General features: G+C 39.7%; 1 protein-coding gene across 1 annotated transcript; it reads right to left on the reverse strand.

The window, feature by feature from the left end:
• Positions 1–518: 518 nt before the first annotated feature.
• Positions 519–53119, reverse strand: SAMD3 (sterile alpha motif domain containing 3). Its single transcript, XM_034990617.1, has 10 exons — positions 53025–53119; positions 52182–52371; positions 49150–49257; positions 31074–31259; positions 30732–30816; positions 24571–24738; positions 8872–9072; positions 1702–1873; positions 1114–1196; positions 519–876 (listed from the first exon to the last, which is right to left on the reverse strand). The coding sequence occupies exons 1-10, from the start codon at positions 53101–53103 to the stop codon at positions 592–594; spliced, it is 1557 nt and encodes a 518-aa protein (XP_034846508.1). The 5' UTR covers positions 53104–53119; the 3' UTR covers positions 519–591.
• Positions 53120–72089: the final 18970 nt, after the last annotated feature.

Below are 72089 nucleotides of genomic sequence, written 5' to 3' on the forward strand. Positions count from 1 at the left end.
CATTAAGTCTTACGAGGATGGGCATATTGGGCCAAGTGCAAGGTGTGTGATACCCTAATCAAAGGATTTGAGTGTATCTGAAGTGTAAGGTCTTTCAAAAACTAAAGCACCCTTGAAATTGAAGCTTGGGGGGCGCCTGGGTGACACAGTTAAGTGCCCAACTCAGTTTCAGCTCAATTCGGGATCTCAGGATGATGAGATCAAGTCCTGCACTGGGCTCCACGCTCAGCTCAGGTTCTGCTTGAGATTCTCTTTCCTTCTCCCTCTGCCCCTCCCGCTTGTGCACATGCTCTCTCTCTTCTCTCTCTCTCTCAAAATAAATAAATCTTTAAAAAAAAAAAGTGTAGCTTGGACCATTGAATTTCTTAGAACTCAAACAGCTCTTTAACATAGTATTTTATTACAGAATTTCACAAAGAATTTTCAGTATCTAAGCATAAAGATAGAAGATACTGAAATTCATTTGCATCTTTGAGACAAGATGATATTCTAATACCTACCTCTACTACAATGCTAAGTCAAAACAATTTTTTTGATAAAATTTTAGCTGTCCCAGAGATCATTAGTTCTGATGCAATATTTGGCATGCTACTATGTAACTGGGTGTTGAAATCCTACTTCCTTTAACTTTTCTTTCATAGAAGGAAAATAGGGACTGTGCATATCAAAAATCAGTGTCTCTAGGAAGTTGAGGGTTTGGGACAGTCTTCTTGGACACTCAACTCCAAATACGTGGAAGGCAGCTATGAGAGCAGCCAAGGCCGTAACACAGTCGTCTACCCTTGTGAGCTTCTCTTTTTCTAAATACAAAGAAAATTCGCAGACATCGACGTTGAAAGGATTCTTGACTTCTAATACGGGTGTGGAAACTTGCACCTGAAACAACAGATAATAGAGTCACCACTCTGTGATGTGGATAATAGCTAAATAATATAAGCTGCCTCAATTTAACCATGGTACTACAGTAAATGAGCTTGGTGTAGTGCAGCATATTTATAAATATGACAAAACCATTCTTGAAAAGAGACCACCGCCCTGTTTTCAAATAAATTCTATGAAGATGTGAATATCAAACTCAATGTCAAACCCAGTGGTCACTGACATACTGCATACCTTCTCATTCACAATGACAAAAAGGCTGGGATCATCCCCAAAAACATCTGGTAGGAGCAAACATGTGGCTGTCATCTTCATATCTGCCAAAACAACATGTTTAAGGTCCAAGGAAAAATAAGATTTTGCCAACTATTAGCAAAAGCCAGTCTTAAAATGTGGGTGTTTTTTTTTTTAAATCATTTGCATCTATAGAGAATAAACCAGTCTTCTTGCATCAGTGTTTCACAACCGTTTAACCAAACATTTGCCTTCTAATAAACATCCAGATCTCATGTTCTGCCCTCCAGGTCATGGCCAGGAGAAGGTAAGAGTCCTGTATTCTCTGTCCATCAGCCAGGAAGATTTTAGCATGCTTTACCTTGTGATTTGTATTATGACATTAATAGGTAACTAGTTCCCTAAATATAATTTTACAGTATCAAGTATACTTTTAATTCTATACCTCAGCTCGTCCTATTTGAGAACATTTTTTTCATCCTGCATGTTGTTTCACTGAATTACTTATTTCCAAAACAGAGCTTTTCTAATTATCCCGATTTATACAGATAACTAAGACCAGATTGCCCCACCCCCAGGTTTACTAACGTTTCAACATGTCCTCATCTGTGTGCTGTTTCATTTTTTCTTGCAATGCAATATTGATTGGATTGTCCACCACTGAAAAAGAAGTCAGTATATTTTCTGAATAGGATTCCAGAATGTGCTTTGTTTTCTTATAAATATCTGTTCTCGTAAGAAGTTGGAATTCTCTGAACATCTAGGAAAAAGAAGAAAAAGACCGCAAGAAAAGCTAATGTGTAAAATGTAAGGAAGTAAATAACTCTTTAGGATTCTATTAAGCTTTGAATGCTAGTTTGTTTGTTTGTTTATTTATTCTGGTTTTTTTTCCTATTTTTATCTATTTTTTTATTATATTAGTCACCATACAGTAGTCATTAGTTTTTGATGTAGTGTTCCATGATTCATTGTTTGTGTTTGTGTATAACACCCAGTGCTCCATGCAATACGTGCCCTCCTTAATACCGGGCTAACCCATCCTCCCACCCCCCTCTCCTCTGAAACCCTGTTTGTTTCCCATAGTCCATAGTCTCTCATGATTCATCTCCCCCTCTGATTTCCCCCCCTTCATTTTTCCCTTTCTTCTCCTAATGTCCTCCATGCTATTTCTTATGTTCCACATATAAGTGAAACCATATGATAACTGTCTTTCTCTGCTTGACTTATTTCACTTAGCATAATCTCCTCCAGTTCCATCCATGTCAATGCAAATTGTGGGTATTCATCCTTTCTGATGGCTAAGTAATATTCCTTTGTATATATGGACCACATCTTCTTTATCCATTCATCTGCCGAAGGGCATCTCGGCTCCTTCCACAGTTTGGCTATTGTGGGCATTGCTACTATGAACATTGGGGTGCATATGGCCCTTCTTTTCACTACATCTGTGTCTTTGGGGTAAATACCCAGGAGTGCAATTACTGGGTCATAGGGTAGCTCTATTTTTAACTTTTTGAGGAACCTCCACCCTTTTCCAAAGTGGCTGTACCAACTTGCATTCCCACCAACAGTGTAAGAGGGTTCCCCTTTCTCCACATCCTTTCCAACATTTGTTATTTCTTGCCTTGTCAATTTTTCCCATTCTAACTGGTGTAAGGTTGTATCTCAATGTGGTTTTGATTTGAATTTCTCTGATGGCTAATGATGTTGAACATTTTTTCATGTGTCTGTTAGCCATTCATAGATCTTCTTTGGAGAAGTGTCTGTTCATGTCTTCTGCCCATTTTTTGACTTGATTATATGTTTTTTGGGTGTTGAGTTTGAGAAGTTCTTTATAGATCTTGGATACCAGCCCTTTATCTGTAGTGTCATTTGCAAATATCTTCTCCCATTCTGTGGCTTGCCTCTTTGTTTTGTTGACTGTTTCCTTTGCTGTGCAAAAGCTTTTTATCTTGATGAAGTCCCAAAAGTTCATTTTCGCTTTTGTTTACCTTGCCTTTGGAGACATGTCTTGAAAGAAGTTGCTGTGGCCGATGTCAAAGAGGTTACTGCCTATGTTCTCCTCTAGGATTTTGATGGATTCCTGTCTCAACGTTGAGGTCTTTCATCCATTTAAGAGTTTATCTTTGTGTATGGTGTAAGAAAATGGTTGAGTTTCATTCTTCTGTATATAGCTGTCCAATTTTTCCAGCACCATTTATTGAAAAGACTGTCTTTTTTCCATTGCATATTTTTTCCTGCTTTGTTGAAGATTAGTTGACCATAGAGTTGAGGGTCCATATATGGGCTCTCTATTCTGTTCCATTGATCTGTCTGTTTTTGTGCCAGTACCATGCTGTCTTGATGATCACAGCTTTTAATATAGCTTGAAATCAAGCAACATGATGCCCCCAGCTTTGTTTTTCTTTTTCAACGTTTCCTTGGTGATTCGGGGTCTTTTCTGGTTCCATACAAATTTCAGGATTGTTTGTTCCAGCACTTTGAAAAATGCCATTGGTATTTTTGATCGAGATGGCGTTGAAAGTATAGATTGTTCTGGGCAGCATAGACATTTTAACAATGTTTATTCTTCTGATCCATGAGCATGGAATGTTTTTCCATCTTTTTGTGTCTTCTTCAATTTCTTTCATAAATGTTCTGTAGTTTCTAGAGTGTAGATCTGTTACCTCTTTGGTTAGGTTTATTCCAAGATATCTTAGATTTTTGGTGCAATTGTAAATGGAATCGATTCCTTAATTCCTCTTTCTACAGTTAACATTGTTCGTGTACAGGAAAGCAACTAATTTCTGTGCACTGATTTTGTATCCTGCCACATTACTGAATTGCTATATGAGTTCTAGTGATTTGGGGGTGGAGTCTTTTGGGTTTTCCACATAAAGTATCATGAATGCTAGTTTAAAATATATATGAGTAGCTTTAGTGGAGAAGTAAAGACTTAAAGACAGAGGAGGAAGAAAGGATGAAAGCCTGAAATGAATAGGATAAATAAGATAAATAATGGACATAGCAAACTTCTATACCCATAGAAATAAAACTTTGCATACAGACTCAACTAAACGAGGGTTCCAATATATATATATGTATATTTTGGCTATTTGGTTACCAGGTAAGATTCTAGGACCTTGTATTTCTTTCTTTTTTTTTTTTTTAAGATTTTTTTATTATTTTTTTTTTATTTATATGACAGAGAGAGACACAGCGAGAGAGGAAACACAAGCAGGGGGAGTGGAAGAGGGAGAAGCAGGCTTCCTGCGGAGCAGGGAGCCCGATGCAGGGCTTGATCCCAGGACCCTGGGATCATGACCTAAGCCGAAGGCAGACGCTTAACCATCTGAGCCACCCAGGCGCCCCTAGGACCTTGTATTTCTTTAGGCGGTGTGCAACAAGGAGCAAAATAAGAAAACAGATTTTAGGAGGCAAACCTTTAAAAATACCTAACCATAGCATTCTAAAGGGAAAGAGGAGAGCTTTAGAGACAAAACTAAGTTGTGAGAAACAAATGTAGGAGATCTGACTACAAAGTAAAAGCAAAACCAGTTTACGTGTATGGGAACCCCCTTTACTCAAAACCACCTTTTCCTGGCTCTGCCCAAGTTCTCCCCCTCTGTGAATTCCACCACCACTGCAGCCTCCCCACTTTTTTTTTAATTAAACATTTTTAAAATTTAAATTCAATTAATTAACACATAATGTATTACTGGTTTCAGCGGTACAGGTCTGTGATTCAGTCTTATACCCAGTGCTCATTACATCACATGCCCTCCTTAATGTCCATCACCCGGTTACCCCACCCCCCACCCTTCTCCCCTCCAGCAACCCTCAGTTTGTTTCCTGTAATTAAGAGTCTCTTATGGTTTGTCTCACTCTGTTTTCATCTTGTTTTATTTTTTCCTCTCTTCCCCAATGATCCTGTTTTGTTTCTTAAATTCCACATGTCAGTGAGATCATATAATTGTCTTTCACTGATTGACTTATTTTGCTTAGCATAATACCCTCTAGTTCCATCCATGTTGTTGCAAATGGCAAGATTTCATTTTTTTTTTAATGGCTGCATAATATTCCATTGTATGTATATACCACATCTTCTTTATCCATTCATCCATCGATGGACATCTAGGCTCTTTGCATAGTTTGGCTCTTGTGGACACTACTGCTATAAACATTAGGGTGCAGGTGCCCCTTTGGATCACTACATTTGTATCTTTGGGGTAAATACCCAGTAGTACAGTTGCTGGATCATAGGGTAACTCTATTTTTAACTTTTTGAGGAACCTCCATACTGTTTTCCAGAGTGGCTGCACCAGCTTGCATTCCCACCAACAGTGTAGGAGGGTTCCCCTTTCTCCACATCCTCGCCAACATCTGTCGTTTCCTGACTTCTTCATTTTAGCCATTCTGACTAGTGTGAGGTGGTATTTCATTGTGGTTTTGATTTGTATTTCCCTGATGTCGAGTGATGTTGAACATTATTTCATGTGTCTATTGGCCATTTGGATGTCTTATTTGGAGAAAGTTCTGTTCATGTCTTCTGCCCATTTCTTGATTGGATCATTTGTTCTTTGGGTGTTGAGTTTGATAAGCTCTTTATAGATTTTGGATATTAGCCCTTTATCTGATATGTCATTTGAAAGATCTTTTCCCATTCTGTCAGTTGTCTTTTGGTTTTGTTGACTGTTTCCTTTGCTGTGCAAAAGCTTCTTATCTTGATGAAGTCCAGTAGTTCATGGAAGCTCTCTTATTAGGCAACCTTCAGTGGACCACTAATCTAGGATGGTGGGGAACATGGTAAGTCCAGTGAATTCCATGTATCATCACTGTGGGGCATCTCAACAGAGAAATGGGATGGATATATATATGTATATATATACATATATATACACACACACCAAATTGAAATTCAATTTGAAAGTAACATTTACTGAAATGAAAACATCACTGAATAGGGAAATGCATATGGGAAATACAAAGAAAAATTTCATGAACTTGAAGATAGAGCAATAGAAATTAATCTGAATAACAAAAAAAAAGACGATTAAGATTAGTAACCTGTGGGACAAAACCTGGAGTGTGGAGAGAGGAGCTTTTCTGTGGCTGATCATTCATGGCTAGGAGTTTGGCTGTATGGGGTTTGGGGAAGGTGGCACAAATAAGTAAATACATTGAGGATAATGGGTGCCAGGTTTCTTGCTGTTAAGGAGAGTTGGAATGTATGTAAATGGGGTCAGTTAGAATAAGCCCTCTGGTTTGGGTTGGAATTGAAGGTATAAATGTGACCTCATGGTTTTTAATACTTATGCATGGATATATGAACAGATACAGATTGTGTGTGTGTGTGTGTGTGTGTGTACGTGCATGCACACCTATACAAAGGTATATATCCTGGCTTTATTCTGTGAGAAATTGTAGAGCAATAACACCTCTGTAGCAATGAGCATACCTAGGGCTGAAATCTTAGTCTCTAAATATCATTCTCATTTTCTGTTTAAAGAATGTGTTTTGAGGGGAGGAGGGTGATGAGTGCAGGTGGTGATGAAGGATCCATGTAAACTCTTTGGTACAGTCTCCCACACTGGCTGCTTCTCTTCTTCCACACCTGTGCCCACAAGCTCCCTAGGCTCATAGGGCTTCACAGTGGTAGTAGCAACAAGTGGTGGGAGTAGTTTCAAGCAGGGGCATCTGTCCTGCTATAGGGATTGGTTGTTAGCTGGGTATTTATAAGTAAGGTCGAGCTTGCTTTTATTTTGGGAAGCACAACAAGGGTTTTATAAATTATAAATCCCAGCTGGCTGTACCAGGCTTAGTTACAGAGGTACTTCCTGAAGAAAGCTAAAACATTCAATTCTTTTGTTTAAAACAATAGGTAGACTACTTTATTCAGTAAGTAGCACAGTCATTACAAAAACCATATCCCAATCCATATTTTGGATATAAAAGATGAAATGCCTTGGGGAATTGGAAAAAAAGAGACAAGACAAAGCATGAGAGACACACTCTTAGGTCTAAAATCTGCTCTCCACCCCCCACTCAGACTTATTCTCATCTACTGTTCTTTGAAAGGCTGCTGAACCATAGCTTATCTATTTTAATCACTAAACCTGTGCAGGCCACACTCCCATGAAGACCCCGAAGGCTGCAACATTAGTGTCCAGACAGCCTTACCAACTGCTATGGACTGAATGTTTATGTCCCCCGAAAATTCGTATGTTAAACCTAATGCTCCATGTGATGGTATTAAGAGGTGAGACCTTTGAGAAGGGACTGGTTATGAGTATGGAGCCTTCATGAATGGGATTACCACCTTTACAAGAGAGACCCCAAACAGCTACATTGCCCCTTCAGCCATGTGAAGTGACAGCTAGAGAGTGCCATTCATGAACCAGAAAGCAGACTATCATACCAAAACTGCCAGTGTCTTGATCTTGGACTTCCCCACCCCCAGAACTGTTGAGGAATAAATTTCTGTTGTTTATAAGCCACCCAGTCTATGGTATTTTTGTTATAGCAGTCCAGACAAAGACACCAACCATTCACTAACTCATTCAGCATTCAAAACAATCAACATTCCGTTTGTATTGCATGCACAATATTCTGCAAGGCACTTGGAGAATTACTAACATGTTTATAATATGCTCCTTACACTTACGGAGTTTATAGGCTATCAGTTTGACAAGGTTTTGCTTTAAAACAATATATTGTAGGTGTGTCAATTTGGCATACTCTTCTAAGAGCCAAAGCCTCCTGGCTATAGCTGTTCCTAGCAACCAAAGATGAAGAGAAAGCAACGAATAACTAAGGTAGTGTTGCTGAGAGACGAGTAGGTAAAATAATCCACGTGAAACACTGAAAATATGCTTCCTACGTAGTAAGCAGATGTTTGCTGTAGACATGATTTTGAAAATGAAATATGCAGGCAAGTTCTTTTTTCATTTTTTGGAGGAAGAATAACATGGAAAACTTTTTTAAAATTAAAAAAAATTTTTTTTAAAGATTTTATTTATTCATTTGAGACAGAGAGATACAGAAAGAGAGAGCATGAGCAGGAGGAGATGCAGAGGGAGAGGGAGAAGCAGGCTCCCTGCTGAGCCAGGAGCCCAACGTGGGGCTTGATCCCAGGACCCTGAGCTGAAAGCAGATGTTTAACCACCTGAGCCACCCAGGCGCCCCAACATGTAAAACTTTTTATTTTCAAAATAGTTGATTGCAACCACAGAATTCTCCCATGAAATGTGTTCCCAGGTAAAAACTTTGATGAATCTTTCATTATGTGCTACAACTAACATTACACTAAAATTGTAATAGGACCCCTTTAATGGCCACCTTAAGTAAACTAAATTGAAGGGTATTTGATTTACCTATTAAACTTCATATATTCCAAGACCACTTTATGAAGTTATTTGGGATCATAAAGGAAATAGATTTTGAGTAATGCTGCATACTAATAGTTCCTTAGTAAACTATCTTGATTGTCTAAATGCATGCAAAGGGAAAATGTTTCACACTGTCAAAATACCCCTAAGTAGTGGTCCTCCCAGCCTCCCCAGTATGTTCAATGACAGGGAAATCTTTAAATCTGAACGCAGGCAGTGCATGTTATTCTTACCAAATGGTCCTAGTTGTAGCCTGTGGAGTCTCACGTATCCTACTGAGATTCACACCCACCATTTGCTATCTAGTGCTGTTACACTCCAAAGGAAAAGAAAAAAAAAAAAATCAATGTGGACATTAAAATCAGAGAATATTATAAGCAAATAAAGATACCTGATAAGGGCACTTCAAGAAAGGAAACATTTTAAGAATGTCCTTCAGAGGTGTTCTGCTGCCAATCAACTTTCTTCTTATTTCCAAAGTCTGACTCATCCTCTTATCAATTTCTTTCCAGTCCTTTTCTGTTTTCATATATTCTTGCTGGAACCAGTTAATATGTTCATCTGCCTCAGAATCTAAACAAACAGTTTCTTCCTGCAAAATATTTTTGAAATATCAATATGTTTCATTTTTCAAGTGGCAGTTTAACACTTCATGAGAACTTGAATCCTAGGCCGTTATTGCAGACTCTTAATGCACTCCTAAGGTGAGTGTTACCACATGTGATTACACTTGGCCTTGACTGTGGTTAACAAATGGACAGTCTTTAACAAATCAGAGAGTTCATTACTTACTATCATTACTTGCAATCTGTTCTCTTGACAGATGTAAGAGTTACTTCATTTTTTACATACCCTGTTAGTGGAAACCTAGATTATCTAGAAGGTTCACACTTAACAGGAATGTTTTTTTATTTCTACTCATTTAAATATTAAAAGAGATAAAGAGGTTTTAAATTAAGGTTTTGTCATTGCTACTGTTTGTATTTTTCCTTTTTAAATGCCTTTGTGTAGCTGCACTACTATGCCATAAAATCCAAATTCAAAATAATAACAGTGGGCATTTTGTGATACTAAATCATCAAACTGTCAATTATATTTATTATAAATTTGAGTACATTGGGTGGGGTTGGATGGCTAGGAAATACCTCACATACCCTTACTAAAAATCCAAGACGATCAGTTTGAGGAGCCAAAAAAAAGATGTTTCTAGAAAAATTTGTTGAGGGGCAGTCAGACAACAAAAAGAAATAAAAGGCATCCAAATCGGCAAAGAAGAAGTCAAACTTTCACTATTGTAGATGACATGATACTCTATGCAGAAAATCTGAAAAACTCCACCAAAAATTTGCTAGAACTAATATATGAGTTCAGCAAAGTCACAGGATATAAAATCAACATACAGAAATCTGTTGCATTTCTATATACCAATAATGAAGCAGCAGAAAAAGAAATCAGGGAATCAATCCCATTTGCAATTGCACCAAGAACAATAAGATACCTAGGAATAAACCTAATCAAAGAGGTAAAAGATCTGTACTCTGAAACCTTAGAACACTTCGAAGGAAACTGAAGAGCACACAAAGAAATGGAAAAACAGTCCATGATCATAGATTGGAAGAATAAACGTTGTTAAAATGTCTATACTACCCAAAGCAATCTATACATTTAATGCAATCCTTATCAAAATACCACCAGCATTTTTCACAGAACTAGAACAAACAATCCTAAAATTTGTAAGACCCTGAATAGCTAAAGCAATCCTGAAAAAGCAAAGCTGGAGGCATCATGATTATGGACGTCAAGCTATATTACAAAGCTGTAGTCACCAAGACAGTATGGTACTGGCACAAAAACAGACAAATAGATAAATGGAACAGAATAGAAAACCCAGAAATGGACCCACAACTATATGGTCAACTAATCTTTAACAATGTGGGAAAGAATATCCAATGGAAAAAAGATGGTCCTTCAACAAATGGTATTGGGAAAACTGGACAGCAACATGCAGAAGAATGAAACTGGACCACTTTCTTACACCATACACAAAAATAAATTCAAAATGGATGAAAGATCTAAATGTGAGAGAGGAAACTATCAAAATCCAAGAGGACAACATAGGCAGCAACCTCTTTGACCTCTGCCATAGCAACTTCTTACTAGACACGTTGCCGGAGTCAAGGGAAACACAAGCAAAAATGAACTATTGGGACTTCATCAAGATAAAAAGTTTCTGCACAGTGAAGGAAACAATCAACAAAACTAAAAGGCAGCTTACACAATGGGAGAAGATATTTGCAAATGATATATCTGATAAAGGATTAGTATCCAAAATCTATAAAGAACTTACCAAACTCAACACCCAAAAAACAAATAACCCAGTTAAGAAATGGGCAGAAGATATGAATAAACACTTTTACAAAGAAGACATCCAGATGGCTAACAGACACATGAAAAGATGTTCAACATCACTCATCATCAAGGAAATACTTTTCATACTGAAATCTGACTTTTTTTATTTTTATTTTTTAATTTTTTAATTTTTTTTTTTAAGATTTTATTTATTTATTCATGAGAGACAGTGAGAGAGAGAGGGGCAGAGGGAGAAGCAGGCTCCCAAGGAGCAGGGAGCCCGATGCGGGACTCGATCCCAGGACACTGGGATCATGACCTGAGCCGAAGGCAGACGCCTAACCATCTGAGCCACCCAGGCGCCCAATCTGACTTTTTTTTAAAGATTTTTTTTTTTTTTTAAATTTTAGAGAGCATGAGCAGAGGGAACGGCAGAGGGAGAGGCAGAGAGAGAAAGTGAGAGAAACAGACTCCCTGCTGAACCTGGAGCCTGATGCAGAGCTCGATCCCACAACCCCAAGATCATGACCTGAGCCAAAATCAAGAGTCGGACGCTCAACAGACGAGCCACCCAGGCACCCCCGAAATCTGAATTTTAGGGCCACTGTGATAGATTTAGACCAAAGGAAATAGGTTTTGAGAATTTTGACATATTAAGAGTTCTATAGTTAACCTGGATTATCTAAATATGTGTAAATATCATCTACTGCATTATCCAATTAAAGTTCTTTTAAATGACCACATTTGAAATAATGCAGAAAAAAATCTGTATAAAATTCAACATCCCTTTAAAACTAAAGAAAAAAACTTTCATCAAAATAAAAGGAGGAATTTCTGAAACTTACAAAGTTATCTACCAAAAACCTAGAGCTAACATTTTTAATGTTGAAATTTTAAAAGAATATTTCTTGAGAAACAAGAAAATGACGCTCCGCTATACTCTTATTCAGCCTTTTACTAGAGATCCTAGCCAGAGTAGTAAGATAAGAAAGAGAAACAAAAGGAATAAAAATTGGAAAGATAGAAACAAACTGTTCATAGATGATGATGTGATTTGATTTTTTAAGAGAAAATTCAAAATGATGTACATATAATGTATTAGAGTTGGCGAGAGAGTTTTACAAAGCAACTGAATATAAGATAAATATACAAATTTGCTAACAAACAGAATATGTAATTTTTTACAGTTTCAACAAAAAGTATAAAGCACCTGGGAATACAACTAATAAAAGATGTGTGAGACCTTTATGGAGAAAATTATAAAATTATTAGAAAATACTAATGAGACAAATTAATAGATAGACCTACCGTGTTCCCTGTTAGAAAAACTCAGTATCATAAGGAAGTCACCTTTCTCCAAGTAGAGATATAGATTCAATAATATTTTTATCAAAATCTAAAATCTACCAAAAACCAAAAATTAATGTTTTAAGAACTCAACAAGCTGATTCTGAAATTCTCATGAAAAATTAAAAAGCCCAAGAATAACCAAGGCACTTTAAAAAATAACAATTAGGTAGTGATGGAAACTGAAAACTATCAAGACATTTTTACAACTATGTAAAGAAGGAAAGTTGATATTCATGCAGGGATAGATAACATTACTAGGGCAACATGGTAGAGCTTCTAGACACAGATCTCTGGAAAGAACAGAGATGATATCACAAATGCCTGGGAAAGAGGACTGTTTTATAAAAGGTACAGAAAACTGTCTATCCATATGGGAAAAAAAAAAAAATCTATACCACACACCTTATACAAAAGTAAGTTACACGTGGCTTAAGAACTTAAATGTTAAGGCAGAACTTTAAATTTTAAAAATGTATATAAATAATTCTTATCATTTCAAGGTAGGAAAGGAGTTCCTAAAAAGTACTGATCATAAGAGAAATGATTAACAAATGTAACTACATTAAAATTACAAACTTTTGGTCAAAAGATTTCATAAAAAAAATTCAAAAGGCAAGGCACAAACTAAGAGAAGATATTTACAATGATACAACTGGTGGAGTAGAATACAGAATATATAAAGAATTCTTATAAATAAATAAGAACAAGGGCAACCTCAGAAAAAATAGGTAAAAGACATGACTGGGCATTTTACAGAGAGGGAAACTTGAGTATTTTGTAAGTATGAAAGATGATAAACCTCATAAATGATTAAAATGAAAATAGGAACAAGTAGCATTTTACTCCCTACCTATTGGTATTTTACTTGGGATGGGAGGGAGTTATCTTGATATCTGATCTAAATGGTATCTTACTTGGGGGTGTGACAGGAAGAAGTCTGATAACAGGAGCTGTTCAGTGAGTTTAAATATCTATAACCACCAGGAGAACAACTGGCATTGTCTTATACAGGTGAATATTTGCATACCCACGGTACCAGCAATTCCACTCCTATGCATATCTCCTTGGAAAGAGCTTGCACATGTACACCAAGATATACAAGAAGAACGATCACAGCAGCATAGCTCATAGAAACAAAAACTGGAAACCAGGCAAATGTCTGTCAATAAAAGAATATCCAAATAAACTGTTTTGCTGTCACAGTAGATTTTTAAGCCAATATAAAAATGAATGAACGACACAACTGAACTGAGCCTGGATGAATCCCAGAGACAATATATTAAGTGAGAAAAAGGAAGTCATCGATGACATACTCTATGTCATTGCATAAGCTGCAAAAACAAGCAAAACTAAGCAAGATACCTTGCGCATGTGGCAAATTCATATGTTTCAAAAACGGGTGGATGAGAAACAAAATTCAGAGTACAGGGCAGTGGTGTTAGAAAAGTAGGTGATGGGAGAGGAGAGAAAGATGGACAGACACGAAGGTATGGACAGTGTTCCGATTTTAAAGCTGAATGTTGGGCTCACAGTGTTTATTTTGTCTCATAAATTATACATATGCTATGTACATTCTTTCATAAGTCTCAAATGTATCTAGTGAGAAGTTTTTTTAAAAAAAAGGAAAAATGCTAATTTTTAAAAAGGAAAGGGAAAATTTATAATTATAAACAGCTTTCATTTTATGTACTGTAGTGGGAGTTCTATAATTGGTAATATTGAAATTTGTAGACAAGTATACACATAATGAACGCCTTCCCCTGACACCCCCACCCAATTCATGAAATGTCCCAGCAAGTAGAGTTTCTGGAAAGCTTCTACCTGATTGGACTAACATAATGTCAGAAGGTTGTATCCTAGATTGAAGTACCGTATTCAAAGGAATAGCGGGCTGCATCAGAATTTAGAATTCTCACCTTTTAATGATTCATGTATCGTTAGAGCCAGAAGGAACTTAGACATTGTCTGACCTGTGCTTCTCGCTTTCTGATGAGCAATCTGAGACTGTCAAAGGGGAAGTGACTTTCTCAAGCATGGAGATGGCCAGGTGCAGGGCTTCCTGTGTTGGTGTAGCCCCCGACTTCTCAAAAAGATGGGTGGCCTTGTTCCGACAGGCTGGTTTCCTTAGCGGTGCACATGGACAAGAGGGAACCAGGGGATGAGAGAAGTCTGAGTCTTACAAAACAGCAGTAGCAGCACCAGGATGGGGGGGGGGGGGGGGGGCGGGGGGGGGGCGCGTACGTTAGTCTGCACGTTTTCTGTGTGCTACTCTGGTCTCTATTCTGGACACATTACATGTATCATCCAATCTCAGAACAACTCTGTAAGGTGGTTTATTAGATGAGGACACTCAATCACAGGATGGGCAGTGGGTGGGGGGAAAGGGGGACGTGCTCAAGAAGTAATGGACAGAAGAAGGCATGAAGCAGGGAACCTAGCACACCTAGCCAAGGAATCCCAACGAGTGGACACATTGAAGGGAAGTGTAGGAGTCATCTGTGGGATTTGTGACTTCAAAGGAATCAGAATAAATTAACCAGAACATTCACTTGAGTTGGATCCAAACTGGATAATGAGCTTATACCACACCTCCTTTACCACACGAGTGCTGGTAACAGAGTGGGCCCTCAGCTCCAACACCACCATGACCTTGACCTACAGCCATGGGGGCAGGGGCGGGTTGGGTAGAATAGCGGAAAGCACAGTTATCTAAACCAACGGCTGGAACAGAAATAAGGAGGACACTATTTCTAAGTTAAATTTGGACAGAAAATTGAGACTGCTCTTGAAGTAGTAAGACATAGCATGGTTCAAAATGTAGTTACAACTTTTTTCCACACAGAGATGAATAAAAACTCACCTTGACTCTTATTAAAAACACAACTTTCCTCTGCATCCTGCAATCTGAATAAGTTTACAAAGAAAATGCCTGTGTAAATTTAATAATTCTTATACGTATATCCTTAAAAACCTACTTTAAAGGCACGATGGAAAGGTCCTGTACCTAAGATTTGGGGACTCTAGCTCTGAACATTATCAGCAGATAACTGGTCATGCTCCCTGTTAACTATGGTATTCCCGAGAGAGTGTCATCTCGCCTTCTAATGCCTATAAGGGTGTGTTTCTCTGAGTCATCCAGGTGGTGGCCACAGGAGGTGACCGAGCACTTGAAATGTGGCTAGTCCAAACTGAGATGTAGGCTTTGAAACACTGAATTTCAAAGACTTGATATACCCACCCCCAAAAAAGGTAAAACATCTCATTAACATTTTTTCCTAATGACTGCATGCCAAAATGATAATTTCATGGATATACTGGGTTACATAAAATATACTAATATAATAATTCCACCTGCTTCTTTTTTTTTTTTTTTTTAACGTGGCTACTAGAGAATTTTAAATTATGTGTGTGGTCCGTATTACATTTCTGCTGGGCAGTGCTATGTTAGGTGCTAGGGTTTTCTTCATATCAAATTCCAGTCATCCCTGTTTTCAATTCCATTGTCATCACATTGACTGTGGAAATGATGTTTCTCAATGTAACTTGAAAAGTCTCTCTGCTTAGTATTCAGTTGTGTGGCTCAGTCAATCATCAGGGAAACAGCAGCCACTTTGCCCCATGCTTCCAAGTGCACAGCTGACTTGTAAAACTTCACAGTGTTAGTGCATTTGCCACCTGCTGATGGCAGTAATTGCATTATATCCCGAATGCAATTAACTGCCAACATTTTTCTTCAACTTTTGCTGTTCTGCTCAGTTTTGCAGCATGGGAGAAACATCTGTGCAAAAACCTATAAAAATGATTAGTATTTATTCAATAAATCATTATGTGTCAGGTGCAGTAAGAAGCAAACAGTAAATGCCATAAAAGAAATCCAGGGGCGCCTGGGTGGCTCAGTCGTTAAGCGTCTGCCTTCGGCTCAGGTCATGATCCCAGGGTCCTGGGATCGAGTCCCACATCGGGCTCCCTGCTCTGCGGGAAGCCTGCTCCTCCCTCTCCCACTCCCCCTGCTTGTGTTCCTGCTCTCGCTATGTCTCTCTCTGTCAAAAAAATAAATAAAATCTTTAAAAAAAAAAAAAAGAAATCCAAAGGAACCTATGAGATATTCTTAGCATTTGGCCCTCTCAGCAGTTTTTGCATAACTTTTGATTCCATTTCACTTCTAAGTGAAGGAAAGCTAACACACAAAACTACTTCATGACTTTTAAAGTTACAGAACAGAAATACCCAGTAAGGAGGAAAAGAAAATGTTTTAAGATAGAAATGAATCATAAGTCTAGTGTTAGTAATTTAACACCTGGCAGTTTGTTGATTTATTTATTTACTTAGCAAATGTTTGGAGGATTTGGGGGTACAAGAACAGCCTGCAAGATTTATTAAATCCCTGCATCACTGTCCTGGACATAATGTGGGGTTTGTTGTTGTTTTTTAAAAAGCACATGTTAATCCCTTGGAAGAAAATGCCACCACATGTTTGATAGGATATTTCACATCAGATTGGGCAAGATACTAGTTTTGTTTCCTCCATGTTTCAGACTCTGAGAAATGTCCTTAACTAAGGTCACAATGGAGATGATCTGCTCCGTACTGAGGAACTAGAAAGAATCTCCAAATGGATTAGCTGAAAAAATGAAAACTAGGTTTTTTTGCATAAAGCAAAATAAAGTTTCCCTATGCTGTAAGCATTTTTATTGTCACATATGGTAATACTTTTCATAGATCTCCCCAATCCAGATACAGAACAGAGATACAGACTATGAAATCCCTGGGATAAAGATGGCAGGATCAGCTAGATCCTCAAAAATGCCTCTGTCACTTCATGAAGCCAACACGAAGGGAATAACTGAGATGTGGATCCAAAGCCTGACAGACTGTGCAGGGAGCCCCTGATATCACTCAGGATAGGCAAAATTATGCTGCTGTACCTGACGACCCCCAAACCTTACAGCAAAAAATGTCTATTTGTTGCTCATGTGACATGTCCATCTTGGGGCCCAGGTCCTCATCCTCCTCAACCAGGGACCTGGCTCTACCACCGGGAGTTGTTAGGCAACACGGATAAAGAAAGGGGGGGTGGGAAGCTGGGGCATTGCACACTGGATCATCCATGCACATGTCACTTCTGCTCACATTTCTTGGTTAAAGTCAGTCCATGGCCACCTCTAACTTCAAGGTAGTGGAGAACTAACAATCCTACTGATTGTCTGGAGGAGACAAGATGGTTAAATTGGTGAGGAGCTACAATGTTCACAGTCCTCTACCTCTTGAGTTTCTTGTAATGTGAGAGCAAAGCTCTCCTTATAATTTAGACCAGTTTTAGACAGGTCTGTTAGCTGTAGCCAAAACCATTCAACTGAGATATCAGAACACCCAATTCTCAAACCAGAGAACAATGAACAAAATGAATTCTTTTTTTTTTTTTTAAAGATTTTATTTATTTATTTGACAGAGAGAGGGCACAAGCAGGGGGAGCGGCAAGCAGAGGGAGAAGGAGGCTTCCCGCTGAACAGGGAGCCAGATGCGGAGCTCGATCCCAGGACCCCAGGATCATGACCTGAGCTGAAGGCAGATGCCTAACTGACTGAGCCACCCAGGCGCCCCTGAACAAAATGAATTCTATATTCAGCAAAACACCTTTCAAATATGAAAGAGAAATTTAAGATATTCCCAAATAAGTAAAAACTGAAAGAATTGGTCACTAGCAGATAAATAGAAGGACATTAGACTGTGACTCAAATCCACATGAAAAAATAGAAACCTGGTAAGTGTCATTACATAGGTAAATCTAAAAGACAGTATAAATGTATTTTCTGTTTGTAACTCTTTTCTTCCATCTTATTTTAAAGACAGTTGCATGAAGCAATAATTATAAATCTGTGTTGATGGGCATACAATATATAAAATGTGATTTATGTGACAATAATAGCACGAAAGGGGAGACGGATAGAGTTATATAGGGACAAAGATTTTGTATGCTATTGTAATTAAATTGATATTAATCCAAACTAGACTATTAAAAATTAAGATGTTAGTTCCAATTCTCAAGGCAACCACTAAGGAAATAACTAAAAATGTGTATATACTAAAAGAAACAATAAGGGAAATTGAATTAGTACACAGAAAATATCTACTTAGCACAAAAGAAGGCAGTAATTAAAGAATAAACTAACAAAAAACATATGATCAATAAAAAACAAATAGCAGGGCGCCTGGGTGGCTCAGTTGGTTAAGCAACTGCCTTCGGCTCAGGTCATGATCCTGGAGTCCCTGGATCGAGTCCCGCATCGGGCTCCCTGCTCGGCAGGGAGTCTGCTTCTCCCTCTGACCCTCCGCCTCTCATGCTCTCTCTATCTCATTCTCTCTCTCAAATAAATAAATAAAAAATCTTTAAAAAAAAAAAAACAAAAAAAAACAAAAAAAAAACAAATAGCAAAATAGGAGACATAAATTCTATCTTATAAGTAATTATATTTAATAATTAACAGAATAGATTGCAAAAATTATCCAACAATATGCTGTCTACTGGAGACACACTTTAGATTCAGACCCAAATTGTTTAAAGGTAAAAAAGATGGGCAAAGATACAACATGCAAACAGAAACCAAAAGAGTGATAGAATGGCTATACTAATATTAGACTAAATAAACTTTAAGACAAATTATTCCTAGAGACAAAGGAAAATATTTTATAATGGGAAAAAAGTCAATCCATCAGGAAGCTATAACAATATAAACTTATATACACCTAACAACAGAGTCCCAAAACTCATGTGGCAAAAACTGTCAGAATTAAAGGGAGAAAGAGACAATTCAATAATAATAATAGTTGGAGACTTGAATACCCCACTTTCAATAATGAACAGAACCACTAAGCAGATGATAATTAAGGAACTAGAAAACTAGAACAGCTGCTATTCCTGGAGAAGACAAAATGGATTGTAGGGACTCAGAACTGGATATAACAAATACATCATAAAATGAAGACCCCTGAGAAGATGATATTAAAGGCAGTTGTGAAGAAACTGATTTATAGAATTAAGTCGTTTATTTAAAAAAAAGAATTAAGTCATTTACTGAAAACTCTTAAAAAGAAACTAAACATAGGACAAATTAACTGACAAAGATAAAATAATCTATGCACTTAAAGATCCTATTAAAAGCCTCTCAACTGAGAGAACGTCATTGCAATTAGAAAAAAAAAAATTAGAAAGAGAAGCACAAGCTCCTGTAGAAACTTCAGAGTCCTTTCTATACTGCTTCAAGAATAAATTTTCACCAAATATCCAATTTAGAGTTAATCTACCTCATAAGAGGAGAATCTTTTCAAGGTAAATGAAAAGAGCAGCCATAAATGTAAAGAACTGGACAGCTGAAAAAGTCGAGCCAAATTTTTTTCAGATAATTTTGAATGAAGCATTGGCTTCTTATCAAAGTGGCTTATATCCCATGAGCAAAAAGTTTATGATAATAGGTTGAGGGCTCTGCTGGCTGAAAGAAACCTCAATAACTTAAGAAAAGAAAATGCATGCATTAATCAAAAAATGATAAAGAAGAGTTTAAGCATTTCAAAAGTATATTTACATCCTGACGTTTCAAACGGGGCATTTGGCAGATGCTCAAGAGGACACCTACGAATCCTCTGGTGAAGAGATTTCCAAGTAAGGATGAGCATCAGGCTGTGATCATGTAAGGATTCAGGCCCAGGGCCTCATGTAGACCAGATGCCACCACCACCTCCATCCCAGGAAGACAGAAGCAGGATTCCTTCAGCAGGGTATCCCCATCATGTCACAGAAGTCTTTCCACAGGAGTAACACATAGCTTATCCTGATGTTCCTTGTGTTGACAGGTGCCCAGAACCTTCTTTTGGTCCGACCCTCCCACTTGAATGTGGCATCCCTAGCCTAAGCTCCAGTTCTGTGAGTCCCAGGGGCTGATTCCTGAGAGAAGGCCCTCCCATCCTTCCCCTTATTCTGAAAAATGAGGATGAATCTCCCCAGAAACTGCTTTACTGAGGAACTTTCCTAACCCTGCACATCTTCCACAGGCAACAAAAAATGTCTGTAGCCTAAGCACTAATATGATACTAAGCAATAAACACTAAGTCATCAAACGTCATGTGGCAGTGGCATAAAAACAGAATGATAGACTAGTGGGATAAAGAGACAGTGCCCAGAACACACCCACGTCTATTTGGGAACTTAATATACACTAAGTGTCAAGATAAACCAATGAGAAAAAGATGGATTGTTTAGGAACTGATGTTGAGAAAGTGGCTCACTCTGTGGCGATCCCTACTTAATAGCATATAAAAGATGGACTCCAGATGACTTAAAGGTCTAAACATGAAAGTGAAAACAATATATTTAATAGAACAAAGAGTAGGAGAATATATTTGTGACTTAGGGCACGGGAAGGACTGCTTCCTACAAATTAACAAAAAAAAGATGCCAACTCATTAAAAAATGGGCAATGGATCTAAAGAGGTAGCTTTCTAAAAGAAGAAACTCAAGGGGCTAACAAATGTGAAGAGATGCTCAGACTCAGTTATCCAGGGAAATGCAAATCACAACAAGAATGACATTACACTTGCTACCTAATAGACTTGGCAAAATGTAGAAGGCTGGGTAATGCCAAGTGTTGGCAGGAATACAGGAAGATGCATGACTGTGGGAACGAGACAAAGTCATCTGGAGAATAATTGGTCAAATTTAAGTAAATGCACACCATCTGCCCCATCAGCTCCATTTCTGGGTATACAACCCAAAGAAGTAACACATAGGTAGGTCCAGAAGCAGACATGGATGATGATGTTCTCTACGATGCAATTCCTAATGGGGAGGAACAGGGCTTGGGGCAAGGAGTACTTTATAATTCATTGCAATCATGGACTAGAAATATGCTAATATGAATGAGTCTTAAAGAGTGTTAGTGAAAAAAGTAACACAGGAATGAAGTATAGAATACCATTTATAGTAAGTCATAGATACATAAACCCAAAATGATAGTGCACATTTTAGAACACTTACAGATTAAAAGATACATATAGAACACATTGGAATGGTGGCTCAAGGGCAGAGGGGAGGGACGAGCAGACAGGGATGAGAACAAAACAACATGAAGAACAATGACAGGCCTCACATGGGACAATGACCATGACAGGCCATGAATTATGGAGTCAGACTCACTCAACTTTAACACCTGAGATTTTTCACAAAAAGAAAAAAAATATGCTACAAAGTAAAATTCCATTACACTGCTATGCAGTTCTATACAATTCCTATAAGCTTTTAAAACCAGTATCTTCATTTAAAAAGGATAATGTCAGCAACTTATGACATTACTCAGTTAAGTCTACTGTTTTGAGAACCTAATTATACCTCTGTTTCTAAATATAAGACAAAGTATAGTCAAAGACTATTAAGCAAAGGAAATAGATTTATCGATTCACAGGGCTGCAAATTGCTTGGACCTAGAACTGGAAGTCAGATACATACGAGCTATAGCACAGCTGCTGCGTTGGGCTTCATGACACAGCAGCAAAATGAGGTCATAAGGTTGGGAAAAGATTTTTAAACATTGCAAAATGCCCAGTATTTTGGAGGCTTGATCTAGAAACAAAGTCTGGGATTCTGACAACGATAGCCATCCATGTAACATGTTTAAGTCTTTTTAGTGACAGAATATGAGGAAGCTGGGTAGATTTAAGACTCACAGGTGGATGCTTTGGGTTTCATAGTGTAGGTTAAGCAGCGCTAATCTGGCGCAGAGATTGGGATAGGAGGAAAGTTAGGGACAAAAGGTCCGTGACCTATACTGAGACCCACACAAATTCTGCTGCCTCGGTTATCGGCAGAAGCCCATGTGACAGAGCTAAGAAAAACACCTTCCTTCACTGAGACATCTACCTTCAGTTCTTTGGTAAATTCCTTGCAACCATCAAAAGAGAAACAACAGAAATGAAACAAAACAAATGAAAATCTCTTCCCCTCTCTTACTCCTTTCCAAAATCCTCCTCTAGTTCATCCAAACCCACTTCCCTGCCTTTGAGGAAATAGCCTGAATCCTGACTTCTAGCCTCCATCAGCATTTTCTGTCTCTGCTGCACATGAAATAACTTTTCTGCATTATGGAAATATTGTGCCTGGTCAAGAAAGTTTAAAAGATGTGAAAGTTACCAAAGTATCTTAATCCAAAATGTCTTTAATTTTCAGAAATCTTAAAGATACTGCAAAGGAGCTATCAAAAGTTCAAAACAGAGATGGGAAGTAATTTAGGCAATTCATTTGAAGTATCCAATTCTGTGAGATAAGTAGTATATTCAATGGATTTGTCTTTCCATTCTTCTTAGGGTTTTACCATTTGCCTTGTCACCATCCAGGGTATAAAATAGAGAGACACATTGTTTCTGTAATATTCTAGTGTGAATTTTTCCCCATTCTTCAAAGCTTTTGGCTCTAGAGAACACTAGGTCACATACAGAGATGTTACAGTCTCTGAAAGAATCAGCAATCTGTGGCTCCATTTGTAAGGAGGAGAAAAGTAAATCTTCACTGATTAGATTTGTTTGCCAGGAAAAAACACTGTCTCTTCAATGGTCACTCTATAATCTCTTATTGCCCCAGCTGACAAGAAGGTCAAAACTAAATTCTATTGTAACTTAACTCATCTCAGACTCTGGTACATTCAATTTTCTGTGTTTTTTTGGGGTGGGGGAGAAGGGGGATGTGTTTTCGTAGCAAAAGTCCCTGCATGGATCCTAGCAGGATTCATCTGAGTATTCAGGGTTGTCTGGGGGCCGAGGGGGGGGGGAGGGAAGAGTAGAAGAGAAGAGCAACGAAGGGTGTCATTACATGAAGAACTGAGGTGGTGTTGAGAAAGAACTGGAAGACAAGTGTAAATATTCGTTCAGTGATGATGTGTCAACAAAAAGGAGAAGCTGCCCTTTAGCCTGTGTGATCTCTGACCCCACGAACATACCTTTGAGAGTTCTAGGGCTAGGGACAATTGCTAATCTTCTGATTTTACCATTCATTCATTCCAATGAATTTTGGGGGGTCATGCATCAAAGAAAAAGAAGGAAAACTGAATTTGCAGAACTATTTATAAAGGAACTCCATTTTTATTACAAGGAAAATCAAATTTTTTGAGAAAACCAACTTATGTATGACATAATTATGTTCCCTTACAAAGTGACTTTTTAAGAATATAAAAGATAATTAAAATAAATCTATTTCTATCTTATCATGATTTTAGTTTATAACTGGAATATTGCCAAGTTTCTAAAAAGTTACACCACTAAATTGTTACCTTTCTTCTGTCTTCTGGTCAAAGAGCAGGCATAAAATCATATTCTCTTAACTGACCTATGACTTGAAAATCTCTTTGAAAATTATAATAAGATATGTAAAATATACACCTTCATCTAATTTTTTTTATGTTGTGGGGATGAATGATTTGCAAAATATGTTTAAAAAATCTTCCTATCCCCTGGAGCTTATTACTAAGAAAATTGAGACGACCAACTAGGTTGTTCTATTACTATCAAATAAATACACCAGCTAAAAAAGAAAATGGAATGTTCACACCAAGTACATTCACTAACATAAGTGTGTTTGTGGTGAAGAGTTAGGATTACATGTTCATGTTGGACTGGGGTGGAAACAGAATTGGCAGTTATGGGATTGGACTTCTTTTATACTTGGTAGTTTGGACATCCTTCCTAAGGAGTTCATTTACTTTATTAGCAGGGGACATTTTTGGCTTTGACCATATCTGGGGGCTCTGAGGTAGTTAAAGGATATTTATAGGACCTCAGTAATTAGGACCTGCATGCACCTTACTTACAGCAAACCCACTGCTGAGGGGGGAATCTCTAGGCGCTGTCTGGCCCTTAGGCCTGAAAGTCCTTACAGCCACCTCTGGGTTGGTACGTGATGTCTTCTGGGCAATGAAAGGGTAGGATGGGGTTTGTATCCATCCCTGTGGGTTACATGCTTCCCTGAAACCTTGAGGATAGAGGCTACCCTACAATATGCTTTCTAAAAACTGTCTGCAGCAGTAAGAACAGCAAGAACATAAGATGTATTTTATAATGAGAGGAAGAGAAATTTTTCAAAGACCCAGAACAAAAGGGTGTTTCCAGGTTTTTCAAAGGTTATGAAAGAATAAACCTGAGATGATGATAACAGACACTCTGCTCAAGCTGTTTTAGGAAGCCTTCTTTTTATCTAATATTATCATTCATATTATTAGCCATGCAAAACAGATTTCCCTACCTCCAATTTTCAAAAAGAATATGATTCTGTTTTAGTGATTTTAGATGCTATTACTTATTATCCTTTAATAAATCAATCAACAAATTATCAGAACATCTAAATATCCAATCTTACTTTTATCTGGACAATTTTAACCTCATCAAAGCTTATATCGGTAAGAGATTTCTTCGTCTGGCCTCTTCTGTGTCCAAATTTACACTTATTTCTCATCACTTGTTCATCATCTTCTATGGGTCTCCGAACATATTTAAAGCGATCTTTGAGAGCTCGTTTCCATAAAAACTGCATAAATTAACAGAACAGGACAGTTAATCTTCAAGGAGACTAGAATAATCCCATATAAACAATAAAATCTTCATCACTCTTGGGCTTGAAGTTATTTTCACATCACAGTAATAGAAATAATAGAACTATCCTTCCACTTACCTTCACAATGGTCTTATGATACTGCTATAAAAAATATAATCCCAAAATCATAACTAAGGAAACAGAGTCAGAAAAATAAAAATAGTTCCCCAATGCCACCTAGTTATTGAGTGAATATACTGGCTCTTCGATTTGGATTTTCTAATTCCCCAAATTGGATGTTTTCTACCATACTTTGCTGTCTCCACAACACATTCCACTTTTCCACTGGGTTCTAGGGAAGAACTGATACTGTCTTATGCATATATGGATTGACGCATTTTCTTAAAAACAATTTTTCTGTCATCCCTTGAAATTCACTTTGGTGAATACTATTGGCATTCATTCCCTAAATATTTGTAGAGCATCTACTGTTTCAAACACAAAGACCAGGATCCTGCCCTGGGAGGGAGTGGGGGCACAGGCAGACCCCATCTAGCAGAAGGATGAGTAATTTCAGTTCAGAAAGAAAAGTGTTATAACAGGGGAAGAGACAGCATGATCTTACATTGTGTTAGGAGACCACAGAAGCCTTCCTGTAGGAGGTACACCTAAGCTGAGGTTTAGGTGTTAGGCTTAGAAAACTACATGAGGGGGGCCAGTGGAGACAGCACTGGGAAATGCCAGGTGGGTGGGGGTGGATAGAAGTCCCAATGAAGCAGTTTGTGCCACGGAGCAGAGGGATAGCCCATGCCCCTTGGAGAGCTGCCAAGAGCTATGCATGGCTGGAACACAGAGTTTAAGATGGACCAGAAGAGAATGGGCCAGAAACTAAGGCAGGAGAGAGAAGCCAGCCCAATTCTGAAAGGCATGGTTGCCCCATAAAGGAGCTTCTCTGCAATCCAGAACCAGATCTTTTCAAACCCTTGTCTGTGGACAGGCTACATCAGCATCTCATAGGGAACTTTCATCCTTGGTCCTTCCTCTAAAGCAGTGGTTCTCAAACTTTAACCTGAATCACAGTTCCTGGAGGACCTGTTAAAATACAGGTTGCTGGGCCTGTCTTTCAGAGTCTCTGGTTGGGAAGGTCGGGGATAGGGCTGAGAATCTGCATTTCTTACAGGTTCCCAGGTGACCCTGATGCTGCTGGCCCAGACCCTCAGGATTCTGATTCGGTTGGTCTGAGCAGAGCCCAGATGTCTGTATTTTTCAAGGCTTTATAGATAATCCAGCTACAGAGCCAAGCTAGTAAGTCCTCCGAGGCCATGTTGAGAGAGGAGAGCAGATGGTCAGATCTGGGCTCTGGAAGAATCTGTCTGCCATGTGGAGTATTTGGGAAATCAAAGACATGGGCGACAGCTGAGGGACACAACTGGGCTTTCTCAACAAACCAATGCTGTCTTTCTCTGCTGGGCCTTTGGTTTTGGCCTGGAAAGCTCTATCCCTCTCCTCCTTCACTCTGCTGGTATCTAGTTACCTCTTGCTCTGCCTCCAGATCTCAGTCAGCTCATGTCCCCTGATACCAGCTCTCAGCTTTCCTTGTCTGTATTTACCACACTGGGAGTTTACCTTCATCTGTATGATGTTTTTCTGCTTCTGTGCTTTTCTATTCTGTTCTTTTCATTCTTCCTCTCTTCATTCTCCCCCATTTGCTTACTTGCTTCCTTACTTCACTCCCTTCCCTCTTTATTTCCTTTCCTTTCACTAGGCTGTAAGCACAAGAAGACAGGCTCATGTCTGCTTTCTTCACCAAGCCCAGCACAGTGCCTGATGCGTCTGAGAAACTATAAATACTGGATGCCTTGTATCAGTCCTCTGTGAGGTAGAGGGACCCAGGTGTCAAAGCAACAGACTAGAAGCAAGACTCTGAATCTTGGCCTTGCTTGGTAAGGACCTCACTTCGTGAGGAGTAGCCCAACACTTTCTTTTTTAAATTAATTTAATTTTATTATGTTATGTTAGTCACCATACAATACATCATTAGGTTTTGATGGTGGTGTTCCATGATTCATTGTTTGCATATAACACCCAGTGCTCCATGCAGTACGTGCCCTCTTTAATACCCATCACTGGGCTAACCCATCTCCCCGCCCCCCTCCCCTCTAAAACCCTGTTTGTCTCTCAGAGTCCATAGTCTCTCATGGGTCATCTCTCCCTCCGATTTCCCCCCCTTCATTTTTCCCTTCCTTCTCCTAATGTCCTCCATGCTATTCCTTATGTTCCACAAATAAGTGAAACCATATGATAATTGACTTTCTCTGCTTGACTTATTTCACTTAGCATAATCTCCTCCAGTCCCATCCATGTTGATGTAAAAGTTGGGTATTCATCCTTTCTGATGGCTGAGTAATATTCCATTGTATATATGGACCACATCTTCTTTATCCATTCGTCTGTTGAAGGGCATCTCGGCTCTTTCCACAGTTTGGCTACTGTGGACATTGCTGCTATGAACATTGGGGTGCATATGGCCCTTCTTTTCACTACATCTGTGTCTTTGGGGTAAATACCCAGGAGTGCAATTGCTGGGTCATAGGTAACTGTTTTTAATTTTTTGAGGAACCTCCACACTGTTTTCCAAAGAGGCTGTACCAATTTGCATTCCCACCAACAGTGTAAGAGGGTTCCCCTTTCTCCACAACCTCGCCAACATTTGTTGTTTCTTTCCCTGTCCATTTTTGCCATTTTAACTGGTGTAAGGTGGTGGTATCTCAATGTGGTTTTGATTTGAATTTCCCTGATGGCTAATGATGATGAACATTTCTTCATGTGTCTGAAAAAATGTTCATCATCATGTGCCCAATGCCTCTTAAAACCTGAGCCTCAAGGCTGCTTCTCAGCCCCTCCACTTCCTTGTCATGCCATGTGCTTGAAGAGGCCCAAGACTGGGGTGACTTTGGGCACCTCTTCTAAGCTCTATTTCCTCATGGGCAAATGGGAATGCCACCGAGATCACATGAGTACCATGTCTGGCAGTTAGATTCTGCCATTCCTTCTTCCCTGGCTTCAGTCTCTAGAAGAGTTATTCCCTACCCTTCAGAGGAAGGATCTATGTTGGGAGGACCCGGGGTCTAGGCCTAGTGTGTCTTAGCCAAGAAATCAGCAAGTAACTCTTCAGTCTTAGTTTCTTCAGCTATAAAATGGAACAACAAGCTCAGTCCTGTCAACTGCCCTGGGGTTTTGGGAGACCAACATGATTGCTACTCACAGAAGTGATTTGTAAATGAAAGTGCTGTTCATAAAGCCTTCTACAGCCCTGCAGAGGACTGCTGTGGGCTGAGGCTGGCGGACAGCTTCAACTCTGATGATAAGTATGTATGAGTCAGAGACGCTCCCTCACCTCCCACAGCCTTGCGGGTTTGCCCTCAGCCACCGCTGTTTTACAACAACACACAAAGAATGGATGGCTTACATTTTTCTTAGCTCTAAAATATGAATGATTGCAAATGCATTTTTCCCTCATGTTTCCTACAGCTCTGAAGTCCTTCTAAACCTGCTGATCTGGTCGGAAAGATTACAGCCATCAAATACTAGGACATTTCCCAGCCTCTCCCTGCTCTCCTTATTAACTGTCTGATAGGAACATAGAAAAGACAAAATCATTTTTGGAATAATTGGAGAAATGGGAATATGGTTTATATATGTCTTTATGCAGTTACTGCATATGAAATTATGCAATTATTGCTCATTTTCTTAGGTATAAAAATGGTATTGTGCTTATAGAGGACATCATCCTTGTCCTTACAAGATATCTGCCGAAGTATTTAGGAATGGCATCTGAAACCTATTTTTTGTTTCCAAATGCTCAGCCAAAACAAAGAGATAAATATGAGCCAGGAAAAATAAATGTGACAAAATATTAATACCTAGTGAATCTAGATCAGTGATTCTTAAGTACCAGGATTTTTCCCTCTTCCCAAATGCACGTGGCAATGTTTGGAGATGGGGTGGTTGTTCTCATGCTTTGGGTGAGTGGGTGGGGGCTACTCACACCTAGAGAGTGCCAGGAATGCTGCTACAATGTGGATACAGCCACCACCACAAAGACTCATCCAGCCTAAATTCTAAGTACTGCCAAGATGGAGAAACCTTGATTGAGGTAAAGGATATATGGGTGGTCACTGTAGCATTCTTTCAACTTCTGTGTAGACGTGAAAATTTTCAAAATAAGAAGTCGAGAATAAAATTAGCCCTAAAAATGACGAAGAAAGAGCTTGATCACTTGTGCATGCTCTCTCTCTCTCTCTCACATACACACACACACACACGTGCATGCACATATGAACATTCTCTACTATGCACCAGAGTTTCCCCTTCCATTCAATGTGCACAAACATGGGCCATAACATGCTAAGCAATTTTTCAGGTTTCTTTCAGTTAGCCATCTTTCATTAGTGCCACTGGGGATAGAAGTGGGTAAAATGCACACAAGATCAAAGTAAGCATTATTCATTACTTTCTATTTGTCTCACTTTCATAACCATAAAACTAAAGGTCAAAATGTAATTGGATAAATATACATTTGCTTATATGGATAAATATGCATTTGCTTATATGTATGCAAAGATTCTCTAGAAAGAATCTCTAATAACATTAGTTACTTCTGGGGAGGAAGATTAGGTAGCTGGGGGACAGCAGTGGGAGGGAGACTTTTCCATTTATATCTTATTGTAGCTTCAGAGTTTTGAACTTTGTGAATATATAATTTATTCAAAGAGCAAATTTAAATTCTTTCTTAAAATGCAACTGTCTCTATACACAGTAACAATGATTAGTTGGCAGATAGTATATCTTGAGTGTAGAAGGCATTTTTAGAATCAATTTTGTCAGGCATATCACTGTGTTTATCAATGTTGGGACTCTAGGTTTGTTTATTTTTGTAGTTTTTAAGGGTTTTTTATATAGTGTGTGTTTTTGTTTTTTTTTTTTTAGAGAAAATGTGGTTTATTTTACAGCATGCTTTTTATATGCAGCAGCATATTTTAGGAATGATGTCAGACTATAAGCAAAAATACCTAAATTCCATTCTGCGCTTCAATAGTTACTAGTTCCAAACACAGAATACAATTCCTTTCGTGAGTCTGGGTGGTAAATAAGAATATATATGGCCCTCTCCCACTAAGAAAATTCTGATTCTATCCACACAGAAAATACAGAAAGAAAATGGAAGGAAGGCAGGAAGGCAAGCAACACTCCAGTGATGATAGCACTGACATAGGAGCGGTCATGTCCTTCTCCTTCTGTGTATTACATCTCCCTAAAGACCCTGCCTGGAGATTCAACAGTACACATAGGCTTCCAAACTGCTTTGAGGGAGAGACAGAAAGATGATGACAGACAGACAAAGAAGACAAAGGAAGGAGATGGGGAAGGGATGAATAGGTGGGACGCAGGGGATTTTGGGGTCAGTGAAAATACTCTGTAAGATACAATAATGATGGATACATGTCATTATACATTTGTTTAAACCCATAGAACGTACAGCCACAAGCATGAATCCTAATGTAAACTATGGACTTTGGGTGATAATGGTATGTCGATATAGGTTCACCCATTGTAGCAAATGTTCCACTCTGGTGTGGGATATTCATAATGGGGGAGGCTATGCATGTGGGGGCAGGGGGCACATGAGAGATCTCTGTACCTTCCTCTCAATCTTGCAAAGAGAGGGAAAAGGAGGAGGAGTGGAGAGAGAGAGACCAAAGCTAAGAAAAAAACAGGAGCTGACTGAATGAGATAGAGCTAATGGAACAGAATCAGAGAGACCAGACAGAGACAATGAGTCCAAGAAGACAGTGAAAGAGAAACAGACATAGATGGATAGAGAGAGACTGAGAGAAGGGGAATGGGGCATAAGATTACTGGACAATACAATGCTATTATTTTAAGATGGGTTGGGATGAATGGTATGGCGCCATGTGGTCACTTACAAAGCCACAGCCATCCTCGTCCAGGAAAGGGTGGGCCTGCAGCAAGGCGTTGACCACATCATTGTACTGCTGGGTGCTGGGATACCTGGTGAGTGCAACAAGGAGGACATTTTTCACTTCAAGCAGCAGCCCACATTCTTTCCTATAAGTTGAGTCCAAATTATACTCACTGTTCTTCAGATCCTCCTACATACCAATGTAGATATTCAAATATTGGGCAATGTTGGGCTTATTACCAATACATCATCCAAAATCTGAAGCACATTGGTTCCAAATGAGTTCTACTCTACTCTGGAAACAGACCCTCTCCCAAAGCAGCAAGTCCGCCCTGTTATTACTCACAGTGAGCCTTCCAGATACTTAGTCATGTCGGCCTGGAGAAACTCAATGATCCTTATCCTCATGCTGTGATCGGGACACTTCTGTTCTGCTAACATGCATTTGACATCATAGGGAAACTCTGGTAAAACATAGGACTTAGTCCATTGCAATGCTTTATTCCTTGCTAGAACATGTTTCATATTCCTTCTGTTAAATAAAAACACACAGATAGTGAAATTCTATTTCAAATAGGAGCAACTTGTGAATTCTCTACATCCGAGAACTTACAATATAAACCACTTTCCTGAGGGCTAAATATGGAATTCATCAATCCATCTTGCATCCATTCATCTATCCACAAATGTTTGAAGGCTGATTAGGTATCTCTGTTTTTTTTCCACTTTGCACACACATAAATATTTGTAGTTCTGGAAAACATGTCTTAATAAAATTGACTGTGGAATAAAGCCTAAAGTTGGAAAGAAGATTGATTCATACATCTTGAAGAGGTAATATGTAATGCATAGCTCAAAACTGAACAAGATATCCAACTAAAAGAGAGTAAGTTGCAACTCAGCCAAGCAAATGAGGCGTACAATTAAAGTCTCTGCACTTGATTAAGAAAATTCTTCTAACTGATTTACTCTGTTACTGTTTATAGTGAAATATAAACTGGCCATTTTAATAAGGTAAACTGAGTTTCTAAATTAAAAGTACATATCAGATACTTATATTCAGATGAAGTTTCTAAAAAAGACTAGAGAAAACTATAGCCACAGAAAGCAAATCAAGCTGATCAGTGTTTGCCTGGGGCTGGAGCGGGGACTGACTGCAAAGGGGTGCAAGGGAGTTATTCAGGGGGATGGAAGCATCCCAAAATGGACTGGGATGGTGGTTGGGCACCTGTATAAATTGGCTAAAATTAGCTGAGCTGTCTATTTTAAATAGATGAATTTTATGTTATCTAAATGATACCACAATAAAGCTATTTATAGAATTAAATATCAGAACCACTTGAAAACCTTGAAGTTAGTAACTGATCATGAAGTGTGTAAAAAGAAGAATCTCTAGTAAAATTTCCTAACAAGTTACCAGAGGCAATCAGCTTGCCTTGGAATGGAAGCGAAGGAGTAGAGGTGAGCCAAGTAGACGACAAAGAACAGAAGGTTTTCCTGAATTAGCCTAAGTAGGTCTATTTTCTGGCACACCCATGGAATCCTCCGTTGTCCAAACAAAATTCTGATGAGTTTTGAAAGGCCAGGCTTCCTTTGGAATTTGAGGTCATATATTATAAGAGTACATGAGGCATAATGAAACAGAGAGACTAAAGAAAAGAAGAGAAAGCACTCTCCTCTCTTTTCATGATAAGCTCCCTCGTTTATTCCCCCTTTGGCAGTCCTGTATCAGTGGGGAAAATATGTCCTGGCTAGAAGAAGCACACAGATAATATAATGCTTGATCCAATGCAGCAACAGGCAATTCCCAGATGAAATTTGTGCTTCAGCCCAAACTACTTCCAGTATGTTTCTCTCATTTCTTTAATCTTTCAGCCAATAGTTACTGGGAGTCTACCGTATGCCAATTCGTCTTCTACAATCCCAATTTCCTTTCCTATTGCATTAACTTGTTTCTTTCACCTGTGATCTAGCCTTTACTCACCCAGACCAAGGGTGTAAAGTAAGGCAGGTTCTGTTTGCCGTATTTTGTGCTTTGCCAATGTTTTTAAAAGGTGCTATAACTGCGCAGGTGTTAAATTGGTTTCAGAACATTTTATCTCCTTTTCCCCAGAAGTTTCTAGTGGCTAAATTAGCTGCATGACCCCTTTAGGATTTTGAGGTTGCTATCTCTTATTTAGTACTGCATCAATGGGTAACTTCAGTATTTCCATGCCATCAGATAGGGCTTCGTACAGTTTTTACCTTCTTGTTCTATAGATTTTCCTATATGTCACTTCTCCTCAAAATAAGGGTAGGACTCTACAGCATTATTTTTTTGTCAAACTCCCTAAATGTAGCTAGATACATACTAAGCTCTATCAAAGCTAGATATTCCATCTTCCCTTTAATAGCATCATCAGGCAAAATCAGAGGCATCAGACTTTTTTCTTTACATTAAAGCAATTTAACAAGGTATTCTGGAAGTGAGGAGAATACAAGTTATGCTAACTAATACAAGTCCAAACAAATATTATACAAGTAAAAGGGACTCATCAGAAATTAAAAATACACTCTAATTTGGAAGCAGATAATTGCACGCACAATCATTTACCATCCATAAAATGGTATTGGCTTTGGATCAAAAAAAAATCTTTACTGAGAGGTTAAGATTATTCATCTTATCTTTAGTGAGGTACAGTTGAGCAGAACACCAATAGAAGTCACCCTATAGCAAGTGCAGGCAGCAAAAAGCAATCCCAAACTGAGAGGACACTAATATTTCTGTTCCCACCTCAGTGCCAATGCTCTTCAACAAATACCACAAAACAACAAAATGCTGATCCAATGGCTCTCAATCCTGGGTATCCAGTAAAATCAACTGGAAAGCTTTTAAGACAATATTAATGGCTAGGATTGATCCCAGTCTAACTGAATCAAAGTCAATGGAACTAAATACTCAGTTTATATGTAGAGTTTATATGTGTAATATAAAAACTTATAATAAAGTTGATACATCTGATAAATGACATAGTCATTATTGCAATATGCACTAATTTAAAATTTTTTCATGAGGTTCTCATGAAAAAGCTCATTGATTCTGAAACGTTGTATAACATTTTTTAGTTTTCTTATATTTATTTTATTTTTTTAATTATTTTTTAAAACATGCTTATTTTATTTTATTTTAAGATTTTGTTTATTTATTTGACAGAGAGAGACACAGCGAGAGAGGGGACACAAGCAGGAAGAGTGGGAGAGGGAGAAGCAGGCTTTCCGCTGGGCAGGGAGCCTGATGCGGGGCTTGATCCCAGGACCCTGGGATCATGACCTGAGCCGAAGGCAGATGCTTAACCGACTGAGCCACTCAGGTGCCCCTTATATTTATTTTTTTAATTTTTAACGTTTTTAATTTAAATTCAATTTAATTAACATATACTGTATTATTAGTTCAGAGGTAGAATTTAGGGATTCATCAGTTGTGTACAACACCCATTGCTCACTACTTCAATTACAGTGAAAAATCATCGAATTTTGCAGACAGTAGGGAGCTCACCTTGGGTAAAGAAGATGGCTCTGCTAAGAACAGGTCAGGTTTTACTCAATTCACAGGAATTGTGTAAGACTGTTGAATCATAGACCTGTACCTCTGAAACAAATAATACATTATATGTTAAAAAAAAGAAGAAGATAGTAGGAAGGGAAAAATTAAGGGGAGAGACTACGGACTCTGAGAAACAAACTGAGGGTTCTAGAAGGGAGGGGGTGGGGGGATGGGTTAGCCTGGTGATGGGTATTAAAGAGGGCATGTACTGAATGGAGCACTGGGTGTTTTACGCAAACAATGAATCATGGAACACTACATCAAAAACTAATGATGTAATGTATGGTGATTAACATAACATAATAAAATTAAAAAAAAGATATAACATAAAAAAAAAAGAACAGGTCAGGTTGAGCTCTAGCTCTCTAAGGAAAGATTTCAATGCACAGAAGACAGAGGTTGAGCCTTGGCAGTGAGCAGAAGACACATATGTGTTACACGGGAGCAGAGACTATTTCTTTTATCTCCAGCATAGATAATTTTGCTTTAGTAGAGTTAATGCACAATGACTGATGAAAGGATGAACGTGGTCAGCTGAAAGGAGTGGTTATCTGCGAATGGCTGAATTCAATTTGTTCTCAACATTCAGTGGCTCCTCACTGCATTTGCTAGCCAGTTATCCAACTCACCACCTAGGCTCCAAATATGTCCTTCATGTCACTCCCATCCTGCCTTTCCTTAATCTCTTGCACATTAATATCTTTCCAATCACTTTGTAAGACTACCTCCTCAAAAGTCAATAACAGTTTCCTAATTTACAAATCCAGGGCCTTTTAACACTGGCCTTTTTCAAGACCTTTCTCACCACATATAGCACAATTGACCACTTTTGCACAGCCCCCTTTTCTTTCTCATTTTCCTACACACTATTTTACTTTCCTCCTTTCTTTCTATCTCTCCAAGAACTAATTTGTTTTATTTGCTGACTTATTCATCCTTTATCTTCTATGAGAGTTTGCACATGGCTTGGTCTTTGCCCTCTTAATCCTTAGTTTTGATCTACGCTTTCTTCCTCATACAGCTCATCCAACCCCCATGGCCTCAACTCTACATGTTGAAGCTATATGTTGAAGGTTTATAAATCATCAATAATCTTCTTTTTTCTATGCCTCAGCCTCCATCTCCAGCAATTTGTATATTATTCATTTCATACTCAACACGTCTAAAATAATGTATAATCTTTTCATTTCAAAGCCAGTTTTCCATTTGCTATAGACTAAATTGTGTCTCCCCCAACAACATTCATATGTTGGAGCCCTAATCCCCAATGGGGCCATAGTAGGAGATAGGACCTTTATAAAAATAATTAAGGTAAAATGAGCCCCCTGATATATAGAATTTGTGTCCTTATAAGAAGAGGCATCAGAGAGCACACTCTCTTTCTCCATCATATTGGCCATTTGCAAGCCAGGAAGAAAGCTCTCAACAGAAACTAAATTGGCTGGCACTTTGATCTTGGGCTTTCCAGCCTCCAGAATGTAAGAAATAAATTTGTTGTTTAAACACCCAGTCTATTTTATTACGGCAGCTGAGCTGACTAAGACCCCATTCCAATTTCTATGTGTCTTTCATTGTATCTCTTTAGCAACTCAGACTTAATACCTAAATGTCTTAATTCTTCACATCTGGGTGTCATGAAAATTCCTCTATATATTATCTCTTATATATGGCCTAATCAGCTCACACTGGACAAACTGTCCTATGAATAATAACTATTAGCACTGGACAAAATACAAAAATAAACAAATAAGCAAACAAAAATTATCAGAAAACACCAGAAAGTAGAAAAAAAGCAGGCAGATTCTGAAGAGAATCTACACTTGGAAGAAAAAGAAGACGGAAGGAGTTTCCTTTTTATGACTTTTGGTCTGAAGGCAGGCCTCAGGCAGTGCTGCTCAAAACTCTACTAAAAACCTGCAGTCTTTCTGGACTACTGAATTAGTGGACAGAGTTTAGGCAACCTTCTCTCCAGAAAGAGGAAGAGAATCCTCAAAAGGAGATAGCTAATAAGAGGGAACTACGAATTCTGTGTATAAACTGTCCAAATCTTTGGCTGATCTAGAACTACACATGTTCACAGCCCAACTAAGAACAAGAGAACTAAACTTGAATTTGAGCTGATCCCCGAGACAGTTTTCAGTTCGAGCCCAACCAATTTTGTTGCTTTGCTAAAACAAACTAACCAACAATCAACACTCTTCTAGTGAATAGTACAGAATCAGGAGTCTCCACATTGTGACATTCACGATATCTAAGATACAATCCAAAATTATGTAATATAAACAAACAAAAACCCCAGAAAAGTGTGACCCTTTCTCAAGAGTAAAAACAATTAATAGAGTGTGATGCTGAGATGATCTAGATGTCTATGAGGACTTTAAGACCACTAGTATAACAATGTTCAGTGACTTAAAGGAAAATATGCTAGAGTGATGAAAATAATAGGACATCACAAAATTTGAAATTAAACAATGTACTAGATAGGATTAACAGTAGAATTGACATTATATAGAGAAGAGTCAGTGAGCTTGAAGGCAGAGCAATCGAAATAATCCAATCTAAAAAATAAGGAGAAAAGAGATTGAAAAACAATATGGTAATAGTGCATTTTTTAAATTCCATGTTGTCATGTTTTATCCCCATAGATAGTCATAAAATCTTCTCCTCTTGATCTTCTATCTCATTTTATTTAAACACTGATATCATCATGTCAGTATAGCAGCCAGCTAGAACTGGTTAATGGCTTCCAGTTTACTCCTTGACCCAAGACATAGCCCGGGGACCCAGTATACTACACCAGTCTTGCTTGACATAGTAACCATGCCTAAGAGAAAGAAGCAACTCAGGTTCTAGGCCCATGGCTCCTGGTCTAATTGAATGACCATAGCAAACTATGCCAACTCAGACCTGGACATCTGAGGTCTAGACGTGTTAAAAAAGCTGTCAACGATGCTATTCAAAAGTAACATCTCTCTGTAGCTTGCCAGGCTCCCAGGTTCATACAGAGATGCTCTTCCTAGCACCCAGTTGCCCTGTCATGATAAGAAAATGGATGCCCAGGAGGAATATCCATAAGAAAACTATCTCCAGAGAGAAGACAAACAAGATATTCAAACCTAAAATAGAACTGGAAAAGAAGCATATCACATGGAGAGTGGGCTATTGCTGGCCTCCTACATTTGTCCTAATCATATAACAAATTTTGCCCTAATATGATAAACACTTGGACTATCACTTCAACTCTTGTCTTTTGAAGCAGTTTATTCTGAAGGACCACTCACAGGTTATCTGTCTGTGACTGACAACTGTCACAGTGACTGGAGTCTATAGAGAAGGTCAGCTGTCTCTGGGCTTATGTGATCTGATAACTGGACATCATGTATGAGCCACATGCAGTCCAAATACCCAAGAATCCAGCATTTTGGGGGGACTATTCCCTGTCTGTAAAAGAATTAAAAATACCTCAGGTACTGAAAGATTGCTGGGATTAGACAGAAGCCAATGTGGAAATTTAGCTGCAAATCTAAAAGTCTCATAGTTTAAAGACCAAGTGTATGGGAAAGCTGAAACTTTGTCATCAACACCTGACTATGCTGGATGTTTTGCCTTTTGTGATTCACCATGCAAACTTCACCCTTTTTCCAATTGTTATAGGCATGATACTTTTCCTGTTTCCCTTACAGTGTAACCCATACTTTTGAGTGACATGGGTGATTCAGGATTCTTCTGTCCCCAGCAAGCAGATACTAAGCATTGAACATAGTAGACAGGCCATCGGGGACCCAGTGTACTATGTTCATCTCTTTGACCAATAGCATCTTCAGTATCTGGTCTCCCTGGGAATAGAGTTACTATTGCCTATTTCTAAGGGAAAGTCTGAACCAGGCCCATCCTTGAATTATCAGCCCTTTGGGTTCCTGGAATTCTCCAAGAAGAGGAAAATAACCATGATTTATTAATACATTTGAATGTAAAAGTGTATGTTTGGAAGGAAACACCTGGAACTATTCCATGCAATAAAACGCCATTTAGAGCTATTGATTGTTGGCAGTTATTTTATCCCCCTGAACGCAGATTCTCCCCTTGCTTCAGGGAGAACATAAACTCTTGAACCTCCAGACCAGAAAGCTTCAGTGTTTTTTTATGAATTAAAACATATTAAGAGTCCAAAACTTGCTTCCAGTTTAGTTGACTCTGGTCTTCAAGGAAATTTTCTCATTCTCCCTTTGTACATCTCCACAAATAAAGCAGGTGATAGGGTTTTTAGAATCTGTGAACAAAAATAAAATTCATGGTGTACAACTTCTGAACATCCCAAATTTGAATTCATCATCATCATAATTAGGATCATTCATACTATGGTCCAATTTTGTGCTATCTTATCATCAGCTACTATCCAGTGTGAATGCTCAGATCCAGCCAAAAATCATGCTTTCTGTATCTCCAGAACACACTACCCATGTGTCAGCCATTCTCTCTCTCTCACCCAGAAAGCCTTAAGTTTCCCTTCATTCTTCTGGGCTCATCTTAAGCTCTCTCTTCAGGTGGACTCTCCTCCACTCTTCTGGCTTTCAGGTGGTCTTCCTTGTCTGCACCCCCACATGGCCTAGTCCACTGTTGGTCCCATGGGCTTCAACTAAGTCTTGCCTCCTTATCTGCTCGGATTTCCCTGTGAATTTGTGGAGTGGAACAGTTTGTAACAAAAATGTTGTAAAAGATTTAGGAACATTTGAGAGAGTTCTAAAATATTCAATGTAATATTCTATGACAGATAAAGGCGGTCTTCTATTCCATACACTTGTGTTTTCACACATAAAATTGATATCTTTCCAAAAGGAGAGTTCCATTACATTAAAAATTGCCCACTCTCAAAGGAACCATTGGCTAGCAAGGCATCGAGCCGATGTGTCGGCAAAAAGAAGGGCCACATGAGTCCTTATGTTTGAGATACGAAAACCAGTAGGACCCAAATCCTAGAGAGGCAGATCTGGGATTGGAGCAGAGTCCTCTGTAGACACAAAAGGTATATAAGAATTAGACTGCAGCTGTGGAGAATTACCAAATGATCAAACACACTCCTCCTCCCCCAAAAAAAGCCTCCCATAGGAGTTTATCTCAGTGTCTCACCCGTCCTCAGCTGTATCCCATGAGGCTTCTCTCCAGAACCAGGGGCAGAGTTCGCATCACTTTCGTCTGAGTCCTGGTTGACTTTTGGAGCTACAGTCATTTCATGAATCCTCCCTGCTTTTTTAAACTTCAGAGCCCAAATGGCACCTTTCTCCAAGGGCACCTGCTTAGGGATCACCTGCTACCTTCAGGAACCTTGATGTTTTTTTAATCTTATAAAATAGTATGGCTTTCTGGTTCTCCAGGAAGAAGAACAAGGGACAAATGGGGCACTTTTCTGTGAAGAATAGCCATTCTGGCTACAGGACTTGGCCTTCATATCTAAAGTACCACCAGGGGTAGTCTTCCCATCATTGGAAAGAAAGTGATGACAAATACTATGTTCTCCAGGGACTGTACTGAAAGGTTGTGTCTCACCAGCCACTTTCTTTTGAGATCTTATTTTCATTTTATTCTTCTCCACACCCAAGCTCACAGATTTTATACACTGACAATGTTATCGATTGGCATGCCCAGCTTTACATGTTCAACTCCAAAGCTGAATAGCATGTGACCACAGCATCATCTAAAGGCTGAGAGGTTTTGGGAACGTAGAAGAAGAGGAAGGAAGCTATTGAAGCCTTAGACATCTGTTTAGAGAACTCGCTGTCATCTTAGCCTAAAAAAGGAAAGGATGTTATAATGTGTCTCTTCAAAAGAGTGATCACACTTTACCTAACTACAAGTGATACAGAAACTTGCTCTGTGTCACATACTAGTGCCCTGGTGATCGCCTGCTTTACTTTAGATCAGCAAGACTTTAGCTCAGCAAGACTGCTAAGAAAACAAGGTGAAGAAGAAGTTTGGAAAAGCTGAGTGAAGAGATACATGGAAAAGCTCAGTGAAGAGAATGAACAAGGTGAGGTACCTCCTCTGGAAACAGTGAACAATGTCACTGCAAGACGCGCCTGGACCGTGAAGGAAATATGCTCTTCTCTTGCTGGAACTGACAGTCCCCACCACTAATTCAGAAAATGTTTGCTCCACATTCTCAGCATTTTGATGTTTGCTTTTAATTTATGTTTCATAGCTGTGGGCTTTCACATCCTGCATTTAAACTGTCGGGCTTCCAGAGGAATTTAGTTTCTGAAGTGCATGTGTGAACACATAATCAGACATAAAAACAGGGTAGAGATGTGAATGGAATCAGGCATGTACTGTGGCACAGACAGACAGACTCCTCTCAAATTCTCCCTGTCTTTGGCTGCCAGTGTGAGATTCAGAGACCCAGCAGCCTTTGGGGCTCTGACTAATCACAAAAAGAAGCCTAAAATAAATAAATATTTTACGTCTTCCCATTGCTCAATTCCTCTTGGTACTGACACACATACAAAAATCCAGAAACTTCTAGCCTTTCATGACAGTCACAAGAACTCATAGATAGGTCTCACAGAGCTATCCCTCTTTTTTGTTTTTGTTCCTCATGCACACATAAGCAAAAATAATGAGACATTACCTACTCCGTTGTCGCAAAATGGCTCAATACTACTATTTGTACTTTAGAAGTATCAAAATCTGATCATTCAGGATTGAATGGATCTAAGGCAGCTTTAAAAAAAAAAATCCACCTTCATACTACTAGACTTTTGGATCCTGACCTCACAGAGAACAGTATATGTCCTCAGAGCATCTTTGGGGGGGATGCAGATTAGGGTACAAAATTCACTTCTCAAATCTGGTCCAGAGTGGCTGGTTTTATGTGCCTTACAGGGCAAGACCTTTAGTGACTTGGTCTCTCCCCAGCCCTGCTCACCTGGGCTGGGGTTTGCCAGATCCTCCTCTATATAGCTTCATAAAAATCACAGTTTTGCGTTTGTAAGGATTCAGGTAACCTGATTTATCACTGACTATCACAGTAGGTAAGGGCATTCAGTGGTTCACTGCGGAATGTAGAAAAACAGACTTCTGAACAAAAATGGTAGTCCCTCTCCTTTACAGGTTGTATTAGTGAACTGGTGTTCCAACTGACTCCTGTCTGGTGTTTACTTATATGTAATGTTAATATGTAAAGTAGTGAGGAGAATAATTTAAAAAAAGTGAAAAGAAAAGATAAAAAGAAAAGAAAAGAAAAATAAGATAAAAAGTAGTGAGAAGCAGACCTGGGCTTATCAGAACCTCTTTTTTTCATCCCACTGAATTCTATTGAAGAGACTGTTAGACATCTCCTTCACAATGCTATCCTGATATTTGTTTTCTTATTTAAGATGAGGGCACCACCATCACCTAGTTGCTCAAGCCTAAAATACGAGAGAAAACTTAACCACCTAGTGAGACTCTTCCCTTGCCTTGCTGTAAATGTCCTGCATTAATTAATCATCAAGTCCTCTTGATTTTATTTTTAAATATCATTTTCACCATTACCACTGTCTTAGTTTATACCTTCATCATCAATTGCTTAAACTTTAGTCTAGCATCTTCCTCCTCTCATTTTTTTCTTCAATCCATTCCCTGCATCACTATCCCAATAAATGACAAAAACTCTCTGTAATCTATAGCAATGGTTCTCGATTCTCATTATGTACTAGAATTTTGAGTGGAACTTTAAAAAATACTAATGCACAGGGGGCACCTAAGTGGCTCAGTAAGTTGAGCATCCAACTCTTGGTTTTGGCTCAGGTCATGATCTCTGGGTCGTGGGATTGAGCTATGGGTCGGGCTCCGGGTTCAGCGGGGAGTCTGCCTGAAGATGCTCTCCCTCTGCTCCTCTCTCTTTCTCTCTCTCACAAATAAATAAATAAATAAATAATACTGATGCACAGGCCCACAGGTCCCATCCTGTCTTAGTTTGAGCTGCTGTAACAAATAACACTGGGTAGCTGAAACAACAAATTTTGATTTCTCACAGCTCTGGGGGCTGGCAGTCTGAGATCTGGGTGCCTGCACAGCTGGGGTCTTGGTAAGCGCCCTCTTCCTGGTTTGCAGAAGCCTGTTCTCCTGTCATGTCCTCACATGATGGAGGGAGAACCAGCAAGTTCTCTGGCCTCTTCTTACAATGGCACCAATCCCATCCCATTAGGGCTCCACCCTCATGACCTAATTACCTCCCAATGCCCCCCTTCCAAATACCATCACATTGGGATTAAAGTTTCAACATATGAAATTTGGAGGGACACAGACACTTAGTCTATTGTACATCACCAGAAACTCTTACTGGCCTCGTGCCTTGCTACTCAAGGGTAGCCCTAGCTTTGGCATTCCCTGGGAACTTGTTAGACATGCTTAATCTCAGGCCCCACCCCTGACCTATGAAATCAGAACCCGCATTTTAACAAGACTCCTAGGTGATTTTCAAGTACAGAAGAGCTTGAGAAGCACTGGTCTAGGGCACTTGTGTCTTTTGTTTAAATCCTGCCGGTGAACCTGAGGTACAGTTGCTCTGCTCATGCCCATAGCACAGAGCCTCCTTACCTCTTACCACCTCCCATAATTCCATTTTCTCCACCTCTACCTGTCACTTTCCCAAAATACTTCACAGAATCCCAGAAACTGTTTCAGGTGTTTGTACGTCGGCACGGGCTGTTTGCCTTGCTGTGGATGTCCTTTTCCTTTCCTGCCCTGTTTTCCTTTAGCTGAATTTCTAATCATCTTTGAAAATCCTCACTCAGTTTTTGTGAAGTATCCCCCCAGAGGCTTTCTCCATCCTGGCTTCTTCGAAAGTCTTACTTCTTTCCCTCCCCTGCGCCTTCCTGCTTCTACCTCTCTTTCCCATACGGCAATTGTCAGCTGACACGCCAGTCTTGTCTATGAGACGTGGAGGTCCCCTGGGCGAGGACTAAAGTGCTCCCCACCCCCCTCCCCCACAGTCTGAATCACACCGAGAGCTCATGGTGTGTGTATTCAGGAACTTTCGCACTGAACAAAAAGGGGGAGAACAGTTTAGAACTCAAGCTTACTTTAGATCTCTGAAGACTGCATATTAGACTTAATGGGAATGCGTAAGAGAGAAACATTTATCAAGTGTCTCAGCCCAATTTCCCCTGATTCTGCAGTTCCTGCTTGGCAGGGCCCACAGATATCCTCCCCTGAAGGAAATTTCAGTTCTAGCTTAGTGAGCCAGTATTTCTCATTTCGTCTGGGTCTGTGCTCAAGCATCACCTAGTCAAAGTCAAAAGACTTCCCTGAAAATACCATCCGAAATAGAACCCTCCTGAACGCTCACACGCTCACACGCACACACACACACACACACACGGTGCCACTCGCTCTCTATCCCCCCTCCTTTTTTCTTTGCATTAATGATCGTTATAACACTTAAATATGTTATAATGGAGTGTCACATTTACTTGCTATTTTCTCCCCCTTTGGAACGGGGGGCGGGGCAGGAGGTTTGGTCTGCTTCATTCACTACTATATCCTCAGTGCTGACATCAGGGCCTGGCCCAGAATCAGCATTCAGTAAACATTTATGTATGAAAGGAATGAATGCATCCTGGCTTGGGTAAGAAATCTTTAAGTCGGGCGTCTGGGTGGCTCAGTTGGTTAAGCGACTGCCTTCAGCTCAGGTCATGATCCCGGAGTCCCTGGATCGAGTCCCGCATCGGGCTCCCTGCTCGGCAGGGAGTCTGCTTCTGCCTCTGACCCTCCCCCCTCTCATGTGCTCTCTCTCTCACAAATAAATAAATAAAATCTTAAAAAAAAAAAAAAAAGAAATCTTTAAGTCAGTATTTCCTGGGGTGTGTTTTGTAATGTTAATAGACTTTATTTTATTTTAATTTTTTAAAAAGATTTTATTTATTTATTTTGACAGAGAGAGACACAGCGAGAGAGGGAACACAGCAGGGGGAGTGGGAGAGGGAGAAGCAGGCTTCCCGCCGAACAGCGAGCCCAATGCGGGGCTCCATCCCAGGACCCTGGGATCACGACCTGAGCCGAAGGCAGACGCTTAACGACTGAGCCACCCAGGTGCCCCTGTTAATAGATTTTACACAGTGAAAGAATTCAGGTTTGAACAAAGTCAAATGGGTTTTCTCACTGTAGGACTCCTCATAGTATTTACCGTGTTTGTGTACACTGGGAAATCTCCAATTAAGGACTAGAGTTACAATGTAACACTTCCAAAGCTCAGATCCTTTAGGTATAGATATTCTAGACACCTTGTGGTGGGAGATGGTGGGCTCCTGCATTTCCCTCTGAGGGATTCTTACTCCACTGACCTGTGACAATTTATCACGTGTATTGTCTTTGGTGCACTTCACTGAACCTCCCCCTGTTATGCGCTGGGTAAGATGCGCAGACGACCGCGGTGCCCCTCATCTGGCTGCGTGTGTGATCATGCAGACGATCAAGTGGGGACCCACTGATGTTTGCCTTACTGAGCACAGGCAGAAGAGTGAGATCATTCTGCATCTCCAAGGAAATGTAGACCAATGACACAAATCATTAAAATAATTTCTAAATATGCATGAAACCATGACTAATTTATAATTATGCCCAAAGGGAGAAGCAAAACATCTGCACACATATACTTAAAGTTTAAGCAAAGTGTTTTTAAGTAACATTTAGGAAACCTCTACGTCTTTGATTTCATGCCTTATTAAGCACTAAAAGGGAAGCAAATCGTATAAATGAAAAACAAGGGACCGCATTGCAAAAAAAAAAAAAATCTCTTTCCAAAGGGTCACCAGCGCATGTTGAAGATGGGTCCTCATAATCAAGGAAGGGCATTTAAGCAATTCAGTCAAGAGCATGGTATCACCTATCCCCAAAGACACCTGCAATGTATCACAGTACCCTGGTGTTTCCCTGGCTCACAAAATTCATCCACTGGGACACACATATCTCTACTAGAAACTTTTCAAGGGCCAAGATCAGGTGATCAGCTTGCCTCTAGAGCCTTCTTTTTCTTCTTGTTTGCAAATAATCTAGGTGGAAAGCACATAGTCTTTTTAGGGACCATAGAAAAAATATCACAAGAATAAGGACAGCCACCTCGTATGGTGTGATAATGGGTGCCACGCACTTGAATGTGCCATCCCATTTGGGCGCCAAGAACTACATATGCAGGAGGGTCTTCCCATCCTGCGTTGTGCAGAGACCACCTGGCAAGCAAATGGAGGAGTCAAGATTCCAGAGCAGGTGTGTGAGCCTGAGGTGGACACTTGTTCCACGATCTCTCCCCTTCTCTCGAGAGCAGATGGCTTCATGAAAGCCTTGCAGCCAAACACCATAAGCTTTCTAGCCTGTCCTGAGTGAGTGACGTATTAACTCTGGAGTTTAACTCTGTTACAAAGTCAGCATACTTAACACGAATTGTATCGAGATCCAAAAAGAAATTGATGCTATTCAAATATTTATCCCACCCCATGGAGATATTCAGTCTTTTATTGGATGACGCATCCTCAGTTCAATTTAAAAATTCCTCCTTAGACTCTGTGTGCCAAGGACTGTGAGGACTGTGCCGGGGCCGTGTTTACAATTACAAAAAGGGCGTGGTTTTGCGCAGGTGTTTTCCAGCTAATGAGGGAATAAAGACGTTAAAGTGATCAATTCCATTGCCTCCTTTTAAAAGTAAGGCAAGAGATACATAGAGGATACTACACATAAAAGAAGGGCTCTTTGCCGGGCCTGGAATAATAAAACGGAGGGGCTTGTAAAAGAGAGATTTGGAGCCAAATCCTCAAGGATGAGCAGGTAGGGAAGGAAGGGGACCGCACAGACACAAAAGCCTTGCAACAGGCCCTGCATCGACACCTGTTGAAGCAATAGCACCCAAGACAGAAGGGCAGCAGGAGGGACGAAGGGATGCAGGGTGGCTCCAGTGCGTTTAAATCACACAGCTGGATGACAGAGCCGCTGTCTGAGACAGGATGTGGGAAAGGAATCTTCTGTCTGCCCCCCTGGCCCCACCCAGGCATGGCTCTAGAGGAAGGGCAGGACCAGAGTGAAAATATTTAAAATAGGTGCATTGTCTTTAATCTGCCTCTGCCCACAGCACAGCTGGTTGCCCAAGAGGGGACATGTGATCCATGCTGGAGCGCTCAGTTTCTCCTCCGCAGATACCCAACAAAGCAACACTGGAAGACTGAGTCGGTTGGCTGGGGTGACCTGAGCTGTTTGCAGGGAAAATTTCCTTTGGAGTCAGTGCTACGGCAAGGTAGTCATATGTCAGCCAGTCTGAACAGCGCCGGGCAGCCACGAGTAGTAGGATAAATCCAATCTCACAGGGAGAATCAAGAGAAGGAGGCTGACAAGGAAAGCCGGACAGAGACGGAGATGGCCATCACATGGCTCCATAAGGGGAGGGACAGCTTCCTCCGTGCCCAGGGAACTTGCAGGCTTTGCTGTGGCATGCTGTGAAATGTTTTTCTTACAGTAGACTCCCCTTGTCTTACGTTAGTTTGAGTGGATTTGTGTCTCTTACACTCAAGTGTATACTAAGGCAAGGGACATGAGGTCACTTTTTGGACATATTTAACTCTGAGGTGTTTGTGGATAGTGATGGGCAGCAGGCAGTCAGAGAGATTAGGAGAGATTTACTGATTACAGAGAAAGATATGGGAGTATCGACTCTGGTTTCCAAACCCTCCTATTTCTCTAGAACCATTTCCAAGCCAGTTCTGTTTTTTTCTCCCCCCCTTGCCAAGCGCTATGAAGGATGAGAAATACCACAAGGCACAGAGGTGTTCCTTTGACCAGCCATATGAAAAAAAAAGGCAATAATAATCCTTCCCTGCAGGTATCACAGAACCGTTTCGAGGATGAAATGTCATCAGAAGGCTTAGAAAAGAGAGGGATGTCTGGGTGGCTCAGTCAGTGAAGCTTCCGACTCTTGATTTTGGCTCAGGTCATGATCTCGGCATCATGAGATCGAGCCCCGCATCAGGCTCTGCACTCAGCATAGGGTCTGCTTAAGATTCTCTCTCCCTCTGCCCCTACCCACCCCCCCACCCCCACTAGGGCTCTCTCTCTCTTAAAAAAAAAAAAAAGAAGAAGACGACTTAGAAAAGAGAAAAGACCTACAGAACTCATAGAAGGCAGCATCCTCATCTCCCACTGACAGCCAGCAGGGAGAGAAAAGTCCTATGGAAGGTGGGACGACTACCTGGAATAGTGCTCCAGGAGCGGTGACAGCAGTGTGCTGAGCACTTTTACGGGCCTCTGCTGTGCTCAGCACTTGGCAGGCATTGTCCATTTTTAGATAATGGTCCCCACAAAAGCACCATGAAGGAAGTATTATTGTTATTATTCCCACTGCGCAGATTTGGATACTGATTCACAGTTGGGCCACGGGGACTATTCTTCGCTCTATTCACACCTGAACAATTATAGAAGGGACTAGTTGCTTTTGGAAGCTGAAGCTGACGGAAGGACTAGTTGAGAACTCGTGGCTTATCAAAGGAAACCACTTGAAATCAACAAGCACCCATGTGCAGAAAGCAGGGGAATAAAGCCACCAACAAAATGTATTTACATCTCCTGAACCATAGTTCAGACCAGGAAGACCATCAGGACTAAGTCTCACCTAGGTCATTGCCTTCCACCTTTTTGTTCACCTCTCTAAACAGGAGGCAATGGTATTGAGGAAGATGGGCTCTAATACCAAGAGATCTTCAGGAACTGGGGCCTTTGTGCCCAGGGGTGGGAGTGCAAGGTTGAAGATGGTGAAGAAGGAAAGAGGACAGAGAGGACAGCCCAGATCCGAAGACTACTTTGCAAGAACTCCTGATCAAAGGTGCAGGTTTTTCCTGACTTTGAGGGGTTGCTGGGGCCTGAGGCTACTGCCCTTGGTCCCCTGAGACCCTACCCTGATGGCAGTGGATCCTGCCTGAAGTGAGAATGGCACATTTGGGAAAACTAGAGAGAAGCCTCTTGACTTCTCCAAATCTCAGTTTCACTCATTTACCAAACAGAGAGAATAATGCCCACCTTGCAGGACTGCTGTGGACTAAATGAGATGATAATGTGAAAGTTTTATGAAAACTATAAAGCACCCCGCCCCTGGCTTGACTATTGCTTGATTATTCTCCTACGTGAGTGGATGCCTCTCCTTTCAATGACAGAACATTTAACGAAAAACATTTTTTGGTGGGTGACTGAAAACCATAAGCATCATGACGGATGCACGAACCACACAGGCCGGGAAAGGCTGTCATGAGTCTGTACCACATCTGTACCAATTGCCCTCAGGACTTTGTCTGACTTTCATATTCCTGGGTCTAGTTCTCTAGGTTTATAGTTTCCCTTTGTTCCAATGTAGCCCATATATGGAAATACTATACCATGCAAATTCCAGTATAGAATATAAGGAAATGTTTACCAAAGCAGTGTCTCCATCAGGAACAGTCAAGTTAAGACAACCACAACTACAAAATTCAAAACAAAACCAAAGACTCCACAAAAGGCATACTCTATAGGACATTATTCACTGAATAAATGCCATTTTTGTGGATACTGCCAATCACCCCTGACAGTTTATAACAGAGAAATCCTTTCTCCTTAACATGTACTTGAAAGATGCTCAATATCATCTCAAAATTTCACTTTTCCAATATAAAGATCACAAGTTTTCATCTTCATCTTTTACCAGATCTCTTCATCACTTGATAAAAGATTCCCTTCCAGCAAAACAAAAGGTTCCCACTTTAGAAATGCATTTAAACACATGAAATCTCATAAAAAATAAAGACAAATATTATCATTTGGCTTTACAACGTTTAGAAGTTAGCAACCCCACCTCTGTTTCAGTACTCTTTGGTCAATTAGTCCATTATCAAGGTTTTTGGCTGCATAGAAAGATGGTGTCTGCTTCCCACGGTTGGCAGGACTAGGGGACTCTTCATCCCTGTCACCAAGAAAGAAGAGTTGGGTTAGGGGCTTTTCAACAGGAGCCACAACTGTTGAATCTCATCTAAGCTCTGAGGGTAGAAGACAGCCCATAGTGACACCATAATCTGTGTCTACCTTCCAGCTCCACGCTAAGGTTACGACTAAGAGAACTGAAAAAAAAAAGGGACATTCTGGAGTCAAATCTCACACAGTGGTTCATATATGCCAGGAGGTAGATTGATGCCTGTTCACAATACAGTTTGCACCAATCGGTCATATTATAAATGGTGTTACGGCAATCCTTTCCTCTTTGAGATGGTGCATCTTTATTAGATGATAGGGATATTAACCAATAGGGATATTAACCAATAAAGATGCATTCTATTGGTTAATATCCCTGTTCTGCCAAAAAAACAAAGTGATTAACTCTACATCAGATTCCTTCTCCACTCCCTGCCATTTTGGGGGGACTTTTATTACCTGCGGAATCTAATACCCTTGGAACCAGAGTCCGCTAACTCCCTCACTTTATGAGCGGTATGACTGAAGCCCAGAAGGAAAAGCAAGTTGCTCACAACCTCAGGCTACTGAGGACAGTAGCAGTGCCAGGAGTTGAGCTCACTCTTCTGACTTTCTGTCCTGTGATTTCTCTACCAGCTCCAACAAGAACAACCACCAAAAAGCAACTGCAAATACTCCTACCTATTACATATGTCTGTGATTTGCTTAAGTCCAAATAGGATGCAAATATTCTGTCCAGATGTGGCCTACAAATACTTTTCAAAACAACATACTAGGCAACCATTAGCCTTTAAAAGAAATCTGCACTCAAGTTGAAACCTATCTGCAATCTCTGATCTAGAATGCCATTATCAACGCTTTAGAAGGAGTCTTAAGCATCATTTAGTCTACCTACTTCATTTTGCAGTTGAAACTAAAAAAAGCCAAGCAAATCTCCAAGGTTAGATGAGTAGCTATCATCAGAACAGAGGTTTGAGATCAAGTGTTTTGATACCTAGTTTCAGGGTTCTTACTACTACACCCAGTTTCCTATCTTTAGTAAGCACTTCCTGAAAGGGTCTAATTAAGTAACATATTCTCATGCCTCTTTCCATTATCATGACTCCCATGTGACAATATATTTGTCACATGACAGTATATTTGACAGTAAGCAAATACAGGCAAAAAACACTTAAACCAAGTATAACCAATAACCCGACCTGCAACTGTGGCTTTGTACCAGATTAATTCAACCAATCCTTAAGGTGAATAAGCTACTTACTGGGTAGAGTGAAAAGCCCCCACTCATAAATCCCTGGACTACCAATGTTCCAAGTCTTGGCTACACTTGCAAATGGCTTTCTTAACCAAATTGACAACATTTAATATTTAACATGAGACTGCTTTGAAGGAGGAAAGATTTTCTCAAAGATTATGATACAACCAACATCAGTGTGAATTAACATGAAGTTAGGTAATGTATTACTTTTCACAAACTACAGATGAAGCAACAGGAATGTCAACATTTAACATAATCAATCCAAGGCAGTGGTAGAACCAGGAATGAAGCCCAGATTTCCTGGCAGTCCAGCTAGTTCTCATTTACTGGAGAACATTGTAAACTGATCTGCAGTGGAAACAAGGCTGTCTGTTTTCTTCCAAGCTGTGCCTCAGGCAATATCAAGATTCCAGTCAACTGAAGGGAACTTCCAACTCAGAAGTCCAACTCATCCAAGAATGCTGGGAAATTACTTCGAGCGCGATTTGCGGTTCACACCCACCCTTTGCTGAAAAGGATGTAAAAGCATGCAATGGGAACTTCATCAAAAGTCACATATTGAAGACTGTGATTTTACATAGATATGTCAAAACAATGTTTAGGAGAAATCCTTCAAATAAATCAGATGGTAGAATCTTCAGGCCAACCATGGACCACTCCTTCAAGACCACCTATCCCCCTCCACGTTCCAAATATCCAAATATTCTAGAAATTAAATTATTTAGGCCAAGTCTCTCTAACATTGTATTGCTTATCAAAGAGCAAGACAGCCATATAGATTATCATAGGTTTAATCTGAAAAACTAAAGACATAGAATGGATTTCATCAAACATTATAATCTTACTTTAAAAAATCAATGAATAATCGGTGTGCAGCAATTATTTAACCCTAGAAACTTGGCAAAAAGTCTCAAATATGGAAAAACCAAGTCAGAATGCTTGAAATGATCCCTGGGGCATAGATTTGTAAAGTGACCATTTTAATTTTGTAATTCCTGCTATCACTCCTTTCCATTGCAGAAGTGAGTCATTAAAAAAAAAAATGACAACAAAACCATCCCTAAACCTCAAAGGCACCACAAATTTTTCTACATGATTTTTGTGGGATGTGATCATAGCATTCAGTAAGAATACCCCTGAGGAATTAGAAAACTCATTGTGGCAAGAGTCTTTAGCAAATTATACTGCAAAAGCCTCTAGAGGAGAATATAAATTAGTTACTATAAGAAATTCTTGGCAAATAAATAAATACATAAATAAATAAACAGTTTGGGGAAAAAGCAAAGGAGCAGTAAAAGATGCCCTTCCTAAAACCTGATTTTAAAAAGACCCAAGCTGCAGGAGTCCATTTGCACTTGTGTTCTATGTACAGTCAAACCACTCGCTACAGAGCTTTCTATATAGGAACTCCCAGTTCATAGGACTTCCCTAACAATTGGAGTCAATGTTCAAAAAGCAGTGCATTTAAAAAAAAAAAAAAGATGTAGATTGGTTCATAAAACTTTGGATAAGTGTCCTTAATGAAGAGACTAGAATACTGTGCATATAATTTGCTGAAAATGGTCACAGTTTTCAAAGAGTCTTAACCCCCACATGTCATGCTATCGTCCTCATCAAGAAAGCACAGCATCAAAACTAAGGCCATTCAGGAACAGACTTACTCTGGGTCTGCTCCTGCTTGAGCAAGAGGGGCTGTTTCTCTAAGGCTTCCAAAGGACTCCAGTCTTTGACTCTCCTGCTTATATTTTTTAATTAAATCCATCAGAACAGCCTGGTGCCCAATTTTCTTTACCAGTTGCTGAACCATCCGATCATTAAGTGCTAGAAGAGCAGCCCCACTTACTTCTTCCTCTGGGAAAAAGAAAAAAAAAAAAAAGATGTCTCTACATGTTTGCCCGGTAATGCACCGCATACACAGCACTCTGAACAGGCAAAGTCATTTCTGGGGTTAAAAGGATCTTCTAAACTTGTCCTCTGAAGTTATAAAATTATCTCTCTTTTTGACAAAGAAAGAACACTGACACCGCATCATTCCCAACCAGCTCCTAAGAAAGTATCAGAACAGGAAGTCACAATGAAACTTTCTGCTTCCCCGGAGGGCCTCCCCCCTCTGATTATTCTAAGAGGCATTGTTTTTATAAGAAAAAAAGGTTTCTCAGAAAACCATTCTTAAGAGTACCTCCCAGGCAATATCCAATACTTGTAAATCCAACACTGATCAGAACACAGGCTGCATTCTTTAAGCACAAAAGCGGTATCAAATGCAAATAGCCCAGATGTATTTGCTTTATTTGAGTTCTTTTTCGAATATCACATCCTCCTCTGGATGTTAGGTCAAATGCATACTCTGCCACAGTCCGTAAAGAAAGGGAAGTTCCCCAAGGCAGCGATTCCCTACGCACATTCGCATGCATTAGGCAACAAGAGTAATTAATTATCAGTAACAGAGGACACTCAATTTCTAGGCTGCTCTGTTAATATTTTTCAAAGTGTAAACAACTCACCTTGAAACCTATGAACTAGCTCTCCTAAGTTTTTCTCCACCAACCAACTGCAGACCTGATCAACTGACCAGGTTTCCATGGCTGTGTCCTGTGAATACACCTGTAGAATAAAAGGTCAGAGAAGGATTCTTCAGTTTTCTCTCTGATTGTTGTTCTTTTATTTTTATTTTTTCCCAGTTAGCTCTCTAATCTCAGCTCCTCCCTTTGCCAGACTCTTTGAGACTCTCAATACAAAGCTTCTTTAAGATTACTCTTTCCTGAATACACATCTAAAAGTTGCTAATAAAACAAATACTCTTTTAAAAAATGAGACCAGTTTGAACCTATTTCCTAGTCTCATTTCTCGAATTTCTTCACCTTCTCCTACTTTTTTTCCATAGGCATCCCTCAGCTTTACTAACAGACCGCCAAAGCTGTACAATGGTACCCAATCCTGTACCATTAACACCCAGGTCTCTTCACAAAGAAAAGAAAGGTGTGAAATTCACCACTACTAGGCTCATCAGGAAGTGGTTGACATTTACAAAAGGGGTGGGCAGGGGAGGAAGGAGGAAGGATCAGATAAAAGCCTGACAGAGATTCTTAGTAAACCAAGACTGTTTAACCCCTTGTAGCGCCCAGCTAGGAAAGAGAGCTTGTCACGCTTCTGATTACTTTAGTTTAACAAGAGGAGGAAGTAGGAGCTAGATTTCTCAGGAGAATCTGCATGTTTCTTTCCTTTCTTCCATTAATACTCATATATTCTATTCAGTACTAGAACTTTATCAAACAGCATTATGGTTGGTAAGATAACAAGGAAAAAGAAGCACGTTGATTGAAAACTTTAAAAAAATTTAGTTAGGGGCGCCTGGGTGGCTCAGTTGGTTAAAAAAATTTAGTTGGGCAAATTCAAAATAGGAAAACAATTAAATATGTTAATGATCGTTAAGTGAAGGATGTGTATATAAAGTTTGCAAGATATGTTCTTTAACTATTCAGTTATTTTTACATGCCGCTATTCTGTAACTGCTTAGAAAACTTTAACAATTATGTCAATTTCAGGGACCCTTGCTGATTCAATTGGTTAAGCATCTGCCTTCAGCTCAGGTCATGATCCCAGGGTCCTGGGATGGAGTCCCCCATGGAGTCCCCCATCGAGTCCCCCATAGGGCCCCTTGCTCAGCAGGGATCCTGCTTCACCCTCTGCCTGCCACCACCCACCCCCCCGCTTGTGCACTCGTGCATTCTCTCTCTCTCTCTGACAAATAAATATAATCTTTAAAGAAAAGTGAATCAATTTTAGTAATTTTTAAAATTTCTCTTAGCAGCTCATTCCCTATTTTTTTATAATTCAATCCAAATTACTTTAAATGGACCAGGGAGGAACTGAAAAAACTTAAAATGTTTTCACCTTTTAGCATTACTTTCTATTTCATCTTTTAATCTAAATGATGCAGATTTACTTGTACATCGAGACACTGACTCTTCTATAAAGACCACACAAAGCTACTCTCAGAGAAATGGGACCATAAGGAAAGATACAAATATTTATTAGATTGTGTATTTAAATTTTATTGCTAGAAGTTCTCAAAATTAGTATTATTGTATTTTTCATTTTTGTGGATTTAAGTCCGTTAGAATTTCCAACATCACAGTTAGCAGGGCAGGAAGGGAAAACATGTTTACCTTTCATACTGCAACAATCTGAAAAGATAATGGTCTTCAAAATTCATTTCCTAGAAAACAAGTCCACTTCAAAGTAATAAGCTACATCCTCATATGCATTCACAAACACCAAGCTGCCAACCTGAAAACAAGGGTTAAATATAGAAGAACATCTGGCTGAATTACAGCAGTAGATTTAATTTGCTAAGACAACAGTAGCCACAGAACTCCTCCCTTAGGCTAAGCTGCAAGAGCACGGTGTGAAAAGTCATTATTTGCGAGACTCTGGTGTAAATTAAAAATCACACCTTCCTGTCACACTTCTGGCTTCCTTGTGAAGAGTAAGGCTTTTAAAAAATAATAGAAAAGAAAAGAAAAAAAAATCCACAATTCTCTAAACTCCAAGATTAAAAGGTATGCAGAGCAGAAGATACTGCCCTGTGGCCATCAATGGATAAAAGGAAATTTGAAAATAAAATAAGTGCTTGGAAACCTCATATTTTTAAATTCCCAGATATTTACCTAATTCTACTTCCGGAAAAAACAAAACAGTTATCAAATTATAGCTTCATAGATACATAATCAGATTAAAGAAGTGTAGTTTTTGACCATTTGTTTTTCTGAATATTTAGGAAAATAAAATAATATCACTTCCGAGACAATGTAACAACTTTACGTAACAACCTTGCATCTTCCTCTCACATAAATAATGGATATATTATTTGTGACCTTATATTTCATAAAGGAACAGAAGATATGTCAAATGAGAAAATATGTATCCAGCAGCCTTACTGCGTACCCAGCAGTTTCAGAAACATCTGAAGCAATTTTGAAATGTGAGGCCAAGTATGATCGCTAAATATTTTAAGGCACGATAATAAAGGGAGAATAACCAGAGAACGTTATGTGTGAATACCATAGCCAAAGCATTTTCACTATTCGATTAGATTGTACTTTAATAAATTTGTCGTAAATACTAAAGGATCACATCTAATTAAAGCCAGGAAGAGATAAGACTTGAGCTAAAGCAGCCTAATGGCAAGTTTTATTTAATAAATTTGTTAAAGCTCCAAAGGAAGATAGTATCAGCTGCCATGAATGTGGTTTATAATCTTCAAGGGTGATGTGGCATATAACAACATCAACCACAAATAAGGACTTTTAAAGAAAATATGAGAACATTTTTTCACTTTTCTTGCTGTTTGCATTTTTCTTTTTCTTTTCCCAGGGTCGCAAAGCTGAGGCAACAGAAAGATTTTTAAAAACCTTGCTGGTGACATTAAGTCCTTTCCTGGATCAGCGCCTCATGCGTGGCTTACTTCCTTCCTTCCTTACCGTGGCTGTACTTGAAGGAAGATTCCATTTAGCAAAAAAACAGATCCTGTTGGTGAAAAAGAAGGAAGGGGGAGGCACAAAAAAATAGGTATATGGCAGTCGCATGGAGCCAAGTCCAGGCAATTCCGTCTGGAGCAGCCTTGCTACGGCAGGAAACAATGATGTCATTGTACTCCAATGAAGCGAATCATCTCATCCACTTTGGGCCATCGTTCATTCCAACCATCACCAGACCAGAAAGTATGAAAACTGGAATAGTCAACTGGAATACCTTGCCCACCTTTGTCATCAACATGCTTACTGCCTAGAGCTCGGAGCCAGGTGAATGGTGATAAAGAAGTTAGAAGCCTTACCAAGAACATAAGACATGTCCATAAGCAGAATATAATATGGAGTCAATTAATAGGTGTTGTAAAAAGCACTCAGGGCTGGATTTTCCCACTCTCCTGGAAATGGATTGAATGGATCTTAACTTGGAATCTGAACAAAAATACAGTTCAGAACAGTGAAAGTAAAAAGCCAGCAATAAACAAGTCATGTTTGGGGACCTGTAGGTGGACAAGGTATCTGGAGTGGCAAGAGCAGACAGATCTGAAAGATCACTGGAGAGCTGGGAATCCTGAGTTTCCAGCTTACAGATACACATAAACTTGGGGAAGTCATTGACTTGGTCGCTTAATCCATGCTTCAGAAGGATTATTTACACAGCCGAGTCAGATAAATTACAGGAAAGGGTGTTCTTTCTTGAAGTAAATTGTGTATGACAATGAAGGGTTTAGCTTTTACTAAACATTCCTACATGCACCAATTTTCCTTCATTTTAGGAAGACAAATGTTTATATTAATCTCTCAAAAAATTATGGAAATAAGGGCACCTGGATGGCACAGTTGGTTAAGCACCCCACTCTTGGTTTTGGCTCAGGTCATGATCTCAGGGTGGTGAGATCAAGCCCCACCTCAGCTCTGCACTCAGCACAGAGTCTGCTTGAGATTCTCTCTGCCCCTCCCGCTTGCGCTCTCTCTCTCTCTGAAATAAATAAATAAATCTTTTTAAAAAAATTATGGAAATAAAACTTTAATTTTTTTCATAAATCACTGGCAAAAACAGAATGAGATCTACAAAGGTAGCTGACACCAAGCAAATGAAACACACCAGCAGGGGTTCTCAATAGACATTAAGCTGAATCATATGAAATTGCTCTTTTTTGTACCTACAAGAGTCTCAGGTCAATAATTTCTTATGGTTGAGCTTACCGACTAAAATCTTGATCTTCTGAAAACTACTAAGTCTTTCTGGGTTCCTTGTGTCCAGCAAAACTTACCAGAGGTATCTGTAACTCACACCACCCCCAAGAAATCTGAGGGAGAGGAGAAGTGGGGAACACAGTAACAGTAACTTAAATTTTATATATTTATATTTGTAAAGAAACTTAAGAGCAATTTATCCGGGAGGTTAATCAAACCAATGAAAAAATAGGGTCAGTGTCCCAGGACTTTGGGGACTTTTCAGTCACCAACACACAGGGTTTTTTGCCTGTGTGTCAAACTTATGATTCATCCTCGCTTCTGCCTAGTTGACTGTCAAAGCTAATGGGTCAGCAACGCAGACTGCAATCCTCGGGGTTCTTGCCAGAGAATACTGTGAGCTATGCTGTTAACTTTTATCAAAAGCTGAATGTGTAACTGAGAAGTCTTGATAGTCTGAAGCTGTCAATTCTTTCAGAATTAATTTATGAATTCCAATTAATGTTCAAACACTGTTTTATGTTTTTACTAACTATGGTACTTGTGTTCATCTGGAAGGACAAATGGGCAAAAAGAGACAGAAATTCTTGACAAAGGATTTGCTTTCCCAGATGTTCAAAAGTCTTATAAAATTATAATAAATGTAAAAGCATGGTACTGGGGCAAAAGAGGACAGATCATTGAAACAGAATAGAAATCTGGAAGCAGAAATATACATATGGAAGTATTAAAAAGACATTGATTCAAATTGGTAGAGAGAGAAGGGATTATTCAACTGATTTTGTTGGGACACAACCACATATCACCTATAAACTAAATTCCTCAGATGAGTTAAATAATTGAATATGAAAATTAAATTAAAAAGAATTAAAATAATCTAAAATAAGATTGTAAAATAAAAATAAAAGATTGATAGATTTGACTGCTAAAAGAGAAAAATATTTATGTACACATATATAATATATAATTATAAGGAATATAATGTTTTGTATGGAAGTGTTAAATCACTAAATTGTACACCTGAAACTAATATTACACTGTATGTTAACTCACTGGAATTTAAATAAAAACTTTAAAAAAAAAGTTAAATACACCCATGAAAAATAGGAATGGGCAATTCATGAACAAAATTTTAAATCTGTTCAACATTCTTTGTAATGAAAATGACTAAATGCCATTTTCATTTACTCTATTGAAAAAGGTGAAAATTAAAAAGAAAAAGATTAGCAAGAATGCGAGGTCTAATTTTCTTTTACATATTGCTAAGGGAAGTATAAATTGCTACAACATTCTGTTGTATTATTCCCATTTCATAGATGAAAATGCTGAAATTCAGACGTAATTCACCTAAAGTCCCATAGCTTGTAAGGGAAAGAGTAGCTTTGAATCCCAATCTCTCCAACTTCAAGGGCTACTAAGATAAGTGAAAAATCATCAAAAAACTCCTACATTTTGACCCCAACATAACATTTCTAAGAATTTACCCTAAGGACATTACCAGAGAAAAGCACAAAAATGGGCAACCTAGCAAAAGCTAGAATAGCAAAGAAATTGGACAGACTGTTTCCAGAAATAGGAATTGACTTCTGAATTATGGTAACATATTTAAAATGGAATATTATGCAGTAATTAAAGATAGCAATACAGAGAAACAGTCATGAAATATCATTAAGTGAAAGTAAGTTTATAATATGCTTCAATGTTGTAGGAAGTACGAAATAAAACTAGAACTACATATAGGGGTCACACAAAGACTGGGAAAACAGGCACCAAAAGGGAAAAGTGGTTTCCTCGGTTTGGGGAAATTAATGCATTTTGTTTTCTATTTTGTTACTCTCAGACTTTTTTATTGAGAAAATCTTGAGAGTAACAAATTAGAAAACAAATTTCATTGGCAGGGAAGTTAGGGTTTTAAAGATAAAAGATAAAAATGATATTTATCGATCATTGCTGGAAAGGTGTCAATCCACCAATTCTATACCAGATGATCAAAAGAGCGAGCACTAGGCCCGAACCAGCCATGGAAGCAGTTTTAATTATTGTATTTTAAAAATGGAAGATTTCATTAAAAAATCCAGAATCTTGGGGCACCTGGGTGGCTCCGTGGGTTAAGCGTCTGCCTTCAGCTCAGGTCATGATCCCAGAGTCCTGGGATCAAGTACTGTATTGGGCTCCCTGATCACCAGGAGCCTGCTTCTCCCTTTCCTCCCTGCTTGTGCTCTCTCTCTATCTCTCTCTGTCAAATAAATAAATAAAATCTTAAAAAAAAATTCAGAATCTTGATTTCTTTTAAAAAAATTGGAAGTTTTGGAAATGCTGGGATTTTACTTTTGAACAGCAATAGACAGAGCAGTGACTGTGTCCTTGAAAGAAGAGCAAGACACCCTCTAAGATGCACTGCAAGGTATTGGAAGCAGGAAGCCATGTTGAAACAGGCTAGATTTCAGAGAGCTGATGTTCATCAACTCTTGAAAGAAGAAGGTCTTGAGAAGAGTGATAAACACCCATGTAAGTATATATGTAAGTATATGTGCACATTTTCGAATGTATTTAATTCCTTATTAATTAACTTTTTTTTAACTCCTAGAAAAAATTATACTGATCAGAAAACCATTTGCCATAGCAACGTTAAGACAGAGATGGTAACACATACATTAGAATGTAGGTGTTGATTCGAGGACTCAAAGCTTTGTGTCTAAGAAAGCCCTTCTGTGTTAGGGCTTTTGTTTTCTTGGAGTAAGTACCTAGAAGTAAAATGCACGCACGAACCTTTATTGAGCACAGATACTGGCTTAGTGTAGTGTTTATTACATAGCTCAATGGGCATGGGATAGCGCAGGTGAGAATTGCTTGTTTTGTAGTTCTGAATGGTGGCAAGAAATTGTGTTATTGAAATATTGCAGTTTAGTAAACTGTTCTTGGGAGCCACTCATCTGTTAGAGCATGTGACAGCTGATTATTGCATCCTCCTATAAGGCTCCGCTTGGGAATCAAGCTGGGCTCTGCTCATCTGTGATACTGAGCATCAGTGGGACTTTGTGGCTCCCTTCTCTAAAGAAAGGACACAAGGTGATGGATATTTTTTTTAAGATTTTATTTATTTATTTGACACAGAGAGAGACAGAGAGAGGGCACAAGCAGGGGGAGTGGCAGGCAGAGGGAGAAGCAGGCTCCCCGCTGAGCAGAGAGCCCCACCCGGGGCTCCATCCAGGACCCCGGGATCATGATTTGAGCCGAAGGCAGAGGCTTAACTGACCGAGCCACCCAGGCGCCCGGCTGGATCTTCTTAATTCTTTTTAATGCAGTGAGACTCACACCACAGACGGGACGGGCAGGATTGAAAAAGGCACAGGACCCTGTAGTTCTCCTACGAAACTGGTACTGGATGAGTGACAAATGCTCATGCTCTGTCAGCCCTGGGTTTTTCTGAAGACAGGCAGCAATGTTCAAACTTTTCATTCACACAAAGCTAAAACTAGTCTTTTTTAAAAATTGGCCCCCAAAAGTAAAAGTGGTACCAATTAGTAGACCGTACTCTGTTAAGTCAAAGTGTGTGTACTTCAATGTGTGTGTATGTGTGTGTGTGTGTGTCTGTGTCTGTATGAGATAGAAAGAGAATGAGGGAGAGAAAGACAGACAGACGGAAGGACCAAACAAGTGAAGAAGTGAGCATGGGGAAAATAGTAAAGAGCAGAGGAAAAGGTCATCATGAATGATAACAAATAGGTGGTGAGATAATCATACTGGAAAAATAAGGACGTAGGGATTGCAATAAAATACATTTTCTTTTTTTAGATTGTATCATGGTGAACAAATTTTTAAAAAATCTCTACAGTTGGGAGGCCTGGGTGGCTCAGTCGGTTAAGCGTCTGCTTTCAGCTCAGGTCATGATCCTGGGATCGAGCCCCGCGTGGGGCTCCCTGCTCAGTGGGGAGTCTGCTTCTTCCTCTCCCTCTGCCACTCATGCTCTCTCTCTCACTCTCTCTCTATCTCAAATAAATAAATAAATAAAATCTTTTAAAAAAATCCTATAAAAAATATAAATAAATGAGTAAAAAAATTTCTACAATTAAAAAAAAATCTCTCATTTTACTCTTTCACCATTGTTTAATCCCATTTGGGAACAAATGTGGCACACCAGGGTAAAAGTTTAAGAGTAGTCTAGAGGAAGAGGAAGAAAAATAAATTTGGTTCAGAAATTAGGTCTCCCCAAATGCTTAAAATATAACAAAAAATTCAGTATTTCCATAACCAGGCCTAAAACTAACTTGTCATTTAAAATGTCTTGGCTCTCAGAACACAGCTTGAGAAGTGCAGGTGCGGGCTTCCTGGTGACACGCTGAGAAAAGATGCCTGAGTGAGCAAGGCCGGCAGCCTGCTCCTCGCTCAGTCCTGGCTTTATCGTCTACAGATCATGTTACCCTTTTTCTCCAATTGCCCGAGTCCTCCGTCTGGTTATCCATGTCAGATTGTTCTTTTCCTGGTACGGTTTTCCATCCATTGTTGCAGAAGTCTCTGCAGGAACTCAGGGGGGCATCAGCATTCCCGGGACAGGGTGTTTGTGAAGGCTGCGGGCTGGAGGGACCCGATGAGCAGCTGGTGGGGGGGGTGCCAGGGGTAAGAGTTGCTCTGGTCGAGGGGTGCTGCTGATTCCCTGCTTCTCTCTCTGTTGAATTCAGGACTCAGAATTTTATCCTAAAAGATGTATTTCCCAACTGATCTAATATAAGAGTCAACTGGAGGTGCTTCATGAATATATGGATCCCCATGCCTTTCCCCAGAAGGTTCTATTTCAGGTGGCTTGGGTGAGTCCCTGTAATAAGTATTTTGAATTATTTCCAATGATTCTTCTGATTAGCTATGTTTGAGAAGCAATTGAAATATTCATGATGGAGGCGCCTGGGTGGCTCAGTCCATTAAGTGTCTGCCTTTAGCTCAGGTCATAATCGCAGGGTTCTGGGATCAAGTCTGGCACCGGGCTCCCTGCTCAGTGGAGAGCCTGCTTCTCCCTCTGCCCCTCTCCCCCATGCTCTCTCTCTCTCTCTCTCTCTCTCTTGCTGTATCTCAAATAAATAAGTAAAATCTTTAAACAAAAATATTCATGATGATTTTTTTCCAATCTGTGTGGCCTAACAGCTAGAAGTTTGCAACTCATCCTAAAATGTCATTATGTCTAAATTATACCCTTGAGGATTTTCTTAGCATTTTATAAAAATAATATGTACATGTCACTGAAATTAATGTAGTAATATTGTATTTATGATGATTTTTCATAAAACTGAGAATGTGAGGTAAATGTAGCACCCTGATATTTTTTGATATTTTTAATATCATAAAATATATATAAAATAAAATTTCCATTTTAACCCCTTCTGTGTGTGCAACTCAGGGGCATTAAGTACATTCACATTGTTGTGCAACCATCACTACTACCCAGGCCTTTCTCATCATCCCAAACTGAAACTCTATACCCATTAAACCCTAACTCCCCTCCCCCTCCCCCAGCCCCTGATAACCACCATTCTGCTTTCTGTCTCTATGAATTGGACTAGTGTAGGTACCTCATATACGTGGAATTATATAATATTCGTCCTTGTGTGACTGCCTTTTTTTCACTTAACATAATGTCAGTGTTATAGCGTGCGTCAGAATTTCCTTCCTTTTTAAGACTGGATAATATTCCTTTGTATATTTATATCACATTTTGTTTACCCATCCACGTGTTGATGGACATTTGGGTTGTTCCCACTTTTGGCTATTGTGAATAATGCTGATATGAACATGAGTGTACAGATCTGTTCAGGTCCATGCTTTAATAAGCTGATTTTCGTGATCATAAAGATAGAGGGATCATTCAACATACTCTGATTTTCTGTTACATCATTAGTAGACATGGAGACCTTTTTCTTTAAAGATTTATTTATTTATTTGAGAGAGAGAGAAACAGAGAGAGGGAGAGAACATGCGAGAGGGAAGGAGGGGGAGGGGCCGACAAAATCTCGAGCAGACTCCCCACTGAGCAGGGAGCCCGATGCGGGATGCAGGGCTTGATCTCATGGCCCTGAGATCATGACTAAGCCGAAATCAAGAGTTGGATGCTTAACCAACTGAGCCACCTGGGTGCCCCTAGAGATGGAGATCTTACCAGGATCTTCCAGATCTGGCAAAAATCCTCTCCTTTCCTAGATGGGAAAAGAGAGTTTCAGAAATGCCAAGTGACTTGCCCAAGGACACACAGCTAAGTGAGTGAGGATGCACTTTTTATCGGGCTCAGTAAAGCAAGAAAAATGAATTGTATTGGCTACCTGCCTATAGACTGGAAGCCCTTGCGTGATGACAACAGCCTTTTCATCTTTATATTCCCATGCTGAGCACTAACAACACATAGCAGGACCTTGAAGGTCATTGAGCAATATTCCATTTCATAGGCACATGTACAATTACTGTGTGAATATGCTTTGAAGGGAATGATACACAGGTTGTACCTACAGGGACAGATGCCTCTCTTAACCCAGACTTGCCCAACCCCGTGCCTGAGCACACTGGTTGCCTGCCCTCCACTGACAGATGGTAAGGACTGGATCTCTCTCTTTGCCGTACTAGAACCTTTCCCGGTGTACAGAGGCTTTAAAGCAGTTTTATTTACTTAGTCCATCCTGTACACACACACACATACACATTTCTCGCATGCTATGATGCGAAGAGTTTGAGAAGCAAAGGGCCAGGCTAGCAGAATGGAGCTTGGGGGAACTAGGACAGGATGGAGACAGCAGTGGTCGAGTGGTTACCTCTGGCTGCATATTAATCTCCGGGGCCGGGGGGGGAGGGGGTACGAAAATAATAAACTTGTGCCCAGCTTCCAAGTTAGTGCAATTAAACAAGAATTTCTGGAAGGTGGATCACAGGCATCAGTATTTTTTAAAGCTCGCCCAGGTGATTCCAATGTGCATCAGGGCTGAGAAGCAATGGTGTAACGTGAGGCAGACAGAACAGACCTCCAGAAACAAGGAAAGACTGCCATGGAAGCACCTCCTTGTTGAGGTTCCTCTTGGCTGTATGCAATCCACTCAAGGGAGCTTCTCCTGGAGGGCTGTCAGTGGGAGGTGTGAGCAAAGAATACTCGGCAGACGTATTTTTAGGTGTGTCTGAGATCATTCCTCCTACTATCACCCCTTTCCTAAGTGGGCTCTGGGCTCATTGCCACTGGGGAGAAATAACAGAAATGAGTATGGTGTTGTTGGTTTTTATAAACAAAAGCCTGAGCTCCAAGGTACTCCGTGGGCTTAGAGAGAGTATCATGGTAAAACAAAGAGAGGAGGACCTTTTCAGGTTGGAGAGAGAGTCTGCGCCTTCTCAGCACCACCGGGAGACAGCGATGCCATACTGTGAACTGCACAGATGTGACCTTGGGAGGCCCGGGTCAAGTTTCCCGTGCCCAAGCATGGCCCAGATGTGGTAGTGAGCCTCTGGCCCCAAGGACTGCATCAACAGGGGCAGTGGATTATTATCATTATTATTTATTGATTTTAGAGAGGGAAAGAGAGAGCACAAGTGGGAGGGGCAGAAGGAGGGGGAGAGAGAGAAACTCAAGCAGACAGTACACTGAGTGCAGAGCCCAGTGCAGGTCTTGATCCCACGACCCTGAGGTCACAACCTGAGCTGAAACCAGGAGTTGGATGCTCAACAGACTGAGCCACCCAGGCGCCCTAGGACAGTGGATGTTTTGATGGAAAACTGTGTGTCCAATGACCAAATGCCAGATGCCACCACTCTGCCACCCTCCACCCTTCCTGTTTTAGCAGTGCCCATGTCCTGGAATCCATGACAGAACCCTAGCGAGTAAGAGTGGGGGAAATCTAGGAAGAACTGAGGGTGCTTCTCTTTCTCCTTACTCTGGTGCAACAGGACTCAGAGCCTGATATTTCATTGCTATGAAATAATGACAAATTGATATTCTATGCTACTGACTTATTGGACCCAGATTTATACCTGTCTGCTGACACTTTTTAAAAAATTAAGTCAATCATAGCTATTAAGAGAAGCCTGGGGTGGTACCACCTGGGTGAGGTGCACCACAGCGTCACATTGTGGTTCTGCTGCGACGTTGATCGCATAGAAATGAAATTGATCATAAACCTGTGCTTTCTCCACTCTAACTTCTTTGAGACTAAGGACCGCATCTTATTCAACTTTGTCGTTCTAACACTTAGTACTATGCCTGGTGCACAGCAAGCCATCTGTCAATGATGAGTAAATGAAGAGCTCCTTATGACTAAACTCATAGCTAGTAAGCTGTATAGCTGGTAAACTGCAGAGCTCTTTATGATAAATGAATTGCATAGCTAGAAGAGGAGAGGTTCAAAGCCAAAGTGTCGGCAAACCTCAGCACAGTGACAATCTTAATCGTTATCAAACAGATTTACTGTAGACCCTGAAATGTAGGCAAGTTTCAGAGTTGGAGAGATTATTTTTCTCTACTCATGATTCATTAGACAAGTACTTGTTTATACAAATACTACCATCTTTTACAATAAGTTGTGATTTTTATTTAAGAAATTAAGTTTAAAATAAAGAAGGACTTGATGGTATTATATTCTTGCTCATGTAGTATAAGCTGTGACGCAGAACAGTGTTGATTAAATTGTTTAAGAAAAAATATGCATATTTATTTCCACCGAGTTCCCGGAAGAGATCCTAAGAACCTAAATGCTGAAGCTATTCTTCTGAGCCCGTCAGGAGAATGGTATTATATGGAAACTCTTTGCACTTAGAACATTTTGGTCACAATCCAGAGGACTTTCTGGTGGGTTCAGCAGGCTGGGACCAAACAGGGACAGGCAGGGGACAAGGGCCAGGGAGACTCTTGGGCTGCCCTCATCATGCCCGGGACCTGGCGTCTGCTGAGCTTACAGCTTAGAGGGCTGTTTGTTTGCCTCTTGTTTGCACAACCCTACGACCCTCCCCATTTGAGGGAGAATGGCTTCTTAACAAATGTTTGTTGAATAAATTCAATGAACAAATAAGTTCCGTCCTGATTAAAGAAGTCTTGTTAATATCTTGTGGCCAAGATAAAGAAATATGGATTGGATACTAAGATAGGAATATTTAAAATTAGTTGAATAATCAAAGCTGAAAAATTCTGGTAAGAGCTTGGGGGAAGATCTTCAGTGCCTTGCTTCTCAATTCAGCCTGTACTCACATTCTGTCCAAGAGCATTATCAATGACTTAGATAAGAAAATAAATATTTCAAAGACCTTAGAAATTGCATGGTGTACATTTCTTCTTCTTCTTCTTTTTTTTTTTTTTTTAGAGAGAGAGAGGGCACGTGAGAGAAGGGGAAAGGGCAGAGGGAGACAGAGAATCTTAAGCAGGGTCCACGCCTAGCGTGGAGCTAGATCTCACGACTCTCTCTCTATATATATAGGGTTTTTTGCCCCTATATATAGGGATATCCCCCAAGCCCTCTTATATAACAGCATAGACTAGTGCTGAACAATAGAACTTTTATCATTAATGAAAATGTTCTATATTTGCACTGTCCAGTTTAGTAGTCCCTAGCCACATATGGTTATTAAACATTTGAAATGTGGTTGAGAAAATGAATTTTTAATTTTATCGAATTTTAATTAATTTTACATAGTTGCATAGACTACTGCGTTGGACAGCACAGGTAGACTCTTTCTGTGACACTAAACCCTGAACTAGGAGGGAGGTGTCCCCCACTTTGTCAGTGCTCCCCCAGAGCCTCTAAAGTCTGACCACTCCAGTGGGGGAAAGGCCCTCTTCCACTGCCCAGGGGCTTTCTTTGCCAACATGATGCCCGGGGCAGGAAGGACTGGCAATGGACTGACAGGATTTGGTGTAAAAATACCCCTGTGAGATTGGGGAAACCAATGTAGATATCTCAGAGACACAAGTTCTACTCTTAACCTCAGGAGTTGCCGGCAGTCTCCAAACCAGTTACGTTCACGGTGACAGGCTAGTTCATCTATGCTTTTGGGCTGAACACCTGCCCTGTGTCATGTCTTCACCTCCCTCCCGGTATTTCCTTGTACCCAAGTTCCCTCAGGATCTGCTTCTTGAAAAATCAAAACTGAGAGCTGTAAGTTCCAGAAATATACCTGCACGTGGGAATGATTGGAGACACTATGATCTGAGAGCATTCACTTTGAGAGCTCAAGTAGTGGAATCAGACAGCTGAGGCTTAAATCTTGGCCCTTCCTTTTTCTGGATGTATGACTTGGGCAAATTATATAACCTAAGTCTGTTTCCTCTTCTGTCAAAGGAAGGTAACTGTGGGGCGCCTGGGTGGCTAAGTTGGTTAAGCGTCTGACTCTTGGTTTCGGCTCAGGTCGTGATCTCAGGATCTTGAGATTGAGCCCTGTGTCAGGCTCCGTGCAGAGTCTGCTGGAGATTTTCTCCCTCTCCCTCTGCCGCTCCCCATTCATGAGCTCTCTCTCTCTCAAATAAATAAATAAATCTTTAAAAAAAAGAAAAAGGAAGGTAACTGTGCCTTCTCATAAAATGGTGATGGTGCATGAAAAGCAAGCAGCAAATGTTGGCACTCAGCACTTATGGTGATTTTTTCAACTGGGGTTTTAATAGTGGTGTGGAGTGCTATTTGCTCAGTGGGTCAGCTTTTCTGAAAAACTGGAGTATCTTCCAAGAGGCTTACCAGAAGAGTTGGCAAGTGGGAAGACAAAAAGGGCATTTCCCGGCATTTGCTCTGACAGGCAAAGGCAGGTATGGCGGGAAGCTTCAGAAAGTACCGTGAGCTCATCAGACCGCCATAAAATGGACCTGAATTTAGAGATCTTCAGAGCTACCCTCACTTCCGACCAGCCAGCTGCAAATATGGAGGTTCCCACAACCATTTTAGGTTCCACAATTCTCTAGAAAGCCTCACAGAACTCACTGGAAGTGCTGTGTGTACGATTACGGTTTTATTATAGCAAAGGGAAGGGACACAGATGAGAGGCAGCCCAAAGAAGAGACCCATAGGATGAAGTCTGGGAGGGCTCAAATGTAAAGTTTCTGCCGCTCTCAGGACCTGGCCCCCTTTCAGTACCTGAGAGTGACAATACTCAGCGTATTGCCAACCAGAGAGTTTCGCTCAATCTTCGGTGTCCAGAGTTTTATTGAGGGTTCATTACACAGACAGGTTTCCTGATTGAATCACAGCAAAGACAAATCTATCACTAGAAGTTACCTTCCAGGGACAAAGGCCGGGTGAATCCTTTATGATCCTGAGAGTAACTGGACTGGAGTACAGTGAGTCCAAGAGACTCATAATCACTGTGGAGCTAGAGCGTGATGTGTGGTCCCCGTGCCCTCATTCTCTCTGATCACTCAGAAAGCTTTGGGTCTCAAAGCCTGAAAAGGTAATAACGCAAGGAGAACTCAACCACACTCCACAGCAGACCCCGGCCCTGGAACTCTTCCGAGACTCCCCCAGACGATCTAAGTGTACCACAGGACAGTGGTGGAGCTGACCCAGATGCAGGCAGCAGCCTTCTTTTGTATTCCAGAACCCAATTTTCACTTGTACTTCTCTGCATCTAAAGGCGAAAACAGACCAGGAGAGAAACAGAAACAGCAGAGAGCAAAATCGAAACTTTTCCTTTTGTCTGACCTTTTTCAAGGAAACGAGCACCTGCAACCCCCAACTCTGTCTATTCATTTCTAAAATCAAACTGAGGTATGAGCTGAGTTAATGGGGCCATTCGCCTTCCTAGGTCACCCAGGGTTCACTCTTCCCTTTTTGGTGCTAGGAGCCAGGCCAGCGCAAAAATTATTCTCGGTTGATTTTTGGCCTAGTGTGGAGATGACACCGTCTGGCTAGGAGTTTTGATTTGCACTGTGACAGCTGCTAGGAAAGGGAAATTGTCCCTAAATGGATTTGTCATCTTGTATAAAGTCCCTGATTATTAGACAACCTTAACTCTCTGACTTGATTTTTAACGATCATTGACGCTTTAAATTTCAAGCTCAGAATGGAAATGACTTGATTTAATTTCCAGACTAATGAAGGCTTCACACTGTCCTCCCAGCAATCCAGCGATGTGAAAGAAAAGTAAATGAGGCCATCAAGGATTCCGAGTTGAGTGGAAGGATAAATGTCAAGCATCTGCTTGAGTTTCTATTCAACTGCCATTTCATAGGAAGGAATTGCTTTAAAAAGCAAGACTGGCTGAAAGGTGACCTTGGCCTTTGGGGTTTGCTGGGTTTTCTTTTTTTAATCAGAACCCTGAAGTAGAATCATTTGATTGCTATCACGATGGAAGCTGACTTGCTGAATATAAGATCAATTTAGTGCTTGAAATGTAAAAACCAACTTTATTTTAAAAAATTAATTTTATGGAACATTACTCCCTGGTATGAGCTAATTGCTTCTGTAGTTAAGACCAAATGACGTCCCTTGAAAAAGTGGGGTTTATGGGTAATCCTTGCATATACCTCTACAACATGAACACAACCCTGTTCATTCATAGGGTCATTCTTGGATAACTCGATAGGTTTTTTTGGAACTGAGTTTTGTTGCTTAATTACATTTAGATAGGAATGCAGGTATGTTCCTCAAGATACCTAAATTCTAGCATATCTTTGGGAAGGAAACCTTTCATTAGGGATTGCAATTACATGAAGTTTGAATCACTGCTGATCAGACAATGTTCCTTACTAACAAACCCATGTGACAAACATTTGACATAAAAAGGCTGGCTGTTGTTTGTTTGTTTTGGTTTTAGATAAATAAAAAAATATATTTTAATATTTTTGACTTAGAAATACATTCCCTTAAAGATGGAAATAATTTTAAAAGAAATATAGAGAAATCTTTTGCTCCCATTCCTATCCCTCCTCTACCAAATTTCCTCCTTCTACAAGTAACCTTGGTTATTTTATTCTACTACCCTTTCATTAGTTTTGCATGCAAATATAAGATAATGCAAAAATATAATCTTTGGGCACCTGGGTGGCTCAGTCGTTAAGCATCTGCCTTCGGCTCAGGTCGTGATCCCAGGGTCCTGGGATCGAGCCCCGCATCGGGCTCCCTGCTCAGCGGGAGGCCTGCTTCTCCCTCTCCCACTCCCCCTGCTTGTGTTCCTGCTCTCGCTATCTCTCTCTGTCAAACAAATAGAATCTTTAAAATATATATATATATATATATATATATATAAAATCTTATGTTTCCTTATTTGGGTAGAAATAGTACACAAAATGCATTGCTATTTTTTATGTTATTATTTATTTTTTTCAATCATGTTACTCTGCATAGAGATTTACACCTTTCAAAGCACTTTCACTGCCTTCACAAAACCCAACAATTTTAAATTATTTTTAAAAAAGAAACAGAGTTTACAACATAACATGTTAGGTAATAGTAATACCTTAACTTTATATATATGTATTTACCTATTTTTAAAGCTTTCTTGAGGTCTAACTTATATAACATAACATTTGCCTGTTGTGAGTATAGAGTTCATTAGTTTGTTAAAGGTGCACGGTTGTGCAGTCATCCTCACGATCCTACATTGCCGTTTTTATTCAAACTAAGTTTCACAAGTATTTCCCTATCAAAGCAGAGAGCATCCTTATTCTTTTCCACAGCCATGTAGCACCCTGTGTTGGTACCTCTGCTTCCTCGGGCCAGTGGGGTAGTGATTCACCTGGGTTGTTTCCAAACTCTTGCTAATAGATACAATGTTACACATTGTATAATTATTCATTATACGCATATGTAGAATATTAATGTATAAATGGTACACACTGTTTATTATGAGTGAAAGCATCTGTTGATTGTCTTCCCCAGAGAATGACTGCTGGATCAAAATTAAATGTACTTGCTGTTTGTTAGAAATTTGGGGAGAAATTGCCAAATTGCCCTTCTTAGGGTTTTATCCTTTTTTTAAAATTTCCCTTAGCAATGTGGGAGAGTGGTTCCTCACCCCCACCCTTTCTTACTGTTGTGCGTTCCCAAACTGTAGGAATTGTGTCACTGTTATGTTGTTTGCTGAGGCTTCATTTGTTTTTCTCTTATATGGGTAGTTAATCATTTCCTCGTATGTTCAAGATGCATTTGTCTTTATTTTTATGTGAAGCCCCTATTTCTTTATTAGATTGTTTGACTATTTCTTCTCAATACCAAAGAGGTTTTTTTTTAAAAAGCAACTTTATTAAAGTTTAATTGATGTTTACTAAATTATTTATTAAATTAATTGGTGTTTATTAAAGTTTAATTGGTAAATGGCACACATTTAAAGAGCACAACTTGGTGGATTTTCACATACACACATATATCTATGAGTGTATGTCACTATATATATACATATACACACATATAGAGAGAGAGGTGTCTACTATGTATAGTATATATATGTGTATATGTACAGTATACATATGTATATATACACATACATATATGAAGGAAACTGTCACCATAATCAAGAAAACAAACATTTCCATCACCCCAAAAGTTTCATGTCCCTGAGTACTACCAAATCTGCATAACAAACTTGGGATTGAAAGCTTGTTTTTCTTTGAACTATAATCTTTACATATTTCTCTAAACTGTTTAAAATTTCAGTAAGTTTTAAAAAGAAATGGAAAAATTATACTTATTTAATTGAATTTCTATTTTGGCTTTATCATAATAAATATGGAAATACTGTTTTTCTCTAATGAGTTAAATGAGCTACTGATGGAAAAGTATGCATATATTTATGCCTGGCAACAATGTATGTGATGCCACAAAATGCAATTTTTATGCAAGCTATCTAACTTGTTCAGAACTCTTATCATTCAACCTTAATATAAGGCTGATATTTTTACAAATGCTTTTT

The sequence above is a fragment of the Mirounga leonina genome, unplaced genomic scaffold (assembly GCF_011800145.1).
Source record: "Mirounga leonina isolate KUSES-001 unplaced genomic scaffold, KU_Mleo_1.0 Mir_53, whole genome shotgun sequence".
Classification (NCBI taxonomy): Eukaryota; Metazoa; Chordata; class Mammalia; order Carnivora; family Phocidae; genus Mirounga; species Mirounga leonina.

Excerpts from the sequence above, each read along its gene's own strand:
- SAMD3 (XM_034990617.1), bottom strand. The coding sequence starts at position 53,103 with ATGGAAACCTGGTCAGTTGATCAGGTCTGCAGTTGGTTGGTGGAGAAA. Across the intron at positions 52,372-53,024 it reads GCTAGTTCATAGGTTTCAAG|AGGAAGAAGTAAGTGGGGCT; the intron begins GTGAGTTGTTTA and ends TCTTTTTCCCAG. Across the intron at positions 49,258-52,181 it reads CAAGCAGGAGCAGACCCAGA|GGATGAAGAGTCCCCTAGTC; the intron begins GTAAGTCTGTTC and ends TCTTGGTGACAG.